This window comes from Miscanthus floridulus, chromosome 9, assembly GCF_019320115.1.
Source record: "Miscanthus floridulus cultivar M001 chromosome 9, ASM1932011v1, whole genome shotgun sequence".
Classification (NCBI taxonomy): domain Eukaryota; kingdom Viridiplantae; phylum Streptophyta; class Magnoliopsida; order Poales; family Poaceae; genus Miscanthus; species Miscanthus floridulus.
Window position 1 is genome coordinate 122732619 of NC_089588.1, and position 71179 is coordinate 122803797.

Here is a 71179-nt window from a genome sequence, read left to right on the forward strand (position 1 = left end):
AGGTTGTACATCTTTACCCATGAACCATGATACCCATATGCCGGGTTAATTACTCCCAAAACACTTCCAAGGTGAGCGGGCAAGAATCACTATAAAGTCTTTCAAAGGTTCCTCTAATAAGTTAGGGCCGCTAGGTTTCCTTGGCAAGGGAATGTAGAGCTCCCCTTCCGAATGGCACATTCCGCGCAGACTATACACATTGGGATAGAGGCCGCACTATACTCAGCTTGGCAAGCCCCACTTGAGCTATAAAGGTAACCACTAACAAGCTAGAAAATGTCCTCATACTTAACTAAAGTCAGAGCCATATAACACTCATGGTTGTACTGTAAGTCCTGGATTTTCCTAACAGATAAGTTCCTAGAATTCCATGTTGCTAAAAAACACATTTTAAACATCATTGCATGTGCCAATAGCCAATATTATGGAGCTTTCATCATTAAGTAGAGCAACTAGCAGAATTACCCATATGCATGAACCCAGTAGGTAGCAAGGAACAAGATAAACAATTGCTAGGATCATCCTTAGTGGTAAATCAAATTAGACACATGCATGAATGTAGTGGCATTAATGGTGTATAGGTATCAAGGAAAGCCTCATATTATACTTGCATTAAACACTTTCTTTCCACTCAAGACAATTGCTCATACAAATTCTTCAATTTCCTTTTCTATAGCTTTCGGCCTCCGGCGCTTATGGACAACTCTTCTTCTACTCGCAGATCGTAGCAACCAAGCACACCAACAAACATACAAGCAAACAAATAAAAGCAACTAAGAACAGTACACCATACGAGAGAAAACAATGTACTAAAACAGAGCTCACCTATGGTCGTGGAAACGTCAGAAACGCCGAAAGTGAAACTACTACCGAAAGATTTATATATTATAAAACAAAAAGAAACCACTACAAGATTGATTGATTTTAATTAAGCAAAACTATGAAAAAGTTATTAGTTTAGTTTCAACAAATCATATCTAACCTTAAAAACCGAATTGAAGCTAATCATATTTTATTCTATAAACGTTATCACATATTTTATTAAGTAGTTTAAGTTTTATCTTTGCGAAAGAAATAAACATGTGAGGACATCTAATACAAAAATTTATATATGAAATGTATTCAACTAATCAGATTATAATTAGAAACATATTTAATTTTAAAGTTCAAGTTAAAACTAATCAGGTTCTATTTATAAATATTTCAATGTCCTTCATATGCCAATTATACTTTAACTTGCAAAAGCAAAATAACAAGTGAGAGCATCTAATTCAACTTTTGTATATGAACATCCCTAAGCTAAGTATAATTAAAACATAATTAAGTATACAATTAATCATATTAACATGTTATGTATAATAACCGAGATATAAAACCTATATTACTTTTAATTACAAAACTAATTACAAACATATTAGACAATGTAATATTTAGCTATATACGGAAAAGCATGTGACATGAAAAATATTGGTACTACTGCGTAGAGCGCGTCTATACAAAACTAACGCAATTTAAATGGAGCAAAACGGAATTAAAACTTAAATTTCTTTTAATTAAAAAGCTATTGAATAAACACTAATCAAATTGATATTTAAATTAATAAATTCATAATTAAGTAACATGAAAAACATTAACACCGCTACGTAGAGCGCGACGACACGAATCTAACGCAACTTGAACGAACCGAATTGGAACTGTAACGATTAAGGGCCTGTTTGGAACGAAGGAATGGAAAACATTGGAATGGAAAAAAATGCAGGAAAGGAAGGTGAGTGTAGTGGCAAAACTAAGGAAAGGAAAAACACGGAAAGAAATAGGAGGAGGTGTTTGGAACATAGGAATTTGTAACACAGGAATTCCAAAGCATATGACTGATAAAAGGCACTTAACACATAATGATAAATCTTTGTAAAAACGTACAATGATAAACTAATACCCATGTATGATTGATTATTTTTATTCTTATTTAATGGATGGGAGAAGCTACCCTGAGGTACAACATATGGCAGCATATGACCTTAAAAAAATGACCTCCAAAACGTATGGCAGCATATGCCGGCCTGGAGTAATCTCGCATTGATGTGCTCATGCTAATCACGCTGCACGCCTCGGGCTTCCGCGAAGAGAAGAAAAACCAGAGCACAAAGTGGATTTTTTCATTCATGTGAAATCTTGAAGAGACTACAGTATTCCATAGGAATGGAAAGGATATTTTCCTATGTTCCAAACAGCATATTTCCTTTCCTTTCCTCCGTTTTAGTTTCCTGTAAATTTCCTACGAAAAAACTACAATCTAAACAGGCCCTAAATGGTGGAATTTACGAACCAGTGACACTTCTGTAAATAAGTCGTCTTCCTCCATGGGGTGCACGTACAGGACCAGAACTTGGTTGTGGGAAGCACAGTCAAGGGCACAGGCTCGTCGGAGGGGTCGTTGGAGTTGGCCGGCAGTAACAGGAGGAGGAGAAAAAAAATCTAATTTACTGTAGGAGGGATTTCTCAAACCAGGGTCTCCCCTTATGGTAGTTTTGGTGCGTTTTGCTCAAGGGGTTGGTACATATATATATAGGGAGAAAAACTCTCCACATCTATGTCAACTAGCCATATGGTACTAATTGACATTACACAAACCAGCTGTAATAATGGACTTATATAAACATTAAAGCCCACTAGTAAATATAAAGACATGGGCCTTTAGTATTTATTAGGATTATTGAACATGGACTTTGAAAAAACAAAGAGAGATTTTATTATTTTCGGAATTAATTAATTTTGTGGATAAAATAATTTTAGAAAAGTCCAGAATTATTATTTAAGCCGTGAAAAATACTCCGAAAATTTAGAAAAAATTCTCAGAGACGTTTTGGAACCTGAGGAATCCAAATAAAGTATTTAAGCTCATGATAAGATAATTTGGAGCATCTAAAAATTAGATTAAATTCGTAGAAAAGTGAGAATAAGTCTCGGAAGAAGCAGGAAAAATTCCCGTAAAGTTTTGAGAGATAGGTTGATGGCTGATAAACCCAAAAGAGGTGATTGGAGCAGAAGAAAAGAACCTTGGGAATCTCCAAACGATAAGATTAGGATCAAGAGAGCAAGGATTTGATTATGGAAAAAGATAGAGACGGGGCGACGAAAGATAAAGACTTATTAAATGCGTTTTTGAAAAATTTACTTACTCACGACGCCAAGTCAAGCAACAAGCAAACCTCACATCATCCAAACGGCCGTCAAAATTAGAAAACTTTAAAAATTCATATTTTTGCTATAACTAATAAATTTGCTCTAGTTTAAACTAAACTTGGTAAATTTTATCTAAATATTAAAATCTTTTATTTTATTTACTGCTTTCTATGCACGACCCAAAACATGAAATTTGGGGGTGTGAACCTAGGCACCGGCATGGCGAGCGGCCCGCTTCGAGCCCGATGTTGACGGTGGGTCCCACCATAGTCAAACGTACCCACGGTGGCGCGGCCAGAGATGCGCCCACCCACGGTGACCCATGATGCCAAAGACGTACGATGTGGCTGAGCAAGAGAGGCGAGGTCGGGTGGGAGCAAGATCCACTGCTAATGTAGGGCCGAAGTCGTCGCAGGCTTGCAGCTCACGTGGGGCCGCTGTCAGGTGTTGCTGCCGATGTAGGGAGGCTAGAATGGAGACGTTGGGGGCTGCGGGACCCATTGCCGTCCGAGCAGCACGGATGTACTGCCGCCGAGGACCTGCCCACGTAGAGGAAGGAGCGCCGCCGCCAGCCCTCATGCATCGATCGTAGCGGGATCCATCGTCGTTGTGGCTCGGGCTCGAGGGGTACTCTCAGCCTGTTTGTTTGGCCATGGCCTGACGTAAACGATCGTAAATTTTTAGTCGGAATAGTATTTTTCTCTCCCACAAATAAGTCAGCAGTACTTCTTCACGAACCAGCAACGATACGAATCAGCCAACCGAACAGGCTGACTGATATTTGAAAGCAAAAATATATTTTCACTCACCTATGGTAACACGTAGAGTTATATTTTTCTCTACGTGGGGACGCCACTGCCCACGTACAGGAAAGGGTGCCACCTTGCGCCCCCGCCCACGTAGAGGAAGGAGCGCCGCCGCCAGCCCTCATGCATCGATCGTAGCGGGACCCATCGTCGTTGTGGCTCGGGCTCGAGGGGTACTCTCAGCCTGTTTGTTTGGCCATGGCCTGACGCAAACGATCGTAAATTTTTAGTCGGAATAGTATTTTTCTCTCACACAAATAAGTCAGCAGTACTTCTTCACGAACCAGCAACGATACGAATCAGCCAACCGAACAGGCTGACTGATATTTGAAAGCAAAAATATATTTTCACTCACCTATGGTAACACGTAGAGTTATATTTTTCTCTACGTGGGGATGCCACTGCCCACGTAGAGGAAAGGGTGCCACCTTGCGCCCCCGCCCACGTAGAGGAAGGAGCGCCGCCGCCAGCCCTCATGCATCGATCGTAGCGGGACCCATCGTCGTTGTGGCTCGGGCTCGAGGGGTACTCTCAGCCTGTTTGTTTGGCCATGGCCTGACGCAAACGATCGTAAATTTTTAGTCGGAATAGTATTTTTCTCTCACACAAATAAGTCAGCAGTACTTCTTCACGAACCAGCAACGATACGAATCAGCCAACCGAACAGGCTGACTGATATTTGAAAGCAAAAATATATTTTCACTCACCTATGCTAACACGTAGAGTTATATTTTTCTCTACGTGGGGACGCCACTGCCCACGTACAGGAAAGGGTGCCACCTTGCGCCCCCGCCCACATAGAGGAAGGAGCGCCGCCGCCAGCCCTCATGCATCGATCGTAGCGGGACCCATCGTCGTTGTGGCTCGGGCTCGAGGGGTACTCTCAGCCTGTTTGTTTGGCCATGGCCTGACGCAAACGATCGTAAATTTTTAGTCGGAATAGTATTTTTCTCTCACACAAATAAGTCAGCAGTACTTCTTCACGAACCAGCAACGATACAAATCAGCCAACCGAACAGGCTGACTGATATTTGAAAGCAAAAATATATTTTCACTCACCTATGGTAACACGTAGAGTTATATTTTTCTCTACGTGGGGACGCCACCTTGCGCCCCCGCCCACATAGAGGAAGGAGCGCCGCCGCCAGCCCTCATGCATCGATCGTAGCGGGACCCATCGTCGTTGTGGCTCGGGCTCGAGGGGTACTCTCAGCCTGTTTGTTTGGCCATGGCCTGACGCAAACGATCGTAAATTTTTAGTCGGAATAGTATTTTTCTCTCACACAAATAAGTCAGCAGTACTTCTTCACGAACCAGCAACGATACGAATCAGCCAACCGAACAGGCTGACTGATATTTGAAAGCAAAAATATATTTTCACTCACCTATGGTAACACGTAGAGTTATATTTTTCTCTACGTGGGGACGCCACTGCCCACGTAGAGGAAAGGGTGCCACCTTGCGCTCCCGCCCACGTAGAGGAAGGAGCGCCGCCGCCAGCCCTCATGCATCGATCGTAGTGGGACCCATCGTCGTTGTGGCTCGGGCTCGAGGGGTACTCTCAGCCTGTTTGTTTGGCCATGGCCTGACGCAAACGATCGTAAATTTTTAGTCGGAATAGTATTTTTCTCTCCCACAAATAAGTCAGCAGTACTTCTTCACGAACCAGCAACGATACGAATCAGCCAACCGAACAGGCTGACTGATATTTGAAAGCAAAAATATATTTTCACTCACCTATGGTAACACGTAGAGTTATATTTTTCTCTACGTGGGGACGCCACTGCCCACGTAGAGGAAAGGGTGCCACCTTGCGCCCCCGCCCACGTAGAGGAAGGAGCGCCGCCGCCAGCCCTCATGCATCGATCGTAGCGGGACCCATCGTCGTTGTGGCTCGGGCTCGAGGGGTACTCTCAGCCTGTTTGTTTGGCCATGGCCTGACGCAAACGATCGTAAATTTTTAGTCGGAATAGTATTTTTCTCTCACACAAATAAGTCAGCAGTATTTCTTCACGAACTAGTAACGATACGAATCAGCCAACCGAACAGGCTGACTGATATTTGAAAGCAAAAATATATTTTCACTCACCTATGGTAACACGTAGAGTTATATTTTTCTCTACGTGGGGACGCCACTGCCCACGTAGAGGAAAGGGTGCCACCTTGCGCCCCTGCCCACGTAGAGGAAGGAGCGCCGCCGCCAGCCCTCATGCATCGATCGTAGCGGGACCCATCGTCGTTGTGGCTCGGGCTCGAGGGGTACTCTCAGCCTGTTTGTTTGGCCATGGCCTGACGTAAACGATCGTAAATTTTTTGTCGGAATAGTATTTTTCTCTCACACAAATAAGTCAGCAGTACTTCTTCACGAACCAGCAACGATACGAATCAGCCAACCGAACAGGCTGACTGATATTTGAAAGCAAAAATATATTTTCACCCACCTATGGTAACACGTAGAGTTATATTTTTCTCTACGTGGGGACGCCACTGCCCACGTAGAAGAAAGGGTGCCACCTTGCGCTCCCGCCCACGTAGAGGAAGGAGCGCCGCCGCCAGCCCTCATGCATCGATCGTAGCGGGACCCATCGTCGTTGTGGCTCGGGCTCGAGGGGTACTCTCAGCCTGTTTGTTTGGCCATGGCCTGACGCAAACGATCGTAAATTTTTAGTCGGAATAGTATTTTTCTCTCCCACAAATAAGTCAGCAGTACTTCTTCACGAACCAGCAACGATACGAATCAGCCAACCGAACAGGCTGACTGATATTTGAAAGCAAAAATATATTTTCACTCACCTATGGTAACACGTAGAGTTATATTTTTCTCTACGTGGGGACGCCACTGCCCACGTAGAGGAAAGGGTGCCACCTTGCGCCCCCGCCCACGTAGAGGAAGGAGCGCCGCCGCCAGCCCTCATGCATCGATCGTAGCGGGACCCATCGTCGTTGTGGCTCGGGCTCGAGGGGTACTCTCAGCCTGTTTGTTTGGCCATGGCCTGACGCAAACGATCGTAAATTTTTAGTCGGAATAGTATTTTTCTCTCACACAAATAAGTCAGCAGTACTTCTTCACGAACCAGCAACGATACGAATCAGCCAACCGAACAGGCTGACTGATATTTGAAAGCAAAAATATATTTTCACTCACCTATGGTAACACGTAGAGTTATATTTTTCTCTACGTGGGGACGCCACTGCCCACGTAGAGGAAAGGGTGCCACCTTGCGCCCCCGCCCACGTAGAGGAAGGAGCGCCGCCGCCAGCCCTCATGCATCGATCGTAGCGGGACCCATCGTCGTTGTGGCTCGGGCTCGAGGGGTACTCTCAGCCTGTTTGTTTGGCCATGGCCTGACGCAAACGATCGTAAATTTTTAGTCGGAATAGTATTTTTCTCTCCCACAAATAAGTCAGCAGTACTTCTTCATGAACCAGCAACGATACGAATCAGCCAACCGAACAGGCTGACTGATATTTGAAAGCAAAAATATATTTTCACTCACCTATGGTAACACGTAGAGTTATATTTTTCTCTACGTGGGGACGCCACTGCCCACGTAGAGGAAAGGGTGCCACCTTGCGCCCCCGCCCACGTAGAGGAAGGAGCGCCGCCGCCAGCCCTCATGCATCGATCGTAGCAGGACCCATCGTCATTGTGGCTCGGGCTCGAGGGGTACTCTCAGCCTGTTTGTTTGGCCATGGCCTGACGCAGACGATCGTAAATTTTTAGTCGGAATAGTATTTTTCTCTCACACAAATAAGTCAGCAGTACTTCTTCACGAACCAGCAACGATACGAATCAGCCAACCGAACAGGCTGACTGATATTTGAAAGCAAAAATATATTTTCACTCACCTATGGTAACACGTAGAGTTATATTTTTCTCTACGTGGGGACGCCACTGCCCACGTAGAGGAAAGGGTGCCACCTTGCGCCCCCGCCCACGTAGAGGAAGGAGCGCCGCCGCCAGCCCTCATGCATCGATCGTAGCGGGACCCATCGTCGTTGTGGCTCGGGCTCGAGGGGTACTCTCAGCCTGTTTGTTTGGTCATGGCCTGACGCAAACGATCGTAAATTTTTAGTCGGAATAGTATTTTTCTCTCACACAAATAAGTCAGCAGTACTTCTTCACGAACCAGCAACGATACGAATCAGCCAACCGAACAGGCTGACTGATATTTGAAAGCAAAAATATATTTTCACTCACCTATGATAACACGTAGAGTTATATTTTTCTCTACGTGGGGACGCCACTACCCACGTAGAGGAAAGGGTGCCACCTTGCGCCCCCGCCCACGTAGAGGAAGGAGCGCCGCCGCCAGCCCTCATGCATCGATCGTAGCGGGACCCATCGTCGTTGTGGCTCGGGCTCGAGGGGTACTCTCAGCCTGTTTGTTTGGCCATGGCCTGACGCAAACGATCGTAAATTTTTAGTCGGAATAGTATTTTTCTCTCACACAAATAAGTCAGCAGTACTTCTTCATGAACCAGCAACGATACGAATCAGCCAACCGAACAGGCTGACTGATATTTGAAAGCAAAAATATATTTTCACTCACCTATGGTAACACGTAGAGTTATATTTTTCTCTACGTGGGGACGCCACTGCCCACGTACAGGAAAGGGTGCCACCTTGCGCCCCCGCCCACGTAGAGGAAGGAGCGCCGCCGCCAGCCCTCATGCATCGATCGTAGCGGGACGCATCGTCGTTGTGGCTCGGGCTCGAGGGGTACTCTCAGCCTGTTTGTTTGGCCATGGCCTGACGCAAACGATCGTAAATTTTTAGTCGGAATAGTATTTTTCTCTCACACAAATAAGTCAGCAGTACTTCTTCACGAACCAGCAACGATACGAATCAGCCAACCGAACAGGCTGACTGATATTTGAAAGCAAAAATATATTTTCACTCACCTATGGTAACACGTAGAGTTATATTTTTCTCTACGTGGGGACGCCACTGCCCACGTAGAGGAAACGGTGCCACCTTGCGCCCCCGCCCACGTAGAGGAAGGAGCGCCGCCGCCAGCCCTCATGCATCGATCGTAGCGGGACCCATCGTCGTTGTGGCTTGGGCTCGAGCGGTACTCAGCCTATTGGTTTGGCTGTGGCCTGTCGTAAACGATCGTAAATTTTTAGTCGAAATAGTATTTTTCTCTCACACAAATGAGCCAGCAGTACTTCTTCACGAACCAGCAACGATACGAACCAGCCAATCGAACAGGCTGACTGATATTTGAAAGCAAAAATATATTTTCACTCACCTCTGGTAACACTGAAACTCGCGAAGGATAGGTCACATCCAAGAGATGCTTCCTAGTTTTTTTTTTGTTGATATAACCTTTTTTTTAAGATGAAAGAAGTATACAATCATCCATTGGTTAGCTGCTGTGTAAATTGAGAATAATTAGTTAGAAAGAAAAATCATAGGCCCTCGAATAATTATTGGATGCCCCCGGTGCTGGTGGGGACTGGGGATAGTCCCCCACCCAATTTTTTACTCGTGAGTGGACTGGCCACCTAAAACTAAAATACAGTCATTTTCTTTCTGTAGTTAGTCTGTTATTGGAGTATCCAGTTTGAAGTTCTGTGCTCGTGACTCGTGACTCATACTAGACGACAAGTGCAGATCACCTCTGTTTTTCCATGCTCACTGGATTCAAATTTTGCGCTGGAAGGAACGAACCTGCATTTTCTTCGTCCTTGATCCGCTGTAATGGAAGACGACAGCTGAAACGGTACGATCGCAGCCGCACCTGCGCCTTCCTCGAGCCTTCTTCTTCGTCGTCGTCTTCAACTGTGCTCATCCCATCACGTCCCATCTTCACTGTACATGGCACTATCTCCATCAAAGCTCTGATTTTTATGCACCCAGACATGAGCATGAGCTAGACAACCACTGACCCACCCATTTTTCGCTCTCGGTCCCTGCCGTGCCATGCCATTCCCGTGAGACCGTGACTCTGTCTCTGTGCTGTGAGACTGTGACCATCGGCCATCGGGTCATGGCCGCAACGCCGGAGGATGCCACGGACCCCGAGCCCTTCTCCCCTTCGGTCTTCCTCGACCTGCCTCCGACGCCCCAGCCACACCACGGTCCACGACGGCGACCTGGCCGCGTCAGACAACCTGCAGGTGCTCCCGTTCAGCAGGCGCATGCTCATGGAGCCCCCGCATTCGCCGACGCCTCCACCCAGTTTGTCCCTTGGTCTAATATTCTCTCCGTTCTAAACTGTTAGTTGTTTAGATTTTTTTAGGTATATATTTTTTATTATGTATCTAGATATATATTTATGCATAGGTACTTGAAAAGGCCAAAACGAGATACGGTTTGGAACGAAGGCGGTACGAAACAAAAAGGAGACGAGGTGCAGTGAACAAATTAAAACGGCCGTGACATTCGGCAAAAGCACGCAGCAGAAATCGCTGTGGAGGGGGTACGACGTTTCCATTTTTCATCAAATATATATAGCGCATTTCGTCTCGGCTTTTCCACTGTCCACTAATCGTTTCAGGAATCAGGTGTGATGTGTTTGAAACCGCATTTCGTCTCGGCTTTTCCACTGTCCACTGTACGTAGTCTACTGACAGGACGACGATGCAGTTCGGTAGCCGGTCACATCTGTCTGCCTTCCCCGAACCTTCTCCTCGCTGTCACAGCTCTTGACTATAGGGCACCCAGGTGGCCCGGCCCGAGTGTTGTCCCACCTCCATCGACCATGACCCATTCCATTTCCGTCTTGGTTCTTCGTCTTCACCACGGAACACCACCTCCAGCACCAGTGAAGTGGTGACCGCCGGCCGGCAATGGCAGCCGAGCCGGAGGACATCCCCGACGAGGAACCCTTCTCCCCTTCCATCTTTCTTAACCTGTCCCCGACTCCTCCGCACCCCGGCGATGAGCAGGACCCGGCGGCAGCCTCGTCATCCAACTCGTACCACCAAGCTCCGCAGACCTCCACTGAGATCCTGTCCATCCTCTCCGACCCGTGCGTCGCCAACACCATTGATGTCGGAGTAGGCACATGCTTCCCCGACACCGCCCCCGTGTGGGACGGCGTGACCTGGCCCTACGACCCGGTCGAGCTCTCGCAGAAGCTCCTTTCTTCTACGACTACTCCTCCATACCCAAACAGCATTGGACGCGACGGCGGCCTCACCATGGGTGATGCCGACGCCGCCTCCTTGCTGGCGACGCCTGCTAGTGCTAGCGACGTTGGAGAGCACGACGCGCTCTTCTCAAGTGGTGGCGCCGGCGAGACGGCGGCAGCCCGGAACAGGATAACCATGGACATGCTGAACCAAGCGTTCCTCAAGGGTATGGAAGAGGCCAACAAGTTCTTGCCCACCAACAACACCCTCCTCATCCACTTGGAGTTGGAGACCATCTCTGAGTCCGGGGACAGACACGGCCTTGCTGCTGGACAGAAACGCCATAACCGGGACGACAACAACTTGGAGGTCGAGGCAGGCAGAAAAAGCAAGGTGGTAGCACCGGAGCCAGAGGAGACAGGGGAGATGGTCGACAGATTCATTCTAGTTGGGTACCAGTCGCTGCTTGACAAGATGATGGACATGAGCATCGCCGTGGACAGCGAGGCCGAGCAGAAGAGCAGGAAGGGGAAGAAGAAGTCTACCACTCCCATGGCGGCGAGCAGCAGCAAGGAGGAGGTCGTGGACTTGCGGGCCTTGCTCCTACAGTGTGCACATGCGGTGGCCACAGGAAACCGCCTTGGCGCGACCGAGCTGCTTTGCAAGATCAAGCAGCACTCCTCGCCTACGGGAGACGCCACACAGAGACTGGCATATTGTTTCGCCCGTGCACTGGACGCACGGCTCGCAGGCACCGGAAGCCAGCTGTACAGGTCGCTCATGGTGAAGCACACCTCGGCCATGGAGTTCATCAAGGCCTATCAGATGTACCTCGCGGTCTCCTGCTTCAAGATGATGGCGTTCAAGTTCTCCAACCTAACCATCTGCAAGGCTGTCGCTGGTAGGAGGAAGAAGCTGCACATTGTCGATTATGGCGAGCATTACGGGTTCCACTGGCCAACCCTGCTTGGCTTCTGGGGCACGCAAACCTGGGACGAAGGACCACCGGAGGTGAGGATCACCTTCGTTGGCCTCCCTGAACCAGGGTTCCGTCCGGCTGCTCGGATTGAGGAGACTGGACGCCGGCTCAGTACCTTTGCTCGTCAGTGTGGCATCCCTTTCAGGTTCCGCTCCATCGCGGCCAAGTGGGAGACGGTCTGCGCCGATGACCTCGGCATTGAACCAGATGAGTTGCTCGTCGTCAATGGCCTCTTCCATTTTGGGAGATTGATGGACGAGGGCATCGATGGCATATACACTCCAAGCCCAAGGGACGTGCTCCTCGGCAACATCCGGAAGATGCGGCCACATGTGTTCATCCTTTGCGTCGAGAACAGCTTACACAACGCGCCATACTTTCTAGGACGGTTCCAAGAGGCACTGTTCTACTACTCCTCGATGTTTGACATGATGGATGCAGCGGCGCCACGGGACAATGAGCAACGCTTGCTGGTTGAGCAGGACCTCTTTGGACGCCGTGTTCTGAATGCCGTCGCCTGTGAGGGTTTTGATAGGGTGGAGCGTCCTGAGACGTATAAGCAATGGCAGGCACGGAACGATCGAGCAGGCTTGAGGCAGCTGCCACTGGATCCTGATATTGTTAAGGCTGTGAGCGAGAAGGTTAGAGACAACTATCACAGGGACTTTGTCATCTATGTGGATAAAAAATGGCTCCTGCAGGGATGGAAGGGACGCACACTCTATGCTATGTCCACATGGGTTGCAAACGATGGTATCTCAGATCCTAGCTAGCTAGCAACACGAGTCATGTCTTTGTAATATACTTATGTGACATGCTTAATTTGCTAGGTTGTACTGTTTTTTTTTTTCAACAAGCTTTCCTTGTGCTGCTTCAAGAGAGTCAAGTTGGCGTAAACCTTCTCTCTCCGTTTTAAGCTTCACTTTAGTCTAACACCATGGGGGGCCTAAGCTGATAGAGTTGATACTGATTTGTCACCGATGGTAATGCAATAAAAAAAAGTTCCCCGCAGCCCATCTACTTAGCCTGGTCACTTTTAGTACTAGTCCTCATTTTCTTCTTTTCCTTCTCTGTCTCCTGAACTTTCACAGCGCCCCTTCCTGAACTCTTTTGTTGTTTAATAAAAGTGCTGTAGCGGTGCAAACCCCTAAAGATGAGCATTCGGGCCATCCGCCCCGGCCCGGCATGGGCCCGTGCCAGGCATGGCTCGACCGGGCACGACACGACAGGGCCCGGTGACGAGATCCTAACATATGGGTATGTTAAGCCTCAGGTCCAATGATTCTCGACCGAAGAAGACCCCTGACCGACCCCTTTAGGATCGACCGGGGGTTCGAGGGCTTTGCCCATCAGGCACGCTCGCGCGCACCCTTTGGCAAAGAGACCCGGCCAAGCCTGACTTGGCCACGACCGCCCCCCGAGCCCCAGGCACCCGATCTACGGCACATCCTGGCCCGGCCTTTGGCTCCTACACGGCTAACGATGCCAGTCAAGGCCCGGGTGCAAGAAGACAAGCCCCGGGCTACCGATGCTCGGAGGCTAACTGGCGCCGCTCCCCAGATGCGGCCCCTGCCAACTGCTCCCCCGACAGGGTCACGTCCGAGGCATGACACAAGAAGACAAAGCTTTCTCTCGGCCTCCTGGGGGCTCGAGGGCTTCGATCCCGCACGTTAGCCCTAGGGGGTGACCTCCTTCGCCACCAAGAAGACTCCAGAAGGTCCACCCGGGGAGACCGGTCCAAGCTGATACAACCTGACACGCAGAGTGTCAGAACAAAGGACTCCGACATGGTCATGGTCCAAGACTTCTTCAACACCAAGACATCGCCATGGTCCATGGCGCACCGCTGCAAGACCCTCCTGGACTCCGACGCACGTAGACCGTAGACTAGTTCCCCCAAACCACCATGTACCCGACCTATCTCGTTATATAAAGGATAAGGTTGGACCTAGGAGGGGGGAAGATCCTAGATCGATCACCAGACACTCCATTCCAGTCCATCCACCTCCGCTCCGCACAGGGAGCAGGGCAATCCGGAGAGGGGCACCGAGAGCTCCTCCTCCGCATCCCGTCATCTTTCTCCTCTTTGACGAGGGGAAAGGCTCCACCGACGGCGAGGCAACCTTAGGATTAGCACCGAGCTAACCTCTAACAAATCTCTCTCTACACACTGTTGTAACCCCCCCGATTCTTGAGTGCTCTTGAGTATAAGGATCATCAGCTGCTGGACGTAGGAACCGAATTGGCCGGAACCTGGATAAACCGCTGCGTCTTCTCTACGTTATTCTTGTATTCCTAAGTCCACCCGAGCCACTAGAGAGCCATACTCTGACACCGACTCGAACAACAATGTTTGCCGCGGTTTTGACCCCGCGACACCCGGCGTGCCGCCGGACCATGCCACCTTGGGCCTTCGTGCCCGGCTAACAGCCCAGGCATGGCCTGCCAGGTTGATTTTCGGGCCGGGCTGGCTTGATAAGCATGGCCTGCCAAGGAGGCCAAGCCAGCCCGAGGCTCGTTTCAGTAGGGAAAGAGAGGAAGATGGTGGTGCTCGAGGCCGTGGAGGAGGCCAGGCCGCCGGCCACGGGGTCGAGGGGGATGTTGGCCGTCGGTGACAGCGGCGTCAGATCCGTGTGAAGGCAGGCTGGATGGACGTGGATCCGGCTTCCGCGACCGGCCGTGTGGGGGGCGTGGCCGTGGAAGAGTGGAAGACCGAGCTGGAGTTCGGCGTCCGTGTCCAGACACGGAGGTGGCGCGTCCGTGTCGTGGAGGTGGCGTCACGCGAAGGTGGGCGCGAGGCGCGGGCGGTGGCGCAGTGGGGTGAGGAGGAGGGTGGCTGGCTGGCCGCCGTCAGCGGTACGGGGGGAGTTGGAAGCGAAGTCGCGACTGCGAGTACGAAAGTCCGCACAAAGCCGCGGACCAGGAGTGCGGCGCGGGGGGATGGGGAACTGGGGATGCGGGAAGTGGGATACTACGATGAAAGTCAGGGTTACGGAGGAAATGGGATGGGGATGCTGTACAACACCGGGCCTCCACCGTGCCTGGTGCATTTCACCGGGCCGGGCCAGGCCGCCCGCTGGGCTAGAGGTGCGGCCCAGGCACGGCCTGGTCTTCCGGTCCGGGGTGGCCCGGGCCCACTGCCCACCGTGGCAGGCCGTGCTTGGTCCGGGCTAAAATAACAGGCCTCGTGTTGGGTCATCGTGTTGCGGGCTGCGTGCTCATCTTTACAAACCCCTCCAGTTTTTCTTTAAAAAAAAGGGTTAGTTGTGTATAAGTTTTAGCAGTCTGTAGTAAGTCCATAGTTCACTTTGGTAGGTGAATTCCTGAAGGTGTTACGTGTTAGAATCGACGTGCAAATGCTCAGGTTGATAGTGTCAGAGAAGACAATGAATGAACTCCATGTCAAGGCAGACCCTTTCTACATTTTCATCAGGTGCAGTAAAACGACCGGGACATTTTTCAGTAAAGAAAAAGCAGAAACCGCGGCGGAGGGGATCTTCAACGACAGAGCGTGGCTGCTGGTGCGTTTCAGGCGTCAGTGTTTGGATTGAAACCGCATTTCGTCTTCCTTGGGTCATGTTTAGATTGCAAAAAATTTCAACCCGATAAATAGTAGCATTTTCGTCTTATTTGGTAAATATTGTCTAATCGTGGACCAACTAAGCTCAAAAGATTCATCTCGTGATTTCGAACTAAACTATGCAATTAGTTTTTTTTATCTATATTTAATACTCCATGCAAACAGCTAAAAATTGATGTGATGGAGAGAGAGTGAAAAAACTTAGAATTTAGAGGTGATCTAAAGAAGGCCTTGGTCTCCATCGTCCACAGTCGTCCGCTCTGCCCTGCTCTGGGAAAAGAAGAACAAACATTTCCTGACTCTGCTGCGGTCACGGTCGCATCTGGCGGCCTCCTCCTTCCGGAAACCTCCACCTGCTGCCCATCCGTCCCGGTCCCGCCCCGGCGTCGTCAAGGTCCAGTCCAGCTTCCCCTGTTGTTTAACGAAAAACTCTTTTCCGATCCATCAAATTCAAAGCTCTCTTCTTTTTTAAGCTAGGGCCTTGTTTACACGGCAAGAGTTAGAAAAATTTGGCACTGTAGCATTTTGTTTGTATTTGACAGTTATTGTCCAATCATAGATTAATTAGGCTCAAAAAATTTGTCTCGTAATTTACAATCAAACTGTGTAATTTGTTATTTTTTTTATCTATATTTACTGCTGCATGCATGTGTCCCTAGATTCGATGTAATGTAGAGAGAGTGAAAAAACTTAGAACTTTGAAGCAATCTAAACAAGGCCTGGCATAGCGTCCCATCCCTCCCTCCCGTTGATTCATCCCATCCATGTCTCCCGTCACCAGTGCAGTGAGCGACTAGTGAGCACGCAATCGCCGGCATAAAGATTCAGTTTTTATCGCCTCCCGGCCATGGCTGCCGAGCACCACCACCACCAAATCATCTAGCGGCGCCAATTCCAATTCCACTGCAGCCAACAGCACCCTTCATAGTTGGCCATGCAGCCCGAGGTCGTCGGCCCGGCCCGGCGGCTAGCGGGCCCGGGCTGGCATGGTCCGGAGGAGCAGGCCGTGCCTGGGCCTTACTGAAAGGTCCTTGTTGGTTTTGGTAATTGAGTGACAACCTAGGTGGACTAATTGTGTTTATGTGAGATACACAGGTGATTAGTCCATAGGTACATGTGTGTGAGCAACATATGCCATGAAGGTGAAAATGGCTTGGAGATGTTGCAAAGCTCACACATGTGATGATGAAGGAGCTTAAATGCACATGAGACATGACATTGAGTCATGTGATCAAGGTGGAGAAGATCAAGACAAGACTTGGCTTGATGGACCGGTTGCAAGCGTGAAGGGCAAGTCGAAGGCTTTGGAGTGATGGACCGCGTGGCGGTGAAGCTTGAGCAAGACTTGGCGCCGATGGACGATGGCAATGATGAAGAGCAAGTAGAGTCAAGATCGATGAACCAATATGATCATGTGATGATATGAAGTGGATCATATCATTGTTGATCGTGTTGGTGCATGTGTTGCATCGACATTGGAGGAGATGGAATGGAATGCGCAAGGCAAAGGTATAACCTAGGGCATTTCATTTCACCGGTCATAGGTGTATAGAGAAGTTTATGACCGGGTTTAGGATAGATGGCCGTACTATCAAGAGGGGCAAACTTGTTTGCATATCGGTCATCTAGTGCCACTCGAGTGATCTAACTTTGCATTGTCGCTAGGATCGAGTGGCGTGGCAAGTTGAGTGGCTAACATCCTTTGGGAAATGATTGTGAAAAGCTAACACACATACACATTGTGGTGTACACTTGGTGGTGTTGGCACATTTACAAAGGAGGTGGCAAGCTCGGCGGGATTCGGCGCTTTCGGGAAAATGGAATGCCTATTTTCTATTGCGCCGGATGCAAGTTCTTGGTGGTTAGCACATTGGAGCAAGGGTGAAGAAGTTAGAAGTGAAATCGAGTTGGTCGCGAAGATGCCGGCGTCGGTCAACTGACCGGACGCTGGATCTGAATGCACCGGACGCTGGAAGGCTGCGTCCGGTCAGGTTGACGTACGGTGACGCAGTAACTGGAGAGTGACCGGACGCTGGCTGCGTCCGATCGCGTTCGACCGGACGCGTCCGGTCATGCTCGGGAGCTTACTGGAAACGACCGGACGCTGAGGGTCCAGCGTCCGGTCAGTTGAAGTTGCTGCGTCCGGTCAGGTCAAGTGACCGTTGGAATCAGGACACGTGGTCGTCTGCGAGCGACCGGACGCTGAGGTCCAGCGTCCGGTCAACACGACCGGAGCGTCCGGTCGGCCCGACCGTTGCCCAGTGGAGGGGTAACGGCTAGTTTAGCCCTTGGGGCTATAAATAGAAGTGGCCCTCGGCCATGGCTGGCGCTGAGCACCTTGGAGGACTTTGTGTCCATGCTTGAGAGTGCTTAGGAGCCCTCCATCTCACACATACTTGATAGTGATCATTCGATTGTGTGAGTGAGCGATTCTAGTGCGATTGCATCGTGAGGTTGCATCGAGTGGCACTAGGTGATCGAGTTGCAAGCCGGTGGTGCTTGTTACTCTTGGAGGTTGCCACCTCCTAGACGGCTTGGTGGTGGTCTCCGTCGAAGCGCTCAAGAAGCTTGTGCGGCGCTCCGGAGAAGTGCTTGTGAGGGGCATTGTGCTCGCCCCGCGAGAGTCGCGAAGAGCAACTCTAGTAAAGCGTGTCATTGAGCTACCCTCACTCAAGGGGTAGGTTCTTGCGGCGCCCGACGTGCGGGCTTAGCGGGTGATGCTAATTAGCCGCCGAACCACCAAGTGAGCGGTCGACACAACGGGGACTAGCGTGTTGGCAAACACGTGAACCTCGGGAGAAAAATCATCGTGTCAACCTTGTTCTTCCCGTTGGTTTGCATCCCCATTACACAAGCTTGCAATTACTTTTATACATATTAAGCTTGTGTAGTTGCTCTTGTAATTAGATAGCTTGTGTAGCTTGCTAATTACCTTCTTGCTTGTGTAGCATAGAAGTAGCTCCCTTGCGTGGCTAATTTGGTTTTAGTAACCTTGTTAGTCACATTGCTTAGTTTGTGTAACTAAGTATTTGTGCTCTCTAATTAGGCATTGGTTGCCTTGTTATTGAGCATTGCTAGTGAGCTTAGTTAGCTTTGTGCTTTTGCTTACTAGCATGTGTAGGAGCTCCCTTGTCACTTAAAGTACTAGTGGCATAGGTTTGTGTAACCTTGCTCCTAGAATTATTTAGGAGAAGCCCAGCACCTTTATTGCTTAATTGTTATCTTTGCAAGATGCTAGTGAACATATATAGTGGGGTGTAGTCTTGGCTAGACCGTTAGTTTAAATTCCACATTTGTATCGGTTAGCCGACGTGATTAAGTTTTAGAAAAGACTATTCACCCCCCCCTCTAGTCGCCATCTCGACCCTTCACTTACCCTAGGCACGTGGGCCGGCACAGCACGGCCTACTACAGAGCTGGCGGCTCGGCTTGCCGCCACCCCGCGCCCCGCATTGACCTGCCGCCTCCCCGCACCCCTCCCCGCTCACACTCGCACCCACCCCCGATTCCCCGAACCCTAACTCCCTTCCCGGCTTTCCCTCCCTCTCCCCGCCGCCCCGCGTAGTCCCCTCCCAACGCACGTGGCCGGATCCTCCTCGGTGGCATCCACCGCCACCTCCCGTGGGCTGTCCCTGCCTCCTCCTGCCACACGCGGGTGCGTGGCCGCCGCCTCCAGCCGGATCCGCCTCGGGGATGAGAACGCCGATGGCCGCCGCCACCTCCCACGACTGCCCCTGCGTCGTCCATCTCTCCCTACCTCTCCCGCTCCCTCCCTCCCTCAGCTCAGATCTGGCTGCCCCGTTCGGATCTCTCACCCTCCCTCCCTCAGTTTAGATCCAGTGGCCTCCCTCTCTCCCTCATCCTCAGTGCACGGCAGCACCCTCCCTCCCCGTGCGGATCCCCCTCTCCCTCTCCCTCCCTCCCTCAGCTCAGATCCAGTGGCGGTGGCCTCCCTCTCTCCCTCATCCTCGGTGCACGGCGGGCTCCCTCCCATCCCCTCTTCATCTCCTCTCCATCGCTTCAGGGAGGACGCCGCCTGCGCAGCTCCTTCCCCCAAGATCCAGAGCTCCGCCGCTCCCAGCCTCAACGGCCACCTCCTTCTCGCCTCCCCACGTGGCCGGGCGCATGTGCCGACATCAAGCATGCCAGCAGCCGCCCTCCACCCCCAAGGCCCCCGCGCGGTGGCTGGCCTTAGTCGGCCTCGGACTAGCACGACCCATGAAAATGGCCGTGCTTCTCCAGTAGGCCTGGCATAGAAATCGGCCCATAGGGCCATGCCTAGCCCAAAGGCCAAGCCCGTGGCCCAGTGAGGCACGGCCCGGGAGGCACGGCGTGCCGTGTCGGCCTGTTGGCTATCGGGCCATGCTGGCACGGGCCCGTGCCGTGCTGGGCTGGGCCGGCCCATTGGCCATCTATAGCACCCTAGCATTCACCAACGCCACCTGGCCCTACGATCCAGTCGAGCTCTCCCAGCTGCTCCTTTCTAAGGCATACGCCGCCCACACGACAACATACCCCAAAGCCGACTTGCTGGCCTTCTACACCTTAAACTTGGACTTGCTGAACATGGCATTCCTCAAGGGCATGGAGGAGGCCAGCAAGTCCTTGCCCGCCACCAACAATAGGCTCCTCATGTCCATCGTCTCCGGAGACAGGGATGGTGACCACGAGCATAACAAGTTGTGGCGTGCCCGCCAACTGAAGAAGGTGTGGAAGCCGCAGGTGGACAAAATGTCACTGTTGCTCCAACAGAGTGGTAACCATGGCAGCAGGGGCCGCAAGAACAACATGTTAGTTGATCTCCACCAATAGGCCCAACGGCCTATTGGGCCCTTGCCTTTGCGCCCTGATCGGGGACGCCCAACCCTAACTGGTTGGTGGGCCCCTGTCGCACAGCACATATATATAGAGGAGTGTGGAACTGGGCTTAGCTCATGAGGTTGACAGAAGCCGTCACACCCACCTACAAAGAAACCCTAATCCAATCCTAAAGAAGTGCTGCCAGCGACGGGATGTGCCCCACCAACCTCCGCCGTCGCCCGTGCAGCATCACTGCCGCCACCACTGTACCTCGCCACCGAGCTGGAGCTGCCTCACCACCGGTATCCGCGAGGTCATGACGCTACTGTCCTAGGGCGACTAGAGGAACTCTAGTGGAAGAGGTCATCCCTGGATCTACGGGTTACACAAAGGTACACATTCGATCCTAACAATGGTATCTGAGCTAGGTTGCATCTATGTAACCCTAACCCTAACCAGGTAAAAGAAGAAAGAAAGAGAGACCAGGGTTGCGGACGTCACTGTCTACTGGTCACCACCGCCACCGCGCGGGGGGGGGGGAAGAAGCCGCACTGTTCAACGGCGCACGGCAAAGAACAGAAAAAGATCAAATCCAGTTCAGATTTGACAAGAAAGAGGGTTCTTCCCAACTCTAACCCTAACTCGCATGAGAAAGAAGAAGATTGGGTTCGGATTTGGCCGAACCCTAAGACCTAACCCAAGAAAGAAAAGCAAGGACGGATGAATCAAAAGAAAAGGTTCAACTGAAACCCTAACCCTAATTTGTAACCCCATCCCAAATCGGGTTAATCCTAAAAGAAGAAGGGGAAGGGGGGAGAAGGGGAAGGGAAGAGATTCGGATGAACTCCGAAAAGAAAAAAAATTAAAAGAAAATGAATCCCTATCCCTAGATCCCCATTTTGGATGACCTCCGAAATGGAAAGAAAGATCCAAAAGCAAATCTGAAGGGAAAGAAGAAAAGGAACCCTAGCATCTCGATCTCGAGATTCAAAAGCAAATCAGAGAAGGGGAAGGTCGGATTCTGAACCCTAGATCTAAACCCTTGTTCGGATAAGAGAAAAGGAGATACAAATCCGAAGGGGGAAGGGGTGGATCTACCTTGCCATGCGTCGGGATGTCCCTTCGCCGGCGCGGGGAAGAAGCTGAGCCGGGGGAGCTGGCTCATTAGGCTCGGCCAAGGAAGCGCCGCGGCCAGGCCGCTCGACAGCGGTGTGCTCACCCATTGGGGAGCACGCGCGCCGGCGAGGGGGCCAGCGACGGCGCCATGGTCGCTCCACCGCCTTGCTCGCTCTCGCTCGGTGTCCTCTCGGTTTTGCGCTGAGCTGAGAAGAGAGCGGCGATAGAGAGAGAACAAAGAGAGAGAGAGCGGCAAAGAAAGTGAGCTAGGGTTTCTGAGGAGGCCGGCGTCGGCGGGTTTTTATACCGCCCGAAACGAGCGCCCGGCCGTCGGATCAAAATCAACGGCGTAGATCAAATCGGGCCGTCGCCGGCCCAGGCAGGCTCGAGCGCACCGCGACACTTTGTCGGCCTAGGCCCAGGTTGTGGCCTGGGTACGGCCTGCGCGCACGCGGACAGATGGGCCGAGTCGGTTTTGACCGGCTTGGGCCGACACAGGAATAGCAAGAGCCCAGTTTCGTTTTTTCTTTTTTTGGAAAATTGAAAATGCAAATTGGCTCAAAAGAAAAATAGAAAAAGGTATTTTACCTGTGGGTAAAATTCAAGAAATTTAGTATACGTTTTCCGCTGCTAAAGAAAAAGTATATTCTCAAAGTTTTTCCAGTAAATGTTTATTTCCTGGAAATTGATTAATGGATTAAAGGAAATAGAAAAAGTGATTTTCCTTGTGGGTAAAATTCAAGAAAAAGAGAGTTTTTCCACAGCTAAAGAAATTGATTATTCTCCAGTTAATTTGTACCAAAGTGATATTTAATTGGAGAAAAAGAGATTTTTTTTCTGCTGCTAAAGAAAATATTGATTCTCCTGTTATTTTGAACCAATATGGTATTTAATTGGAGAAAAAGAAATTTGACATGATTATGATGTTGTTATTTTCTGACCAACGTTGTTAATAACAATATCATAATTTTACTGATTTATGCATTAATTCTATTTCTGCTCAACGGTGATGTAGAATTAGTGTATAAGAAAAGTTGATAATTTTAATGATTTTTGCATTAATCCTACTTCTGCCCAACAGTGATGTAGAATTAGTGTGTAAGAACAGTTGTGAAAGTTAAAGTTTTATGCATTAATTATATTTCTGCCCAACGGTGATGTAGAATTAGTGTATAAGAATAGTTGTATGTTTTGATTTTGACCAACGTTGGAATCAAGGCATGCAAATGGTGTTATTTATATGTTAAGAAAAAGTTTAATCTGTTTTTCATCTTGTCTAAGGTGGACTGGGTAGTCACCTCACTGTGTTCCACTGAGATTGTGGCACCGGTGAGGGAGACAAAAGAGAATGATGCCACTTGGGCAACTAAAGAAAGGGACTTTGAATCCCAAAAGATGTCCTATGGCTTTTGAGCATAGGAAGTGGGTCACTGCAAACAAGAAATGTTTGGCTGTGATAAAGAACATGATTGAATCTGTAATTGTGGGCTCAATCCCAGAACGTGACACGGTCATCGAGTACCTCGATAGAATAAAGAGTCAGATCATTGGCTCTTCAAAGACATGCCACTTAGCTAATAAAGCAGCTGGTCACAGAGTGTTAATCTAGAAAAGGTGGCATAAGAGAGCTCACGATGCGTTGTTGAAATTATGGCACTATCGTTCAGGCCATATTTCGATGGGGAGAATAGAAAGACTAGTTAAGAATGATATTCTTCCTCCATTAGAGCTCTTAGATTTAGAACAATGTAGAGAATGCATAAAAGAAAAGTATGTAAAGAAGATTAAGTAAGATGATAAAAGAAGCGCAGGAATTTTATAGATTATTCACACAGATATCTATGATCAGCTTTACTGTAAGGAGTGTGGATGGTTATGATTCGTTCATAACATTCATAGATGATTACTCCCATTATGGCTATATTTATCCAATCAAAGAAAGAAAAGATGTATTGGATAAATTTAAGATATTAAAGATTAAGATAGTCAGGTCTGACCATGGGGGAGTACTACGATCGGCATACCCTAAAAGAATGGCATAGTAGCCCAGTATTCTACATCGAACGAACCTCAGCAGAATAGAGTAGCTAAAAGAATCAATCGCACCCTGATGGATATGGTGGGCAGTATGATAAGTTACTCCACCTTACAGTTGAGCCTGTGGATGGAGGCGTTGAAAATGGCCATTCATATTCTCAATAAAGTATCAAGAAAGTCGGTGCCTAAAACACCGTATGAGTTGTGGACAGAAAGAGTACCCTCACTAAACACTTGAGTGTGTGGGGGAGCCCTGCTGAGACTAAAGTATTTAACCTAAATATTGGGAAACTAGATCCCAAAATAGTAAGTTGCCATTTCATTGGCTACAAAGAAAAGTCAAAAGGTTTTTGTTTCTACTGTCCAGAGTGACATACAAAGTTTGTGGAAACGAGACACGTTGTTTTCCTAGAGGATGAAAAGATAAGGAGAGCATGGTAGCTCGAGAAATTGACCTTGAAGTGAAGCGGGTGTATGCGTCCACTCCAATGATTCATGAGCCCATTTTCTCACTACATGCTGTCACTGCACCGACAATGCAAGATACTATGGTGTCAGCACCTGTTGTCATTCCACCTGTGGCAACAATGAATGAAAATGAGGAACCTGTTCTTCAGGATCCTATAGAACCTATTGCCACACATGAGGGGGAGCAACAATAGCCTCAAACAGAACATGTGCCAAATGTGAAGGCCCCTAGAAGGTCTCAAAGAATTAGAAAATCAGCTATTCCAGCTGATTATGAAGTGTACAACACTGGGGAATTTCAAATGGAGGATGATCTCACCTCATTTGAAGAAGCCATGAGAAGTGATCATTCATCGAAGTGGCTTGAGGCCATGGAAGATGAAATAAAATCAATGAATACCAATAAAGTTTGAGACCTGGAAATAATTCCTAAAGGAGCCAAAACAGTAGGCTGTAAATGGGTCTACAGAACAAAACTTGACTCTCAAGGGAATATAGAAACATATAAAGCGTGACTTGTGGTAAAAGTCTTTATGCAAAGAGAAGGGATTGATTACAATGAGACCTTTTCTCCAGTCTTATGTAAAGTTTCCTTCAGAATCATAATGGCATTAGTGGCACATTATGATTGAGAATTACATCAGATAGATGTGAAGACGGCATTTCTCAACGGAGACTTGGAGGAAAATGTTTATATGGCACAACAAAAAGGTTTTGTCATGGAAGGAAAAGAACGAATGGGATGCCACCTAAAAAAATCCATTTATAGATTAAAACAAGCTTCAAGACAGCGGTACTTGAAGTTTGATTAGACAATAAAGAATTTTGGGTTTTAAAGAGAATGTAGAGGACAATTGTGTCTATACAAAGTAAAGAGAAGGTAGAGGACAATTGTGTCAATACAAAGTTTAAGAATGGGAAGTTATCTTCCTTGTCCTGTATGTAGATGATATCTTACTTGCTAGTAGTGATGTCAGTCTACTACTAGAGACAAAGAAATTTGATATGAAAGATCTTGGAGAAGCCTCGTTCATTCTAGGGATCAAGATTCACCAAGATAGAAGAAAAAGGGTATAAGGACTGTCACAAAAGACATACATGAAAAAGATCTTAAAGAAATTTAGTATGCACAAATGTAGTCCCTCACCTGCTCCTATAGTCAAGGGCGATAGATATGAGGATTTTCAATGCCCCAGGAACCAATATGAGCTCAATCGATAAAGTGAAAGTGGTTCCATATGCTTTAGCTGTCGAAAGCTTGCAACATGCTCAAGTATGTACGCGCCCTGACTTGGCATTTGTTATCGGGTTTTACTTATAGATTCCAGAGCAATTCTGGAATAGAACACTAAAATTAGTAAAGAAAGTCTTGCATTATTTGCAAGGAACGAAAGGCCTCATGATGACATATAGAAGATCTGATTCATTCCACACAGTGGGATATTCAGATTCTGATTATGCGAGAGTGAATACATATCCAGACGTGGATTTTCTATCATCTCGCAAAGGGGAGCTATTTCATGGAAAAGCTCAAAGCAAACTGTCACTACATCGTCCACAATGTATGACGGTTTGTAGCATGTTATGAGGCAACGGGCAGGTGAACTGACTAAAGAAGTTCATACCCGATTTGAAGGTGGTTGACGACATCTATAGATCACTTAAGTTATACTGCGATTATAATCTGGCAGTATAGTGTGCTCACAATATAAGTCAAGTGGTGCTGCCAAACATATTGACATAGAGTATTATGTTGTGAAACATAAAGTCTGGGATCAAGTCATAAGTCTTGAGTATATAAGTACAGAAAGGATGCTCGTGGATCCACTTACAAAAGGTTTACCACCCAACATGTTCAGAGAACATGGTGTTCAAAGAACATGTAGCTAGCATGGGTTTAAGGGAAATTGATTAATGGATTCATTATATTCATTATATTTAGAACAGGGAGTTTACGTAATGCACCGTACTCCTACTTATTAGCGGTGGTTCAATAAAGCGTATAATAATCTGCCGTGCTAGAGATAAGCTATCTTTTATATGTCGAGAGACAGAGCGGGCACCTACCTAAACTAGTTTTTTTTTGTTACTGTACTGCAGGTTCGGGTTCGCTGCCTCTGAATTTTGAAATAGTAAGCTGGCCCACGCCCCACTCACCTCGATCGACGGACGTGGAGGGTCCAACAGTCCACTCCGGCTGGGCGCCGCCTCCGTCCCGCCCTCCGATGATAATAAGGCGACAAGGCAGGGTAGCTGCCTAGAAAATCTAGCCAGTTAAACTTTCGGCCTATTTGGCAGGACCGAAAAATAAATTAAAATACTGTTTCGCTGATTGTTGTGAGAAAAAATATTATTATGTCTAAAAATACTGTGCAGGTAAACATTGTTTTTGTGAGTATGCTGGCCAGCCTAGCCTCAACTGGCCAGCCAGCCGAACACTCGGTTTGCTTTTGTTGGTTGAATTGCTGACCAGGGCGCGTTTAGTTCCGATCAAAGTTGGCGCCGCCTGAAATGTAGGTGCACTGTATCGCACTGTAGCACTTTGTTTGTATTTGATAATAATTGTCTAAACATTGACTAATTCGGCTCAAAACGTTCGTCTCGCAAAGTACAATTAAACTGTGCAATTAGTTTTTTATTTCGTTTACATTTAGTACTTCATGCATATACCGCAAGTTTGATGTGACGGGGAATCTTCTTTTTGCATAGTGCCAAATTTAGGAAATTGGGGGAACTAAACATGACCCAGCACGAGGATAGGATCATCAGCTGTGACGTGTGCAAGCAGGGTCCAGCAGGCCCATGCGCCGCCTCCGAGTCTCCGACCCAGCACTTCCTTGGAAACTCCGGCGAGCCCACCTAACACAGCCACAGCCCCCACCCCCACCCCCACCGGCCACTGCCGATTATGAAATGTATAAAGTCATTGAAAGTGGGGACTGGACTTGCATTGGGAGCTGACCATTCTCAGCCTCACTCACATACAGCTCCACCGTACGTGGTGTGGTACTCCCTCCGCCGTATACCTCTTCCTCATCAACCATGGCCGCCGGGCCACTGCCACCGGAGGAGCTGGACCTGGACTTTCTCCTCCTTCCCGACCCATCCTCCCCCTCCGTCTTCATCGACCTCCCGCCCACGCCTCCACCGCCCAACTACTTAGACGACGACGACATGGTGCTCCCCTACATCTCCTACATGCTCATGGAGGAGGACGTACGCCCACGCCCATAGCTTCTTCTACCAATACCCCGACCACCCCGCGCTGCTCAATGCCCAGCAGCCCTTCGCTGACATCCTAGCCGACGCTGCTGGGTCTCCCGCCTCTCGTCCTATGCCGCCTCTGGTCTCCCATCCCCTCCCTCCCCCCCCCTCCCCCTGTCTATATATATCTGTCGACAGGCATGCAGTGGGTCTCGGGCTGGCCCGACTGGTTGGAATGTGATTTCAGGCCAACATATCTGTTTCACCAATATTTATTATGTCGACCTGTCAGTGCGAAATAGTTAAGTTATTTGCCGCGATCGGCGACAATCCTAAGGGTTATCTGGAGTTGGCTCTGGCCCCACAGCGCGACTCCTTTTTCCAAGAATCCAGGAGGCTACGTATCGGATCTACATCGAGTTCTTCATCAAGAGAGAGCACTAGCACACAGATTGGTGAAGATAAGTTCATCTACATCAAGTACACGAACACAGATGGCATCTACCGACCCTGAGTTAGTGATCATGCTTAGGCTAAAATTAAGATCCTGTTTAATCTAAGTTTTATTTCAACACTAGGCCATTAGTCGTGGCGTGCTCTTTGGGCCTGCCTGGCAACGAGGACGTGCTCAACCTCGCGTTGCTCAAGGGCATGGAAGAGGGCAGCAGGTTCTTGCCCACCAACAACGGCCTCCTCAACAGCATGACCCAAGTGAATACGGGTGGCAAGCTTAAGAACATGCGTAGTACTCTGCAGCAGGACGAAGATGAGCCGGACGAGGCCGAGACGAGCAGGAACAGCAAGCTCATGGTGCCTGCGCCGGAAGAAACCGGCGAGATGGTTGACCAAATAGCTCTCAACATGTTCAGCTGGTGCCTCGGTGAAATACAGAGCTTGCGCTGGACTATCGACGGCGAGCAGGTCGAGCATTGAACACCACCTCATTGCAATATTTCTCGATCTGCCAACTGATATAGAGGAGGACATGGTAGATTGGCAATGGCTAGCAGGGCACCTAATGTGGCTGTGGCACTGCACTTCAGTATCTTCGGCCAGGTTCAGTCAGATCAGATGAGATGGATGCATGCAGTTGGCAGCAGCGGCCCATACGCAGATACGTCGTCCTGTCTCAAATCCAAGGCCTTTCGAAACGTGAGAATATATACAATTCCCTTTTCCGAAATCTTCAAACTTGCATTAATTGGATTGTCTATTCATCTTTTATGAAACTTGTCGGGTTATACAACTTACATACAACTAGGATTTAGTTTGTCGTCTGCGTAACGTTTCGTGTGATGTTTTTCCTCTTGTTTTTTCTTCTTCTCCGCCGGGATGAGATATGGAACAACAGTACAAACACGTTGCTTCAATGCAATTTTCTTGTTGCAAATGGGATATATATTTTGTTTTCGGGGTCGTCGTCATGCCTCACCTTTGTTTCTGCAGAGTAGAGACGAAGAAGCGACTGTTAAGCGATAGGCGCAAATGTTCCTTCTGTTTATAATCTTTTTTATTGAACGGCCGGAAGCCATTCCATAGGAGTTTCACATCAATTGTAGAGGGTACAATCTTTTGTCCCAAAGGACTGGATAGGAAGCTCGTTCTTCTTAAAAAAGCTCTGATCATTTTAAACTATTTTCATTGTCACTTCCTTCATTCCAAAGGACACCTAAAATGGTCACCGTACTATTGGGATGAGATGCTGATTCTGTATGTACTAGTATAAACTTCTTTGACCAAAATCTTATACAAATGATATAGGTGCGACAGCTAAAGACGAAGAAGAAGAAGAACGGCAAGTACTGGGCATATGAGGCTGGGACAGACTTGCACACCTTGCTCATCCACTGTGCGCAGGCGGTGGGCATGAACGACCGCTGGAGCGCGACGCAGCTGGTAGGAAAAATCAGGAAGCACTCCTCGCCAAGGGGAGACGCCAACCAGAGGCTGGCGCACTGTTTCGCCCAGGGACTGGAGGCGCGGCTTGCCGGCACGGCAGCCAATTGTACAGGTCACTCGTGTCAAGGCGCACCTCCGTCGTGGAGTACCTCAAGGCCTACCAATTGTTCGTAGAAGCGTGTTGTTTCTACGACCCCACGGGATAATGAACTACGCTTGCTGGTTGAACGTGACCTCTACGGACAGTGTCCTTCAATGTTGTCGCCTGTGAGGGATTGGATAGGGTGGCGCGGCCGGAGACATATAAGCAATGGCACGTGCGGGACTAAGGCAACTGCCTTTGGATCCATGTAGGATTAAGGATGTGAGGGAGAGGGTCAAGAGACTATACCACAAGGATTTTGTAATTGACATCGATGAACAGTGGCTCCTTGAAGGGTGGAAGGGGCGTATACTCTACGCCATGTCAACATGGGTTGCAGATGAGTCTACCTAATAATAAGAAATTAGTTTATCCGCTTTTTACATGATAGTGATATATATATATATATATATATATATATATATATATATATATATATATATATATATATATATATATATATATATATATGCCTTGAAATGAGTGGAAATACTAATAAATTAGTTTAACTTTGTTCTTGGTATTTCTTTTGCTATATGGCTCTATGTTTTGTGTAGATACAAAAAACAATTTTATAGACTAGTGGGTTTACTTTTCATGTCTAACTGTATTGTGATTTGATTTTTGAAGTTCACTTTACGTGTGCCATAATAGTATTTCACCCGGTTTCGTCCCCTTGCATTGTCTAATCTGAAAGAAAATGGAGATGGTGCAGTAAACAAACAAATTAGAACGACCATGACATTCGTCAAAAGCTAGCACTCAGCAGAATTGAAATCGCTGTGGAGGGGGTACGGCGTTTCCATTTTTTCAAATATGCTAGTGACAGCATAAATCGTTTCAGGTGTGAAGTGTTTGAAACCACATTTCGTCTCGGCTTCCTATAGTCCACTGTCCACTGTACGCAGTCTACAGACAGGACGACGCAGTTCGGTAGCCGGTCACATCTGTCGTCTGCCTTTCCCGAACCTTCTCCTTGCTATCTGCTGCTCCCTTCGTCCCTAAATAACTATAGCCATTAGGGTGCGTGTTACAAGTTTAACTCGATTTATAGAAAATACGTGCAATATTTGTATCTCCAAATAAATTAATTAAAAAATTAGATTCAAAGATCTTTTGAATGATACTAATTATGTACCATAACTATTAATATTTTTTAATATATATTTAGTCAAAGTGGTTTCTCGAAAAACGAAAACGACAGATATTTAGGGACAGAATGAGTAGTATTGTTTATAATAATCTCCATTGTCCGTCACAGCTTTTGACACCCAGGCCTGAGTGTTGTCCCTCCATCGACCATGACTCATTACATTTCCATCTTGTTCTTCGTCTTCACCACGGAACACCACCTCCACCACCAGTGAAGTGGTCTATATGTAGTAAACAGCCAGCCCAAACAAAGCTTTAAATTTCTATTTATCCCTACCGCCGGCCGGCAATGGCAGCCGAGCCGGAGGACATCCCCGATGAGGAACCCTTCTCCCCTTCCATCTTTCTTAACCTGTCCCCGACTCCTCCACATCCCGATGACCATCAAGACCTGGCGGCAGCAGCCTCGTCCAACTGTACTACCAGTACCCCAACCACCAAGCTCTGTAGACCTCCACTGACTGAGATCCTGTCCGTCCCTGACCCGTGCGTCGCCAACACCATTAATGGTGGAGTAGGCACATGCTTCACCCTCTCGCCGTGCTTCCCCGACACTGCCTCCGTGTTGGACGGCGTGACCTGACCCTACGACCCGGTCGAGCTCTCCCGACCGAAACAGTGACCAGAAGGGGTTGGTGAATGTCAGCGACGGACCTAGGTTTTTATCTCTGGGTATGCGCAGCAAAAAAAAAATTATGTAATTCGGTGAAAATATCCTTTTTTTATTTTTTTTACATTGAAAATTTCTACCTATCTCTATGACTGGCGGACCCCAGGGTATGTGGTGGCTCACCGTGCATACCCTGTGGGTCCGTCCCTGGTGAATGTGAGCCTCAAATTTATTTCGAAAACTTGGGCCACTATCCCAAAATCAAACTCCAAAGGTAGACACACGAGAGAGGAGAGATCCACAAGCCAACTAGGTGGCTGGATGTCTATGGCGATGACCAAAAGACACAACGGGACCCTTGAGAAACGACCAAGCAAAGCCCTCGACGAAACACCTCAAAGTCGAGAAGACTGCACCGGTCCGGACTGTCTGAGGTCGAAGTGCGGACTGTCCGCGAAAGAGGGGCCGGACTGTCCGCCAGCCAAAACTTCGAAAACACACAGGCGAGAAACAGATTTGTTCAAATCTTTCACTACAGCGGCGGATTGTCCGCGGTAAGGGCCCGGACTGTCCGCAGACAAAATATCTGAAAACACACGATGAAAAACAGTTCTGGTCTGAACTGTTCACAACAGCGGCGGACTGTCCGCGCCTATGCTGAAGTGAAACAATACAGGGAGCCGAACTTGACTGTCCCTGACCCCGAAGGTCGGACTGTCCGCGTGTTGACCCCGGACTGTCCGCGGTCTGCGGGATAGAGCTCCCCAAAATCGCCAAGAACATAAATTCGCCCGATTTGTGACCAAATCAAAACTAACTACCACCAAAATTGAACCAAGGGATCGCAAGACAGTAGGTGAGCTACTCCTAAGAGATCATCGCTCAAAGTTTAGTCAATCAACGGGAAATTTGGATCACGCAAAGAACACTGCTTTTTTTACTCCGAAAATTGAATCGCCTCGATCTATGAGCTCATGAGGTTTCAATTTAAATTCCTTTGGTGGAAAGAATCATCTCACGTCCTAGCTCATTCCAAATCAATCGGTTTGATTCAAAACAACCCACAACTCAAGAATCGAACACGAATGTGAGAAGGGGTGAAGAGGATGAAGCAAGAATGCGAAGAACACAAGCGAGATTTTCACAAAAACATCATACCACGAATCCTGGAGGGCACGAGGAGGTTAGGGCCTCCATTTCCACAAAAATTCTTCGGTTCGATTACATGGATGAAGTAGCAAAACATCCGAGGACCTCTTGTGAGAGAGAACTAGAGAGAGGGGAGACCTAGAGAGGTGGAATGCAAATGGCAAGAGGTGAGGGTGATTGGGGCACCCTCATCCTTATTTAACAGGGCTATTACATAGTTCCAAAACTGCCCCCGGATAATTAGAGCGAACCACCTAACCCTAGGGCATGGTCCAACTCTGTCTTCTGTTGATCGGACGGCCACGCTTCCTGCACAGATTTGGTTTGCCTCGACACAACCTCTGTGATTCCATCACGTGCCGCCCCATTCCTCCTCGGAACCTCTGCCCAGGTTTTGAGGCCCAAACCGAAAACCGTCCACCGGTGGTTTTGCAGCCCAAACCACCAAACCCGCTCATGTGTAGCATACTCTAGACGCGTCCCCCGCTCCTCGACACATGTCACCGCCATCCTCGACCCCCCGGCCGCCAAATCTTCCAGAGCCTCCGCTCGACTTGCACGTTCGCCATCTTGACTTGGTCAACACGGTTACTCCCCCATGTACACTTGTGCTTATCGATGTCCCTAGGTGTCAGCCACCGTGGCTGGTCCTTCAGCGCTCTGGTCCCTCAGTCCAAGCCTCATGTCCACCCTTCACCACTCCCGGTCCATCGGCACGTCCCGTCTCTACTTGACCTTCACCTCGCCATCGACCACCACCTCTGAGCTCCACACCTACGCACCACAAGCCAATAGACATGTTGCACAATCCAACTCACGCCATGGTTAGTTCACAAACTCAACCAAAGACACGAATCACGTTGACAATCACTCATCACACAAGACCACATGGGCACATATCCACCATGTGTCCGCAATCTCCCCCTTGATGAGTGCATTGTCAACACCAACACACAAACCACAGAGATAAAGAAGCAGAAGAAGGGGAAGGAAGAAGGAACTTACCCAAATGACCAAAAGCTAATGAGAAGCCAAAACAAGTTCATTTGAGGTAAGCAAAACTTGCAAGAACTTGGTCCCCAAAGACATGGGCCACGGGTCCACGCAACCATGTAAACCACAGCTGGTCCTCAAGAAGAGGTAGAACGGGCTCAACACCACTAGCAAAGCTCAAAGCACCTAAAAATAGCTAGACCCTCCAGAAGAGACAAAGGCTCAACACATCTAGCAAAAGCAACTCAAATGCAACTCCCCCTGAACAAATGCAATCTCTCAAGTGTATACACTCTCAACAAAATACTCTCCCTTTGAGTGGTTTGTGTGAAACATTCTCCCCCTTGTTGATACATGCACTTATCAAGCTAAAACCCAAAGACTGCAACTCCCCCCTCAAAGTACGCTGAAAATGCACAGGGATGCAGAAAATGTAGAAGCTTCAGGAGTATATCATTCAGAATGAAAAAATGCTCTAAGGGATACCATCATGTGAAAAAGACAATAAATCTAAAGGCTGGCAAATGTTCAAACTGATCATAGGATACAATAGTGAATTACAAAGTATTTTGAGCCAATTTTAGTCTTGAGAAAGCATTCACCACAGAATTAGCACTTAGCATTGATCTTTTTTGTAGGTAAATTACAAAGCCGGAGGAAGGCATTGGGTGCTTGATAGTGGGTGCACTCAACACATGATTGGTGATTCAAGAATGTTCAATTCAATCAAGTCAAATGACAACAATGAGTTTGATTCTATCACATTTGGAGACAATGGCAAAGGCAAGGTCAAAGGGCTTGGTAAGATTGCAATATCCAATGGCATGAGTATATCAAATGTGCTACTAGTTGAAAGCTTGAACTTCAATCTATTGTCCGTAGCTCAATTATGTGATCTTGGTTTCAAATGCACATTTGGAGTTGATGATGTAGATATCATAAGTGTAGATGGTTCTAATTTGATTTTTAAAGGATTTAGATATGAGAACCTTTACTTAGTTGATTTCAATGCTAGTGAAACTCAATTGTCAACTTGCTTGCTCACTAAATCTAGCATGGGTTGGTTATGGCATAGAAGACTTGGTCATGTTGGAATGAAACAATTGAATAGATTGGTTAAGCATGATCTAGTTAGAGGCTTGAAAGATGTAGTATTTGAGAAGGACAAACTTTGTAGCTCTTGTTAAGCCGGAAAACAAGTTGGAAATACACATCCTAGAAAAAGCATGATGAGCACTTGTAGAGTATTTGAGCTATTGCACATGGACTTGTTTGGACCAACCACATATACTAGCATTGGTGGAAATAAGTATGGATTTGTTATAGTTGATGATTTCACAAGATATACATGGGTATTCTTTCTTGGTGATAAAAGTGAAACATTTGATATATTCAAGACATTTATCAAGAGATGCCAAAATGAGTTTGATACAACTATCAAGAAAGTTAGAAGTGACAATGGTAGTGAATTCAAGAATACACACGATGAAAAACAGTTCTGGTCTGAATTGTTCACAACAGCAGCGGACTGTCCGCACCTGTGCTAAAGTGAAACAGTACATGCAGCCAAACTTGACTGTCCCCGACCCCGAAGGTCGGACTGTCCACGTGTTGACCCTGGACTGTCTGCGGTCTACGGGACAGAGCTCCCCAAAATCACCAAGAACACAAATTCACCCGATTTGTGACCAAATCAAAACCAACTACCACCAAAATTGAACCAAGGGATCACAAGGCAGTAGGTGAGCTACTCCTAAGAGATCATCGCTCAAAGTTTAGTCAATCAATGGGAAATTTGGATCACGCAAAGAACACTACTTTTTTTACTCCAGAAATTGAATCACCCCGATCTATGAGCTCATGAGGTTTCAGTTAAATTCCTTTGGCGGAAAGGATCATCTCACATCCTAGCTCATTCCAAATCAATCGGTTTGACTCAAAACAACCCACAACTCAAGAATCGAACACGAACGTGCGAAAGGTGACTCTAATACATTGCTCGTGACATTGAGTGTCCTCATCTTGTGTTGGTTGTGCGGCACCCTTTGTGGGTTAGGAGGGGATGCCTATTAACCTATGAACCTCTAGGTGAGTGATTGTCACAACAAGGACATAGCTTGCCGGCAAGCAAGTGAACCTTGGATAAAAATCTTGTGTCATCATTATTCCAAGGATTTCATTGTATTCATTGATTGATCACTTGCCACGGCTGTATAACTCTCTCTATCACTCTGTTGTATTTACATTGATATATGTCTTGTGTAGTGATAGTTTACCTTACTAGTTGTTATTAGCTATACTGCTAGTTCTATAATTCAAATTGTTAGACTTAGCTTTTGAGTGCCTATAGAAGAATAGCTCACTAGACTTGTGGATAAGTGGCTTGCATCTTTCTTGTAGTGCTAGCAAAAAATATACATTACGCCATTTAGTTATCTAACCACCTAGTCTTAGTGTTGTTGTAGAAATTTTTTATTAGGCTATTCACCCCCTCTAGCCATTTAGGACCTTTCACCTTCGTTGTACCCAGAGGAGTAGTCAGACAAAGCATTAAAGCACAGCTACAGGGGTCGAGACCCCTACGTGGATGCTAGCACACCCCCCGAGGCGCCGATGAATGGAGGAGCATATGGGTTGAGGGGGAACCCATCCTAGGAGGAGAGAGGTCCTGCCTGGCCATACCATCACCGGCCATGGGAGAGGGTTTGCAACCAGAATCAACCATGCCAACAGACGTGGCCGGCAGCAAACCATGACTGGACATCAGGACCGGGGCGTTCGCTGACGGGTTTGAGGTGGACGCCAGGGACAGGGTGGCTGCCAAGGCCAGGGTGGCCAGTCAGTGTTTGATGACCGACAATAGGTCATGGGATTCCTCAGGACGATGATTGGTGGGCTTCGGCGTATGCAAAACTCGGCGGTAAATGCGAAGACAATGATTTATACTAGTTCAGGCCGCTTATAGCGTAATACCCTAGTCCAGTTAGGTGTGGTGCCTTTGCGTTGGGTGGTTGTGTATGATTGATTGTACATCTACTGATGCATCTCCGTCAATCTAGGTAGCCCTACCCTCCTTTATATTGTCTAGGAGGCAAGTCTTCTAGTCCTAGTAAGATTACAAGATAGCAGTCCTAGCTTACATTAGGGGAATCCTAGTTGGACTAGATCTTCTCCCTTCCTTGCGGGGTACCTAGGGACTATGTCCCACAAGCCCCCGAGCTCTTTATGGTTGAACTTTGAAGTCGTCTTGAATCTCCTAGACTTGGCCGAGTAGAATCAAGTATCATCCGAGTACCTTATGAGAGAAGCCATGAAATACTCTTGAAGTCTTCTAATAGTGTGCGCTTTTAGAAAAGCACACCCATTGGGTGTAGCCCCCAAGCCTCTTGCTGTTTAGCATAAAGAGTTGGATGGTCTTGTCTGCAATTGCTCCAATTCCTTTCGAAGAAATGTTATTGCATCCTCTGAGGATATATGTCACGCAGCCCCCGAGCCTAAAGCCGACTACCCGGAGTCGACTATAGGATCCTGTAGACGTCCTCAAGGGTGCATTTGAGTAACCTCCCCAAGACAATGATCAATGACTGCTAGTCGTCGAGTGATTGAATGCTTGTAAATTTAGTCTTCCATCCTTGAATCTGAGCCCCTGAGCGTAGTCGGAGTGAAGCCGACTAAGCCGAGGCAATAGCCGAGCCCCTGAGCTTGGTGCCGACTAGGCCATGGAGGTGAAGAAGCTTGATCGAAGCAGTGGAAGTAGCCAACGCGAGGACAAAATTGCCCAGCGGTGGCATAAACGATGTCCGAGTAAGGCAACCCGGATAGTCCGTCAATCGGCCACGATGCGATCCAAAACACAAGTAGGGCACTCAAGAACCCAAGGCTTCGGGTGGGTAGTCTCCTCATAGGAGACCCCATATCGCCCCCACCTCGAAATTTCCAAATCACCGCAACAAGGTTCGAAGGAAGGCCAATGGACTAGAACGTGCCTTGCCCTGCGGAGCCATAGCCGAGTAAGGCCGCACGAAGAGCGTGCCTCACCCAACGAAGTAGTGGCCAAGTAAGGCAGCCCTCGGGGACGTACCTCACCCAGCGAAGTAGTCCTCCCCTTTAAGGTAGGCATACAAAAATATGTAGTAATTGATATATAGAATATCAAGTCGGGAGCGGGTCCCAGCATTATGAAATGTGAGTGAAATAATAGGTCAGGATCATGTCCCAGCATTATGAAATGCATGTAAAAAAAATTCACGTCTTGCTCTTGCTAAGCCATGTAATTTCCCCAGTAGGTAGCCTGTTACGTTTACGCACCTGTCCAACCGGGGTGTTTTTGCTGAGAGCGGGCTCGGGCATGCTTCGGGTAGCGACACATGAGGGCCAGGTTTCATGGATTAAGGCATGTGCTACCCGAGTACTTTAGCAACCGTTAAGAGAAGATTAGAGTAGTCGGCGCTGCGTGAAAAAATATAATATGCGCGCGGAGCGCACATTATACACCCGTTAGGTGTAGTCCCGACTACATGCTCGGAGCTGTACGAGTAGTCAGGAACGCAACTTTCGTATGGCCATGGAGGCACATAGATAATATGGAGAGATATATGAAGATTAAAGAATATTTAGAAAAAATATTAAAACGTGACTTAACTTGATACATGGAAGAATCGGTGAGTCATAGTATCCGAGTAGATGCTTGCGGCAACTTGACGGCTTGCTCGCGGCTCGATGGCAACTCGACGGCTCGCTTGACAGCTCGCTTGTGGCTGGACGGCTCGTTTGCTTCGTGTTCAAGTCAGATCCGAAATGCACGAACGAACAGCCTAGGAAATTATTTTGTTGTTGATCGATGGACAGAACCGAGCGAGCCCCCGTGCCGCACATACATGGCCAACCGGGTCGCCCGGCACGGCACTGGCAAGAGCACAACCAGGCACGGCACTATACGGCACGACTCTTAGCCGTGCTGTGCCTGATAGTGCCGCCATGCCTAACCCTCGACCCAGTCACGGCCCTACGGGGACTCAGTCATGCCATGCCATGCCGATGGGCACGCCGGTCCACCGTGCCACCCCATGCCACTCGAAGCCGGGGTCACGGACGCCGTCGTCACCGCGCGGGAGGCTTGGGCCACGGCGCCACCACCGCTGTCGTGCAAGGCCGCGCCGCCTCTGTCGTGCGCACGCACCCGCGCCACACTGCCGCCTCCACTATGCGCGCATGCACGGGACGGCGCCGCGTCGCCGCCTCCGACGTGCGTGCTGGCATAGGGCCGCGCCGCCGCCTCTTCCCTGTGCGAGAGGTGGAGATAGGGAAGAGAGGAGAAAGAGACTAAGAGAGGATAGGGTTTGGATTTTATATATGTGTCGGTGTTTTGGACCGGGGGATCCTCAACCAACTAGTGAATTTGAACTGCGTGCCCCTAGTCCCGGATGGTGATGTAAAGAGACACAATGTTTATATTGGTTCAGGCAATCGATGCCCTACGTCCAGTCTGAGAGATCGATCTTGTATTCCTTGCACCGAAGTGCTTGTAGTAGGGGGTTACAAGCTGGGTGAGAGAGGGAGCTGATCCCAGGTCTCGGCGAGGTGTCGTGTGGGCTGCTTGAGACGTTGCTCTCAGGCGGCTTGGATGTGTGCGTGTGTGTGTTACCAGGTGTTCTCCTCCCTCCGTCCCCCTTTAAGTGGTCCAAGTCCTCTCCTTTTATAGTTGAAGGGAGGACAAGGACAGTACATGTGCTGACTATATGGCGTCGTGCCAACAGGGGCGGTGTGTCCGAGCCCTGTGGCCTGTTCCTGTGGCGGCGTGGTCGTCAGAGTGGTCCGTCCTTGGAGCACTGGGGCGACGTGCTGGTCACGTCCGACCCTGTGCATCATGGGAGCTCCTGGGCTGGCTCGGAGCAAGCGCGGCGGCAAGGACGCGGATCGCTGTGGATTGGCGGCGCATGAGGCCGAGGCTCGGTCAGTGCCGAGGCTGCGCCGCGGTGGGGGGTCTCGGTAGACACGAATCCCGAGGTAGCCGAGACCCTGGTGCATAGTGCCGAGGACCAGAGAGAGCGGTTGATCCGGGGTGCTAGCTTGGAGGCGGTGATGAACCGAGCCAGGCCGTCCATGTCGCGTTGTTTTCGAGGCGGGGATCGCGGGGCACAGTGCAGTGTGGGCGCTGATCGTGGGCACAGCGTCAGGATACAGTGACCGGTAATCCCCGCTGTGCCCTGTCTCAGCCGGTATGGGGCTGATGCGACCTCATGTCCCGTCGGTCATTCTGTGGTGTCGAGCCATCGTTCGGTTGAGATTGCGGGAGTGGTTGAAGTATTAATGGGACATGACGTGCTGTCGGGAAGACCGGCCGAGGCGGGGGCGACGGACTACGGATAAGCTGACCTCGCGCAATACGGAGAATGAGGCCTCGCGCGAGACGGAGAGTGAGGCCTCGCGCGAGACGGAGATCGGACTCCTTGCCAAGGCCTTCCGTGAGAGGCCTCGCACGAGGCGGAGATTGTACTCCCTGCCGAGGCCTTCCGTGAAGAGCCTCGCGCGAGGCGGAGATTGCGTCAGGACGCCGAGACCTTCTGCGCGAGGCTCGAGGCGAGGCGGAGAGCCTGGTGGGCTCGGACGTGGCCGGTGAGGGGCCCACGGCTTACCTTCTAGCTTTGTTTTTTGATGGGACTTAAGTGACCTCTTTGATGTTTGCTCGGGGTACCCCATTCTACGGTACCCGACAATATGGCTGGGAACATTGAACGGCTCTGGTTTAGCTGAGAACATCCAACAGCTAGGATATATCAGGCCAGCATAGTGTCGGCCCATTAACCATGTTGTGCCCGTGCCGGCACTATGGGCTGAATGTGCGGCCCAGGCAAGGCACGACACTACCACTGGGCTATGCTAGGCACGGGCACGATGGACCTCGGGCCGGGCCGGGCCGTGCTCAGGTCGTGCTTTTTAGTGCCATGCCCGTGCCAGCCCAGCGGGCCTGGCCCATTTGGCCAAGTATAGTGCCGCATCTAGTGTTTGGTTCTGGTATACGAGGGCACGACGACTCGGATACCGACTGCGGTGTAGCCTCCGGCTCGTAACGGATCTTGGGCTCCATATGTGCCTCATGCATAGACCATAGATACGTGCGTGCCTTTGTGTCTTGTATATCATTGATCTGACTGTCTTGCATGTACGATCCTTGCTTGTCTGCTTGTTGGGTGGGAAATCGTCGACTTCTAGTGCTGACGCACGTGGTGGCCAGCATCGCCTGCGACGTAGCCGCCATTGTTTATTACTAGTAGAAGGCGCGCGCCTTCGCACGCGTAGGGGACACCAGGAAACATTTCAAAGACGGAGGAAATATGCTGGATGTATGAAAAAGACACAAGAATACCAGTTTGAGCATGGTACTTGGTAGTTCACATCCGAACATATGTATGTAATTCTTTGAAGAATGAACGGAGAGTGGTTAAGTAAACAGCTGGTACATAGTCAGTGCCATTACACAGCCATAGTAGGCTACTTGCACCTGAAGCTACGATATGATATACAAAGATCAGTTCGAGCGTCATTTTTTTAAGTAGCCTGGGACTGTTCCTATATACATAGGGTTGATATGGTAAGGGAACGACGGGTGCCTTTGCCGTTGGAAATATAACCATTCGCATGTCTTAAAAACACTGGAGCAGGCATCTTGCTGGTTGTCGTCAGTCACCTGCTATAGGAAGGAACATAACGAATTAGTAAACGTTAGGGAAGAAATAGGTTAATTATATCTTCTCCCTTTTTTTGGAGGGGGGTGGGGGGGGGGGGGGCAAAGTACAGTAGCAGGCTGGGTAGGAAGAGAGCAGCATTTTGTCATTAAGGTGTCATGATGGGTCTTTTTTTTTGTTTTTACACATGATAGTTTTTAACACTTAGGCTGACATAATTTTTGGTACGGATGTATGCTTTCTATTATAAATGTAGAAGTGTGAATTTTTAAAAGTCTAAGAAGTACTAATATATGCTAGAAGAAAAGGGAACCTAAACCAAAAACTGCAAGCAGCGAATGACAAAAATATTTAGCCAAAAGACGAACTGGCACATATGATGAATGGCACTAACTCAGACATCGAAAACCGACAAAGAGGAAGGCATCCTAAAAAATAGGATTAGTTAATTTTTACCTGGAATGGGAATAGCTCCACAAACACATAGAATTCATAAGCATGTTAGCTGGTGACAGGCCGCGGCCTCAAGGATAAAGCACGGGGGTCAAAAAGCAAGGCACATAAAATACAGAAGAAGAACACTATGATTCGGAAAGGAAGCAACACAAATGATGTCACTTTCCTTTCCCCAATATATGCAAACAACTGGCACATGGTAGCAACCTGGAGAGTAACTACCTTGCAATATTAAAAGCTAACTGTAGATGATTAACTTTGGAAAACTGAAGAGACATGCTGCAAGAGAGATTTTTTCATGCTTTCAATTTACACTATCTAACGCACCACCGAACATAAGTATCGTAACCTAGCCTGTATATGTTGGCTAAATATAAAATATCGTATGATTAAATGGCCTGTATATGTGGCGTCAGTAATTACCATAAGCATGGAGAAATAGATGAATAGCATAATGCCAGAAAAAATAGTAGGTATATTATACAATTGAAATGACACTGCACCTCTGATCTTAATGAATCAATGTTCATAAGAAATTGTAACTAACAAAATACTTCTACTTGATAAATCTGTGGAATGAGATATTTACCAGCTAGCCAGTACCAACTTCTCTGCCAAGAAGGGAACCAACAGGACGAAAACATTGCACTATAGTTTGAAAATTTATCCTTTCAAAATTACAGCAGGCATGTGTGCTGTATAGATTAAAAAAAATCATTTAGCGTAAATAGTTTCGTCATAGCAGTAAAGCACGTAGATTTTTTCATTAGAAGTGTAGGACAAGGGAGCAGATCATTAATTCCAAAACATTAGATCATTCAGTTACCTGAGCATGAGTATAGGAATCTCGAACGAGAGTTTTGAAATTCACTACTACTCTGCATTTTACATGCTGTTGTTGGTACCCACAGTAGAGGAAGAACTATTGAAAGAAAGAATAAACAGCCTGGTCCTGAAGAACTATCGAAAGAAAGAATAAACATCTAAGCTGACAATAGCACACACAAGAGTAAAAAATAAAGGATGAGAGAAAGCTTGAAGGCACTAACCAAATCTTAGAGAATTTAGGTGCAGAGAACCCACCCAAACCTCAAGTCCAGATGATTCAGACCTACATGGAGCATAGGAAAAAAATATTGGAAATCATATATAAATATCTTCGAAAAGAGATAAAAGAAACCCCACATACTACTAAAATAGAGAATTGCACTGACAAATAGAACTACGTACACAACAGACCTAGTTATTAGGTAGAAAGAGCATCTAAAAATAGCAAATCATAGTGTATAGGTATATAGCTTAATCGAAATGAACGATGCCAACCACACAATTTGTTATCCAGTATGATAATGAGTAAATGTATAAGAAATCTGTAGCAAGATGGTGTTATAGTTAAATACCATGACTGTTGTCTTATTAGAATACATAGCTGTTGGATTAGAAGCCACCCTTGTTGTTTGACCGGATGTGTTGAGCTCAAGCAGTAAGCATATATTTGCAGTAAACGGCCCAAACAACTTTACTGAACCAATCAAATTGTTATAAGATCTCAAATAACAGGCATCCCACAGACACAATCATAGGAGAAGCACAGCAATCAAGCGGCAATGAACAGAAACAATTGTTGGAAGCATTTACCATACTATTTGTGTCATCTCACAGGAAAATAACAATTACTTTGGCAAAAGAATGGAACAATGGTTTTCAGATAAGTCAATAAGCTACGATATACAGGCCATTTAATAAATTGTGTGGTTGGCAGATGGTATAGCCAACATATGTTTTTTTTTTGCATAATTTATGTTTTAGCATCATAAAATAAGGAAATGAATATATAACAACACAAATCCTAGTGTATGCAGATAAGGTTGTAAACGGGACTCCTCAAAAAATAAGGCTTGCATGCAGCAGATGATATAGCCAAAAAAAAGAGAGGCAAATCTGCAGCAAACACCCCCAAATTTCGTTCCCCTAAACATCGAATCATTTTGGATGTGCAAATACAATTGTGACTTACTGAATGCGTAGCTTGCACTGCTTGTAGAGGGAGATCATTTGCTGACAACAAACATGTAAAATGACAGCGACAGGAAAAGTATGTTGTCACAGTGAAGAAGATAAGAATCGTTTGTAAACGAAGACATGATTTTTAGAGGCCTTAGAAACATAGCAATCATCATTTGTTCATCAACTTGGAGCCTCAAGGCATGGTGTTAACTGATGGCCAAAAAAAGGCATGGTGTTAATTGGTTTACCCTCAGAAACTGCATGATATCAGTAACATAACACTCATGCCCAGTACCTCACAAGCGAGCGAACATCAGATCATATCATTGAGCAATGCACATGTAATTTTCATCACAGGCTCAAGAAGGAAACAATAGCAAGGCGAGAGGGACGGCTGCTTGTATTGGAAGCTGTTTTGCTGAGGTGGACCAATCAGATAAGACGAAGATGATGCGGTGCTGGCATGGACCAATTGCAGTTTTAGGGGCGACGTGTACCAACTCGCTACCCAGGGAGGCCTTCCCGAATAGAGGCCTCAGAAACATAGCAATCATCATCATTTGTTCATCAACTTGGAGCCTCAAGGCATGGTGATAACTGGTTTACCCTCAGAAATTGCATCATATAAGTAACACCCATGCCGAGTACCTCACAAGCGAATGAACATCAGATCATATCATTGAGCAATGCATATGGAATTTTCATCATAGGCTCAAGAAGGAAAAAAACAAATGGCAGACGCTAAGATCATCTGATCATAACCAAATCTTGGTTTACAATCAGAGGGTTGACCACGGTAAGGGAGGTAGGCAATGTGACCCCAAAATCGCCTCTACAATCAGAAAAGGATGTGATTTTACGGTCCTAATTTGGCCGCTAACCAGGAATTTGGAATTTGAATGGCACTTAAGCTAACATGGACTAAATTTAACAAAATTAGAACTGCATAGAACCACAGCAGAATTACCTCTTTGGATAACCGTTCTTCATTTCCTCTTGCTGGCCATAAGCAAGCACGACCTGAAAACCAAAGGCAACAATTACATTACACAAAAGGAAGCCGGAATTATAGCACATCATATTATTGTACATGGAACAAAAAGCTGAGTAACATTAGTTACATTATTTATAGATGGGTTGTCATTTTGAGCCTTCATAGGATAATATTAGCATAGTATAGGATTGTTTCAACTGGATACGGAGACTCATTTTGCCATGGGGGAAAGAACTTTCAGAGTTTGGCAAAGGTGTCCAGCCAGCAAGCGAAGCTTGTTATGGGAATGGGTTTCATCAGGCTGATCATGATCATGAAAGATGACACCTCGAGGAAGAGAACAGCACTGACTGTGCAGGCAGAATGAAAAGTATTAGTTTTGCTTAAAAGATTGAAGGATATACATTCGCAAATCGAAGAACAATGAGGAGACAGAAGCTAAATCAGTAAATATGGTTTGGTGCTTACTGCTAGGCATTTGAACGTTTCTGGCGTGGACATTTTTTTTTACATCATACTCCGAAAGGTAAAGAAGAAATAGAGCATGTTTAGAACTGTTTCTCGGTGTACAAACTACAGTGAAAGTAGGGAATTGTTACCTTGTAGTAAATAGCGAGCCGTTTAGTAGCATTTGTTGTACCAAAAGGGGCAATGTCGAGTTAGCAGAGAGCCTGGCTAATTGTTACATGAGGATATCAGGTACTATGGAGTGAACCTAAAATAGTAAGAGGTCAAATAAGAAGGTAGAATCATTTGCTGAAACTAAGCTACTGATGCAATGCAATGTAAATATACCAAAGAGCTGTTATTCATATTTATGAAGAGAATAATTTGTTCAAAGGAAAGAAGGGTGCCGGCAATAAGCGACAAGCTTGGCATCACTATGTTAAGCTTCTACACTTTCCAAATATTCCGTAGATTTGACACATAATAGGCACTCATTCAGTAATGTGCTGAGCATGTGTTTACAACAAATATTTACTTTGCCTATATAATTGTAGCGAATCTAGATTTAATTTGAAGAATGCATCAATCAATATAGCAGCAGACGACCGGCAGAAGGCTGTGTATACTGACTATTGCTTTTTTTTTGGGAAACATGGCAATAGTTCTATTAGAAATTAATTGAGTATTTGCATTGACAACAACAAAACTTAGAAAAGATATTCATCAGTTGAGATCTTGCTGGTTTTGAGGAGCACCTACATTTGGTATGGATCCTAAGCTCGCACCGCCTATGGCGTGAAGATGTTGCCAGAAAATGTCACAGCATTCAAGCATTTGTCAGTGCCGAGCACAGGGTTCAGTGTGGAAAACGGTCGGCCGTGCAATTACTTGCTGAGCTAAAATGAAGTGAAATACAAGAAAGAGGAAAAGGGTATGCAACAGCAGACAAGGACACAAATGAGTAAAATGAAACCATCTGTACAGGAAGACATCTGCCCAGAAAAGGTGAAATCACTTAGAAAAATAAAATCACAGCACAAATAGGCAATGGCAACTGTCGAATATCCATATTTTCATTTTCAATTTAATTGAGTCCATTCTCAAATACTATCTGCAAGGTATAGTTCATCCGTAAGCACAACCTGGTGTCGCAGGCATCAAAGACAAATAGCTACATCAGTTCATTCCACATGTGCCTATAAAGCTGCTAAAGTACTAAGTGGGGATATGTAAGCACCTAAACATATGCAAATGCTATGCTCAAGTAAATATGTCCTGAGGAAGGTCGTCGTGGATTGGTAACAAAAAAAATGTAGTCCATCAGTGTAGATAGAGATTAAAAACAGCATGACTTTAAGTTTAAAACAGGAAACTATTGGAAAGAGCACACGGACATGTGCAGTAACTAATAGCTGCCATAAATCACACAAGGAAAAAAGACATAAAAAAGCACTGACCTTGTTGGTGTTTCAAATAATGTTTTTTTTAATTTGTCAGCAAGAAGGCTTGACATCAGAGTCCTAATCCAGGTATATTTTTGGCATTCACAAAAATATACCACATGTCCTTATGTATTTAGTTTGTAGATGGAGTGAGGTTAGGATGGTAGTAAAGATTTAGAATGTAGATTGCAGTTAATTCCAAATCTTCATAAAACTGAAGGTAGAGCCTACCTGTTAGTTGTGTAGGGGAGCATATGTGGAGGCACTTTGTCATCAATGGAGCAGCGCTAGTCCTACACCAACAATGATGAAGTGGTGCAACAAATTCATTTTCAAAAGAAAAAGAGAAAAAGTAATCAGATTGTAAAGAACTATTTTTTATGTACAACTACCACCGAACCTTATTCAGTAACTTAACGTGCTCAGTTGAATCGACACAGTTTTCTCTGACTTGTTAAACATGAACCTAACCAAAAAGAATGCTAATGTCAACATGTTTAACAAATGGAACCTAACACAAAAGAATGGTAATGCCTTTTTTTACACTTGATGAAATGGAAACACAAAACAACATTATTTTTTTTTACAATCCACAATCACTCAACATGCTATACAATTATTTGTTGTGAAAAAAAAGGTAGGAACCCACTAATCATCGACCTTGAATAACATGTACCATGACTTTAGCCTAACCAATGTGTAGTACATAGCCATAAATTTGCACTGGCAGGGAAAAAGAAAGAGCATAGCAACCTCTTATTCTTAAAGAAGACAAAAGACACCAAACTGTCATAAATGACCATCAAGGACGGCTTAGCAAATGAGTTGAAGCATGTGCTCGAAGATCATAACACAAATCTATGAGAAACCTTGCACAACCTACACTCCTCTGGAAAATGGACCCTACAAGATGGAGCAATTCAGTGCTATTTGAAAATGTGTCCACCGAACAGTTCATAGCAATGCATCCATCTCTGAACATTTCATACCAATGCATCGATCTATATTGTTTCAACATACGAGCAGGTATCTTTTGTGGATGCTAAAAGCTAAGGACGTATGATGTACATGGAGCCGCTAATCATGCTGTCGAAAAGCAAAGCATGTACCAATAAGGAAAAAATAGGAAAATTACATCCATGCTCATATATCTTGCTGTGCTCGCATTTCTTTGTCATTAGAGAAGTATCAAGCTCACTGAAAAATAGGTTTGCTTTTGGAAATCCCAACTACAACACTAATCATCTCTTATCTTTCCATACTGCACGACAAAAATTTTGGTGGACATGAATATATACGGAAAATCTTGATAAAGGGAAAGGAAACAATAACGGCAGGATCCTAAAAATTGGGGTTTGGGAATCGGTGACCAGTGGAGCCCCAATCAGCTAGGTTTTCATACTGCGTGGCTGCTGCTGTTCGCTGTGGCGAGCTTGGCCGCTGACGCCGAAGAGGCGGCTAGGGTTTCTTACCGGTGGGAGGAGGCAACGCTGGGGAAGACGTGCCTGCGGACACCGGCGTGCGCGGCCTGCACTCTCCCTCTCTTCCGATGTGGTGGCGTGCTAGCCAGCCCCAGCGACGCCGGATGGTGGCGCGGCGCGCTGCCGGGGCGACGGCTCCCCGGTCTGCGGCGCAGCACCGCGCGTGGGCCCCGATGGTGGCCATCGCCACGGACTGAGAGCGCGGGGATGGAGAGAGGAAGGAGAGAGTAGAGGAGGAGGAAGGGAGGCGCGTGCGGGGGCGCCACCGGCGGCGGCATCGTGGCGACCTGCGGGAGGAGCGGAGGAGGACGGGGAAGAGATAAGGTGGAGGCGTTTTTTTTCTTTTGTTTTCCCGGAAGGATCAGAATCGGAAGCCCTGTATATATTGGGTGGCCTAGCTCCGGAGCAGAAGCTGCACGACACCGAGAGAAGCAGAGGGAAAGCGGATGGAAGCGAAGGAGGAGAAGAAGAAGCCGCTTCCGGCCGAATCCGCTCCGAGCGATCACAGCCACACGATGATAGATCGAACGGCCGAAATTAATTTAAGGGACGTGGCCGGTGTCTCCTTCTTGGAGTCACCGCGGGCTTGTTTAGATAAATTTGCTCCGGATTTGTCTTCCTGATGTGCATGTATGCGTGTACATGCATCACGCAAGTCCCGATCTCTTTGATTATTTTAATTAGCTTGTACAACCAATTAAGGGTGTGTTTAGTCGGGGAGTTGAAAATTTTTTAGTGTCACATCGGATGTGTCGGAAGGATGTCGGGAGTGATTTTTTATACTAATAAAAAAATAAATTACAGAACCCATCAGGAAACTGCGAGACGAATCTAATTATACTAATTAATCGGGCATTAGCACATGTAGGTTACTGTAGCACTTAAGGTTTTTCATGGACTAATTAGGCTTAAAAGATTCGTCTCGCGATTTTGCTGAGAACTGTGCAATTAGTTTTTTTTTTGTCTACATTTAGTACTTTATGTATGTGTACAAATATGCTTTTTTTAGTGTAGTTGACAAAAAAAAAATTTAGAAACTAAACACAGCCTAACATCTTCGACAAAAATATGTCCCACGTGATGGCTCAGTGACGGTTTTCCTTGGACGTCGCTCTGGTCAGAATTGACGCTACGTCCGCGGATATCGACTCCTGTCCGGGCCGGGAACCGATTAAGATCCGTCGGGCTTCCAGGTAACGCAGAGGGTACGGTGCCGCCGGCGCACGCCCGAACATGCTGCTGCGAGTTGCCTACTTGCGTCTGGGCATCGAGTCTTTGTCTCAGACTGTGTTAAAAAATTTTAGATATCACATCGGTCGAAATGGGTTTTTGAATACTAATACAAAAACTAATTATATAGCTCGTCGGAAAACTGCGAGACGAATTTATTAAGCCTAATTAATCCATCATTAGCACATGGTAGTTACTGTAGCACTTATGGCTAATCATGGACTACTTAGTCTTAAAACATTCGTCTCGTGATTTTCAACAAAACTGTGCAATTGGTTTTTTTCGTCTACATTTAATACTCTGCCGCAAGATTCGATGTGATAGTTTGGGGTGAAAATTTTTGGGAATTAAACCCGGCCTTAGTCTGCCAAAGGGTGCCGTCGTGAGGACCCGAGTTGCGGCTGACGTTGATGGAGATGAACATATCATCCGGCTAGGAACATGGTGATGATCGAGGTCCACCGAGTTCTCAGATGCGAATTCGCCGAAAGCTCTTACCTGGCGCGTCAGTTGTTGTTGTTTGATGACCGGCAACACGTCACGGGATTCTCCGAGACGATAATTAGTGGGCTTCGGTGTAAACGTGAAGACAACGATTTGTACTGGTTCAGACCGCTTATAGCGTGATACCCTAGTTCAGTTAGGCGTGGTGCCTTTGTGTTGGGTGGTTGTGTATGATTTACATCTACTGATGCGACTCCGCCGATCTAGGGAGCCCTACCCTCTTTTATATAGTTTAGGAGGCAAGTTTTCTAGTCGGTTACAAAGTAAAAGTCCTAGTATGATTGCAAGATAGCAGTCCTGGTAGGATTACATATGGAGAATTCTAGTTGGACTAGATCTTCTACTTTTCTTACGGGGTATCCGAGACTATGTCCCACGTGGCCACAGGCGGGCAAGATGACGGGGTGCTCTCACTCACTCACTCTCGCAATGAGACTAGTAGAGTCAAAATATAAAGTCCTTGACTAAACATGGATATATATTTTATTATCAGTGGCTGAAAAAACGGCAAGCTTTGATCAATTGAAAGCTCAACGACTTTTATTTGTGAGCATCGCCAAGGATGGATTCCAACTAAATCATCGTACCTAGACTCAGATGAAGCAAACCAAACTACCAACATAAGTACTTAATGGCAGGAATCCAAAAGATTACTTTGTCTTTTTTTTTTTTTGTATTTTTATGTGTTTCCATGGCATCGAAGCAATGAGAGGGAAAGCGATGTTGCCCACTCTGCTGCGAAAGGAAAGGGGCTGGCTATATAGGAGAGATGAGAGAGAAGTCGAACCTTGTTCTTGAGCCAATTTGTGACAAGCTGAAAAAACAATCAAGTGGGCAATTGTTTGTTGTAGGGTTTTAAATTTCGGTTTGCATGTTTGTACCGTTCATGGCCAAAATTACTGAATTTTGATAATTCGGCCCCAAATTTCGATCAAATAAAATTAATTTAATTAATGTTATGTTGCACTTTTTTTTTTAAAAAAAAGGATGGCATAGAAGGTGGAGGTGGAAGCTTCCCATTTACTTGTGGATTTTAGTTGACACAGATTATATTTCCAACCACTAAGTTCTGGTATTTCAAAACAAAAACATATTTTCACTTGCCTCTAGAAACACCGAAACTCGTGAAGGATAAGTTACATCCAAGAGATGCTTCTTGTTTTTATTTTTATTGATATAACTTTTTTAAGACGAATGAAGTATAACTTTCTCTTTTTGCATTCATAGTTGGGCCCAGCAAATTGCTGTGAGTGGAACCAACAATTAAACAGATCACGCGTGACCAAATTTTTCCTCATGGCCACTTTTTCTTTTCTTTTTTTTTCTGTAGTTAGTCAGTTAGTGCTCAGAAAGAATATTCAATTTGCATTTCTGGGCTCAGGACTCGTCACTCATAACTGACGAGGCAATTAAGGTGCAGTGCAGATCACCCTCTTTTTTTTCATGTCACTGGACTCAATTTTGCGCTGGAAGGAACGAAGCTGCATTTTCTTCTTCCTCGATTGATCCGCTGTAATGGAAGACATTGACGACAGCTGAAAGCGCAAGATAGCACATTCCAAATGTCCTTATGCTGGTACAACATACAGGCACTCACTCTCTCACATTTTCGACAAACCGTTCACCTTCTCTATGATCGGACGATCTCAACAACTACGGACAAAATATAACAAAAAGATCACAATACTGTAGGACAGCGACGAAATATACTACTAACTACGGATACATCTCCTCAAGGCAACTAATCTACTTTGTCGGACCACGCATCTTCATTCCCGGGCTCGGCGGATTCTTTTACCGTCCAGGGTATGGATCTGCCTCCTCTCTAGGCAGTGGCTGGGTGAGGGGAAACAAGGGCTCTGCTTCTGACACTTCCGAGGGTGGGGGTGCTGACGGTACTGCAATGCCGGTTCTCCTTCTTTCCGGCGGGTCGACAGGGATTTCCTCCAAGATCAAGGCATCCCGCCTTGCAGCGGCCAACGTCCTACGCTTGGCCCTGGTGACAAGGTAGGCCTCCCCCAACTGATGGACATGTCAATCTTCAGCCTCCTTCAGGGCTTGCGACATGGCAGTCTCACGACTCTTTGCGACTGTCGCACTGGCATGCGCTTCGGCGAGCTGCACCTAGAGCATCCTGGAGAAGATCTCGGCTTCCTCGGCTCGCCGGAGGCACTTTCTCAACTCCAAGGCTTGCTGGTCAAAATGCTCATCCAGAGCAAGCAGGTACGTTGTCAAGTGCATCACGGTTGGGCTGTCTTCTTGCGCACCCCGCCCTTGCAAAGCATCCATACGAGCCCTCCATACCAGTTGATTCTTTTCCGAAGGTGGAAAGAACCTTATGGGGGTACAAGAAATGGGCTCTTCATAGATCTGGCAAAGGTACCGCAGGTTTGAGGGCCACAACTTGGTAGGTGTCGACGAAGCGAAACCCGGTTGCGGTCACATTCCAGGCTTCATTGATGTCGGAAAACTCCTCACTCTTCCCAATATAAATGATAACTTCACACCGCTCAGTGTCATGCTTTTCATACTCATGACCCTCATACTCGGGACGATCTTTGATTCTGAGCTTTTGCAGGGTGACATACAGGATTCTGAGAAAACCCTCAGTGGGGGCAGTAATTGCTAACCCAGACTCCTACCATTCCTGACCGTGGTTACAAGGAAGGATTGAGCGAAAGGCTTGCTCAAAAGGAAAAGCTTGGCGAGCTGGAGTGCACCAGGTGATTGTCGATACGGGACCCATGGGGTTTCCCACGGAGAAGAGAGAAGAAGACCTAGTCCAACCAGGATTCCCTACATGTAATCCTACTAGAACTAGTTACACGTAATCCTACTAGGATCTCTATTTTGTAACCGACTAGGACTCCCGCCTCTCCTGGACTATATAAAGGAGGGCAGGGGTCCATAGATCGGCACCGACACATAACCGACATATAACCGACAGAACTCATAACCACAACATACCTCGCAACACAACAAATAGCGCAGGGCGCAATATACTATCCACACCAGACTGGACGTAGGGCGCCGTGACTTTCCGGCGTGCCGAACCAGTATAAATCATTGTCTCCCTGCGTTTACCATCGAGTTCCTGCAAACGCCGATACCCCTCCGAACAAATCACCGTCCTGGGTACCCCGTGACAGGTTGCTGGTGGTAAAACATCGACAGCTGGCGCACCAGGTAGGGGTTCTCGGCGCTTTGCGTTCGAGAGCTCGGTGGACCTCAAAATCAAGATTCGTCGCAGCACTCGTCGGCCCTCGTCGACAACTCACTACGGCTTAGAAGACCTCAAGAATAACTCGCCGCGGCACACCTCAAGAACAACTCGCCGCGGCACTCATCGGCTCTCTTCGACAACTCGTTGCGGCTCTCGTCGGCCTCATTGACAACCCGCCATATTCACGTTCAGCATCGGCATCAATTCGTGCGAGCACGAGACCTCTTCGTCAACATCTACTCCGACTTCGTCAACTCAACGAGATCCCAGCAGAAGCGCGGCTGTATCACGTTCCTACTACACACCAACCAGCATCGAACATGCCTGATACGAGTACAAGTCGGACTGCAACTCAGACTCCATCACAACTCAGCTATATGCGGATTCAAGTCCAACTCCGACACAAGAAGAGTCCTGCTCCCACACGAAGCCAACAACGTGCGGGCCAATTATGAAGCAACACATCCAAGAGATATACAAGCTATGAGATTGGACAGAAAAGGATAACGACATACAAGTCAGTCAGGATATATGGAATCAATGGATCAACCCGTGCATACACGCACACACCCCCGTCTCCAAGTCAACTTCGTATACGAATACATCACGGACATGCAAGAAGCTAACAAAGGAAGCAACCAAGCAAAGCCAAAGGTGTTTGTGCATTGATTTATACATACGACATACTCATATGAGAGAAGGTCAAGAAATACAAGCAATACGGTCAACAAAGAGAAGACCACCTACAGCAAGCCGACAAGTCACGAGCAAGCAACCAAATTCTGGGAACCCGGCAACACGTTCCGAGTTGTTTTGAGTACTCGACATGACAGTCACTCGTTTGGTTAAACTCATCAGCAAACAACTCGGACGAGCTGTCCGACGACTTCATCATGCTGTTCGACTACATCAAGCAAGTTGTCGACCCCGCCTCCATCAGCTCGGATGCTATGCCAACAACTCGGCTGCAAACTGACTACTTGCCACACCGACCGACAACTCGGCTGCGGTGATCCACAACGCGGCCACGAACCAAGCTAAGTCACGTCTCATTTTTTATATATTCCGGATATTATTCGTATGCCTCTGTGGCCATATCATCTTCCCTTAACGGCTGTTAATTTTCTCGGATAGTAAGCCTTAATTCGTGAAGCTTGTTTTCTCGAATGGATGGTCACGTCAATGAACCTCTGAACCATACTGATGGTCACGTCAAAGAACCTCTGAACCATACGGGTGGTCACGTCAATGGACCTCTGAACCATACGCGAGATTCAAGTGCTTAAACGTAACAGGCTACTACCCAGGAAATTAACCGACCTAGCAAGGGAAGACACAAAAAATCATCATGCGAGCAAACATAGAGCTCTAAAGTCAAATCATCATGCGAGCAAACATAGTGCTCTAGGTCTTCTCTTAACGGTCGCCGAATTCCTCAGGTAGAACACGCCTTAATCTGTGAAGCTTGTCTACTCACATGGACGGTCACGAACCGAGTGCCAGGCTCACATGGTCATGTCATGAACCTCTGAACCATACGCCAGAGATTCAAGTGCTTAAACGTAACAGGACACTACCTGAGGAATTTGCATGGCCTAGCAAGAGCAAGACACAAAAAGTTTATATACATCTCATAATGCCGGGGCCCGCCCCTGATTGATTATTCAAATATGGGACATGCTCCCGACTTCATATCCGGAATGTCATTTCCAATATATTTTTATGTTCAACATGCAGGAGAGCTACATCTATACCATGAGATCGGGAAAAACACGCTCTTGAGAGCTATTTTACTCAGACAAGTCCAGAAACAACCTGGTTTGATCAAAAAAGAACGCCGATGAGGTACGGCAAGAACCAAGACAAACTCAGAAAGAACCCGGATTGATAAAAAAAGAACCCCGACAAGGTGCGGCAAGAACCAAGACAAGCTCAGAAAGAACCCGGATTGATCAAAAAAGAACCCCGACAAGATGCGGCAAGTACCAAGACAAATTCAGAAAGAACCCGGATCGATCATAAAACAACCCCGAAGAGGTGCTGCAAGTACCAAGACAAGTTCAAAAAGAACCTGGACGAAGTGCAAACAACCTGGAAGAGGTACATCAAGAACCAGAGAAGTCTAGAAATGACCTGGATGAATAAAAACAACTCGGAAGAGCATCACGGCTTAGTCAAACACTATGCTCGGGGGCTCGGCATTCGCTTCAACTACGCCCGGGGGCTCGAATTCAAGGATGAAAGACCAAGAATACAAGTACTCAAGACTACAACAAAGACAACACATCAAGACCCTTCATCCGATTTCTATTCTAAGGAAAAGTACTCGGAGAAGGCTCAGGGGCTGCGGTATACATAACCCCCAAAAAATTTTTGAAGACAAGAATCTGGACCCTCCAACTTTTGCAAGCAAAAGCAAGAGGCTCGGGGGCTACACTCAGTGAGTGCAATTTTTACGAAAAATTGCACCCACCGAAAAAGAACTCGGAGCAACCAAGAAGACTAAAGGGACCCTCTGGCTTCTTGTCCCAACAAGCAAGAGGCTCGGGGGCTACACTCATTGAGTGCACTTTTGTCCAAAAGTGCACATCAGCCGAAGAAAAGATAAAGAAGACCATCTCAAGGTTTCACTTCAAGAAGAACCTGGAACGGATTTACAACAACTCAACGAAGACCAAGAAGAACAAGAAGGCTTCCGAAGCTCATCCATGAGATGCTCGGGGGCTTGTCGATACGAGACCCATGGGGTTTCCCACGGAGAAGAGAGAAGAAGACCTAGTCCAACCAGGATTCCCTACATGTAATCCTACTAGAACTAGTTACACGTAATCCTACTAGGATCTCTATTTTGTAACCGACTAGGACTCCCGCCTCTCCTGGACTATATAAAGGAGGGCAGGGGTCCATAGATCGGCACCGACACATAACCGACACATAACCGACACATAACCGACAGAACTCACAACCACAACATACCTCGCAACACAACAAATAGCGCAGGGCGCAATATACTATCCACACCAGACTGGACGTAGGGCGCCGTGACTTTCCGGCGTGCCGAACCAGTATAAATCATTGTCTCCCTGCGTTTACCATCGAGTTCCTGCAAACGCCGATACCCCTCTGAACAAATCACCGTCCCGGGTACCCCGTGACGGGTTGCCGGTGGTAAAACATCGACAGTGATGGTACCGATGGCTAGGCCAGACTCTGCTTATAACGACAGAGCGGTTAGTGGTCCTGGCGCAGTCTACCAAGGTTCCTGCGCGGGATTACTACAATGGATCGACCAAATTTTTCGTGCGTTCTAGACGGACGATGCCTGAGGCCATTAATGACTAGTATGGTTGTAGGGCAAGGGTCCGACAAGAGCACAGAAAGGAGTACGGGGAGACGTGGGTCACAGCAGGCGTGAACCACCAGCGAACGCGGAGCATGAAGTCACAGTGCAATAATAACTCCGGAACAAGGATGGGTCTGTTATGCCCAATACGACTCGCGTGACATCCATGCAGAGCGCATCTATCAGCAATACGGTCACGACAACTAAAACAGTACCCGCGCGACCGACTTAAAAATCGTATACTGCGCGAGAGTCAGTCCACCGGAGAAATCCTAGTTAAACCTATTCCGGCTACTTAACTATAGTAATAGGGCTACTTTTATATTTCCGAGTTAAACGCCCTAAGTTCTGGTATTTCAAAACAAAAACATATTTTCACTTGCCTCTAGAAACACTGAAACTCGTGAAGGATAAGTTACATCCAAGAGATGCTTTTTGTTTTTCTTTTTATTGATATAACTTTTTTTAAGGCGAAGGAAGTATAACTCTCTCTTTTTGGCCGCGTTCGCTTCGCAGAAAAAACGAGTCAAAACACTATTTCGGCTAATTTGTCGTGAGAGAAAAATACTGTTCCGATTAAAAAAACAAACAAAAAAAGATAAATTATAAGAGGAACGAACCGGGCCTTTGCATTCATAGTTGGGCCCAGCAAAGCGCGGTGAGTGGAACCAACAATTAAACAGATCGTGCGTGACCAAATTTTTCCTCATGGCCACCTAAAATACAAGTCCTTTTTCTTTTCTTTGTTTCTGTAGTTAGTCAGTTAGTGCTCAGAAAGAATATTCAATGTGCATTTCTGTGCTCAGGACTCGTGACTCATAACTGACGAGGCAATTAAGGTGCAGTGCAGATCACCCTCTTTTTTTACATGTCACTGGACTCAATTTTGCGCTGAAAGGAACGAAGCTGCATTTTCTTGTTCGGCCTTGTTTAGATTGCAAGTTTTTTCACTCTCTCTTCATCACATCAAATCTTTAGACACATGGAGTATTAAAAATAGATAAAAAAAATAACTAATTACACAGTTTTATTGTAAATTATGAGACGAATCTTTTAAGCCTAGTTAGGCTATGATTGGACAATAATTGTCAAATACAAACGAAAATACTACAGTGCCCAATACTGATTCCTAACCTCGATCTAAATAAAGATCCGCTGTAACGGAAAACGTTGACGACAGCTGAAAGCGCAAAATAGCAGCCGCACCTGCGCCCGTGCCTTCCTGGAGCCTTCTTCTTCAACTGTGCTCATCCCATCACGTTCACAGTACTGTACATGCCACTAGCTAGCTCCATCAAAGCTCTGATTTTTATGCACCCATCTTGACATGAGACAACCACTGCCCCACCCATTTTTCGCTCTCCCTGCCATGCCATTCCCGTGAGACTCGGACTGACAGAGAGAGTTGCAGCGACTGCGAGTGCGAGGCCGAGGCCGAGGCCGAGGCGACCTCATTCACTAGCCCAAAAGTTCCAACTGTTTTTACCTCCGGCCGGCCATCGGGCCATGGCCGCAACGCCGGAGGACGTCGCGGAGCCCGAGTCCTTCTCCCCCTCGGTCTTCCTCGACCTGCCTCCGACGCCCCATCCCCAACCCGACGGCGACGGCGAGGACCTGCAGGCCTCGTCGGACGACATGGTGCTCCCCTTCATCCGGCGCATGCTCATGGAGGAGGAGGAGGACACCGACGACAACATCTTGTACCAGCAGTACCCCGACCACCCTGCGCTCCTCCTGGCACAGCAGCCCTTCGCACAGATCCTCTCGGCGGGCTCCATCCACCTCCACTGCGACACACACGCACGCCGCCGCCAACGACTCTGCTTCCGGCTTGTCGGCCACCACCAACTACAACGGAGCCCCCGCATTCGCCAACGCTACCTGGCCATATGATCCAGTCGAGCTCTCCCAGCTGCTCCGCTGTAGGACACGCTCCGGCACGGGAGCCGGACTCGACGGTTTCACCGGCGGTGATGCCAACAACTCCTTTTCCTCGCCGGGACAAGGCAGCGCCAGTGCGTGCGGCCAGGCCCGCGCGTTCTTCAATGGCGGCGACACGGCCACCATCCAGAGCTCGAGCCTCGGCGACGGGGTGGGGGTTACCATGGACATGCTCAACCAGGCGTTCCTCAAGGGAATGGAGGAGGCCAACAAGTTCTTGCCCACCACCGCCATCGCCATTATTGGACTCGACGGCGACGCCACCTCCAAAGAGAACCTGCCCATCAGGACGGCAGCATGCTGCCTCGTGTCTTTGCCTTACCCAACACCAACAGTGTGGTGGATGGCAGAGTCAGCGGCAGAGGCTGCAAGAACCGGCACAACTGGGATGACTTGGACGACGACGCCGAGACAGGCAGGAGGAGCAACAAGCTGCTGGCACCTGAGCCGGAGGAGAACAGCGAGCAGGTCGACGACGTGTTCGTCAAAGGATACGAGATGGCCATTGAGAAAATGCATGGCCTGAGCATCAGCAACAACAACGGCAGCGCGCCCGACGGGAAAGCAAAGAGGAAGTCAGCAGCGCAGGCCAACGAGGCGGTGGACCTGCGCACCTTGCTCACGCACTGCGCGGAGGCCGTGTCCACGGGCAGCCGCCGCATCGCGGCCGAGCTGCTCCGGCAGATCAGGCAGCGGTCCTCGCCGAGGGGAGACGCCTCACAGAGGCTGGCGCACTGTTTGGATAAGCGCCGGATGAAGTCTCGGAGAGACTCGTCCGGCTTCTGGCGACAGCTTTTAAGGTCCCAGGAGTTCACAGGGCGCACGTACGTGCCTTGGAAGTTCCCAACGAAGATTCTAACCAAGTCACGCCAGTCATGGATTTGTGAGGGAGGAAGGTGCTCGAGCCAGGCTCGCGCTGAGTTTGACAAGAGCAAGGGGAGATTGCGGATGATGAGCAGGTCATCGTCCGCGCCACCTAGCTGGCAGGCCAGGCGGTAATCGGCAAGCCAGAGTTTGGGGTTGGTCTCGCCGCTATATTTCGCGAGATTGGCTGGTTGCCGAAACCGGGCCGAGAAAAGGGCAGCGCGGATGGCCCTGCTGAAGACCCGGGGGCCTGGCGGTTCAGGAGAAGGACTGCGGTCCTCCTCGCTGTCGTAGCGGCCGCCTCGGTGCGGGTGGTAACCCTGAGCGGGCCCTTCGTTGTCGTGGCGTCGTCGCCTGCTGACCACCTCATGGTCTCCCTGCGCCTCGCGTCGATTGCCGAGGCGGTCCAGAAGCACGGGGGCCCTGTGGGCTATCGGTGCTCGAGCGGGCTCGGGACGAACCGAGGCTTCCCTATCCTGCCGAGGCGGGGCTGCGGGCAAGTTCGAGGCGCCCCCGTGCCGTCGGGAGGCGGAACTTTCGGCCTGCTGTACCGCGGCGGTCTCTAGGAGATCCCAGAGCTCGCCGCGGACCCGCCGCCCCTCCGTGGTAGAAGGCTCGGGCATTGCGCGGACCAGCATTGCCGTAGCCGCGACGTTCTGGCTAGCGCGATTGAAGACTAGGGGCTGCTCACTCCCTTCATCGTCATGGATGCGGTGATGCACATCGCGGGCCCTCCGTCGGGCTCCTCCGCCTTCGCCGTGACCTCGCTGTTCCTGTTCGAGAGAGTCTCGAAGCTGCTGTAGAAGAAGTCGGTCTTGTTCGACCTTGGCCTGGAGCTCACGGAGCTGTTCCAGGTCCGGGCGTTGAGGTCGCACAGGAGCGAGGTTCTCGTTCCGTGCTGTCGGCAGGACAATGCGCGGTGGTGTGGCGGCGCCTGTACCCGGGCGAAGCGGGGAACGGCTACCTGCCCCCTCGTCCTCCTCGCCCGCCCTCGGCATCCCGAGCCCGACGTAGAAACACTCGCGAGTGGGGTCATAGGTGCCTTCGTCGTCGGAGTCGGAGTAGCCTAAGCAGTAGTCGCTTGCGGCCAAGAACTGGCGCATAGCCCCAGGGTCATGGAGTCTGGAGAAATCCACTCCGGGCCATGCCTCGTCCTCCTCCGAGGAGTCGGCGTGGGTGCTCAGGTCGAGAGTGAAGCGCTAGCAGCGTTCTGAGGGATCCTTGTGAGCGGCAGCGTAAGCGTAAGCATAAGAGGCGGCGGCATTTCTCAACCCAAAGGGGTATGGGGATGGTGCCGTCGCCGGACTTCGCTCCGCTGGGATTGACTCCTCAGGGAGTGGTGGAGCGGAGCTTGATGACTAGGCATCGCCGTGTGCCACCGGCGATTTTCCTTTGTCCAAGCTCAGGCTAGACAGGTCCCCAGCCAGGGACCCTGTGCCAACAGCTGGTCGTAGGATATCGGCGGGGAGCGGCGTGCCACCTCGGATTCGCGTAGCGTCGGGGTGGTCTTGCTCGCATCGTGCCTGGCGAGCGCGGCGACAGCGGCCGCCCGGGCGCCGCCTGCGCCAGGGCTGCCGGTGCGTGACTCTGTCGTCGGTTGGTGGGGCCCGAGGAGTGAGGAGTACCATGTCGTACTCATGCCCTAGAGACATGAACTCTAGGCTCCCAAACCAAACCACCGTGCCGAGACGCAATGGTCGTACGGGGTCTGCCATCCAGAACTTGCTGGGATGACGAAACTGACACGCAGAGTCCCCTACCTGGCGTGCCAACTGTCGGTGTTTCGGACCGGGGGGTCCTCAACCAACTAGTAAATTTGAACTACGTGCCCCTAGTCCCGGATGGTGATGCAAAGAGACACAATGTTTATACTGGTTCAGGTAATCGATGCCCTACGTCCAGTCTGAGAGATCGATCTTGTATTCCTTGCACCGAAGTGCTTGTAGTAGGGGGTTACAAGCTGGGTGAGAGAGGGAGCTGATCCCAGGTCTCGGTGAGGTGTCGTGTGGGCTGCTTGAGACGTTGCTCTCAGGCGGCTGGGATGTGTGCGTGTGTGTGTGTTACCAGGTGTTCTCCTCCCTCCGTCCCCCTTTAAGTGGTCCAAGTCCTCTCCTTTTATAGTTGAAGGGAGGACAAGGACAGTACATGTGCTGACTATATGGCGTCGTGCCAATAGGGGCGGTGTGTCCAAGCCCTGTGGCCTGTTCCTATGGTGGCGTGGTCGTCGGAGTGGTCCATCCTTGGAGCACTAGGGCGACGTGCTGGTCATGTCCGACCCTGTGCGTCATGGGAGCTCCTGGGCTGCCTCGGAGCAAGCACGGCGGCCAGGACGCGGATCGCTGTGGATTGGCGATGCGTGAGGCCGAGGCTCGGTCAGTGCCGAGGCTGCGCCGTGGTGGGGGTCTCGGTAGACACGAATCCCGAGGTAGCCGAGACCCTGGTGCATAGTGCTAAGGCCCGGAGAGAGTGGTTGATCCGGGGTGCTAGCTTGGAGGCGGTGATGAACCGAGCCAGGCCGTGCATGTCGCGTTGTTTTCGAGGCGGGGATCGCGGGGCACAGTGCAGTGTGGGCGCTGATCGTGGGCACAGCGTTAGGATACAGTGACCGGTAATCCCCGCCGTGCCCTGTCTCAGCCGGTATGGGGCTGATGCGACCTCATGTCCCGTCGGTCATTCTGTGGTGTTGAGCCATCGTCCGGCTGAGATTGCGGGAGTGGTTGAAGTATTAATGGGACATGACATGCTGTCGGGAAGACCGGCCGAGGCGGGGGCGACGGACTATGGATAAGCTGGCCTCGCGCGATATGGAGAATGAGGCCTCGCGCGAGACGGAGAGTGAGGCCTCACGCGAGACGGAGAGTGAGGCCTCGCGCAAGTCGGAGATCAGACTCCTTGCCGAGGCCTTCCGTGAGAGGCCTCGCGCGAGGCGGAGATTGTACTCCCTACCGAGGCCTTCCGTGAAGAGCCTCGTGCGAGGCGGAGATTGCGTCAGGACGCCGAGACCTTCTGCGTGAGGCTCGAGGCGAGGCGGAGAGCCTGTTGGGCTCGGACGTGGCTGGTGAGGGGCCCACGGCTTACCTTCTAGCTTTGTTTTTTGATGGGACTTAAGTGACCCCTTTGATGTTCGCTCGGGGTCCCCCGTTCTACGATACCCGACAGTAGCCCCCGAGCCTCCGGGGGAGTGTGTGCACTCTCCTTGAGGGTTTGCCGAGGCTTGGTTTATACCCGCTCCTGTAGGAATTGGGTTTTGTTTCTTGAGGTTTCGGTGGGTGCGCACGAGCGCACCCGCCGGGTGTAGCCCACGAGGCCCTAGAGGAGTGGAGATACTCCTCCAGGGGCTTTTTCTGTTTTCACGTTTGAGCGAGGAATTTTTATCGCATTTGCCGAGCCCATAAGCGCAAGTTCGGGTTGTGGGGGTCTCGACGAGGCTGCAGGAAAAGCCCTCTAGCCTCCGCACGGAGCGAGAGGTCCGTCAGGGGTCCCCCTGACTTTGGGTACGACCCTCACGCTTCCTTTTTGCTCGGAAGGAGGGGTGGAATGTGCCGGGCTACCCTTGATGGGCACGAGCGTGGGCACTTCCGGTGAGCTGTTATCGGGAGAGTCTGAGTGGAGGCCCGTACCCCGTTCGCTAGGGGACGGCTAGCGGTCCAGAGACGCACTCCATGAGTACCAGAGGGTTTCTCTAGTGGGTGCCAAGGTCGTTCGCTGGGCCTCGGTGGCTCGGTGCCTCCCTATGGTGGGATCCCATTCGGAGACTTCCCTGTCGGTCTCGAACACAACTTAGGATGCCCCGAGCGATTGTTCGCTCGGGCCTCGGCCATTCGTAGGCTCGCCCCAAGGTCGTTCCTGACTCTGTTGCCCTGGGGCGGCTGTCGAAACCTCTGGAGGCCCAGCCTTCGAACCCCTGGACCGTAACGGGCTCGGTGCCCTTTATCGTATTTGTAACGAAACTTCTAGCGTGGACTTAGACTATTTGTCTTTGTCTTGGGTGCAGGAGGAGCCCCCGAGCCTCCACCAGGAGCAGGAAGGCGGTCAGGGGTCCCTTGGCTTTTTCATCTGACCCTCACATATCCTTTTCGTTCTGACGGAGGGTTTGTTTGCCGAGCCCACTCTGGTGCATGCCGGAGCCGCTGGTCTCGGCAAGGTTGCAGGAAGAGCCCCTAGCCTCTGCGTGGAACGAGAGGGCCATCGGGAGTTCCCCTGGCTTTTTATACGCCCCTCGCGCGTGAGGGTTTGTTTGCCGAGGCCCCTTTGGGCGCGAGCCCGGGTCATGGGGTCTCGGCATATCTACAGGAAGAGCCCCCTAGCCTCTGCACAGGACGAGAGGGCCGTTAGGAGCTCCCCTGTCTTTTTGTACGACCCTCACGCTTCCTTTTCGCTCGGAAGGAGGGTTTGTTTTGCCAAGCCCCTTCGAGTGTGAGCTAGGGTCGCTGGGTCTCGGCAAGGTTGCAGGAAGAGCCCCTTAGCCTCTGCATAGAGCGAGAAGGCCGTCGGGGGTTCCCCTGACTTTTTGTATGACCCTCATGCTTCCTTTTCGCTCGGAAGGAGGGGTGGAATGTGCCTCGCTACCCTCGGTGGGCACGAGCGGTGGCACTTCCGGTGAGCTGTTATCAGGTAGTCCGAGTGGAGGCTCGAACCCCGTTCGCTAGGGGACGGCTAGCTGTCCAGAGACACACTCCAAGAGTACCAGAGGATTTCTCTAGTGGGTGCCGAGGCCGTTCGCTGGGCCTCGGTGGCTCGGTGCCTCCCTACGGTGGGATCCCATTCAGAGACCTTCCTGCCGGTCTCGGACACGACTTTGGGCGTCCCAAGCGTTTCGCTTGCTTGGGTCTTAGCCCTGTATAGGCTCGCCCGTGGTCGTCCCTGACTCTGTTATCCTGGGGCGGCTGACGAAACCCCTTGGGGCCCAGCCTTCGAACCCCTGGACCGTAATAGGCTCAAAGCCTGGTTCCTTCATGCGAAAGGAATAGGCCGGGGGGAATATCTTCCCTTTGGCTCGGCAACAGGTGGCGCGCCTTTTGAGGCGGTTTCCTAGGGAGGCGAAACAACGCCTGCTGCCGTAGTGGCCGAGCATGACGTGGTGGATGGGACGTAACTATTCTCGCATTTAATGAGGAAGATGTGGGCGCGTGGGCCGGCGAAATCGGCTCGTGGTTAACTACGCCGGATCGGGGGGGGGGGGGGAAACTTCCCCGATTTCGTCGCCCGTTCGTTTCGCCTCCTCCCTGCATAAATACCCGAAGAGTCTCGCCCCTCCTCGTCTTACCTTGCCTGCATTAGCACTGCCTCTGTCGAGCCGTCGCTAGAGCAGCGGGTGCCGGGAAGAAGAGGGGAGAAGAGCGAGCCTAGGGAGAAAGCGAGAAAAAAGCGAGAGCATGGGAGAGAGAGAAAAACTCACCGCGGCACCCGATTCCTCCATCGCACTCATGGCCGGCGACATCGTCATTGTCGAGGCGGACCCCTGGGATCCATCGGACGTCACCGAGGAGATGCTTCAGTCGCTTGTCGACGGTGGACTCCTTCGCCCGGTGACGGACCCCACCAGGCCGGAGTGGATTGCTCCGTACGGCGAGCCAGAGCCGAGGCCTCGCGACGGCTACGTCGTGAGCTTCGTCTCCTTTCATGAGCATGGCCTCGGCGTCCCGATGGATTGGTTCATGCGGGCGCTCCTGCACTACTACGGCGTGGAGCTCCACAACTTCAATCCCAACTCCATCGCTCAGGCGGCTATCTTTGTTGCCGTCTGCGAGGGGTATTTGGGGATTGCTCCCCATTGGGAGTTGTGGCTCCACCTATTCTGGGCGGGGCACACTACCAAGCCGACGGGCACGTCAGGTACGAGGAAGGCGACGAGGGCCGGCGGCTACACTCTCCAAGTGCGCCAGGACCGCCTGCACCTCTACATCCTGGCCCAACTCGCGTCATCCAATCGCCGGTGGTACATGAGTTGGTTCTACCTTCGCAACGATGACGGAGGACTTCCCCCCTACACTGGGCGGATTGTGGGGAGTTGCCCGGAGAGATGGAAGTACGGCGTCCCGAAGGACGACCAGCCCAAGCTGTAGCCGCTTCTGGAGGGGCTGGCGAGGCTGTGGGGCCATGGTCTCACCGTGGCTGTGGTCGTGGCCACCTTCCACCGCCAGAGGGTGCTACCGCTGATGGCTCGGCGGCGGTGGTTGTTCGAGATGAAGCCGAGTGAGCCCATTGAGGGCATCCGGATGTCCTCCTCTGCCCTTTCCGACGAGGAAATTCTTCGTCGGGTGGGGGAGACGGTAGAGGCGAAGCTGAGGGGCGGCAACTTGACCCCTATCGTGATGCGGCCGTCGCGGGGGTTCCTCTCGCTGGTAAGTCGTGTGCCGCTGTAGCCTCCGAGCCTCCTCAATCTCCCCTTACCCCTTGTTTCCTTATGCGCGTCCGTCGTTCCTGCAGGGGATGAGGGACGTGCGCTCCTCTCCACCGCCCATTCCCGAGGACGCAAGGCGACAGGCGATCAACCGTGCGCACGCCGACGCGCAGAAAAAGCGGAAAGACGCCAAGGCGGCGAAGTGCACGAAGCAAATCCTCGCGCGCGAAGAGCTGGATAAGCGCCGCCGTCAACAAAGGAAGGATGATCTCCCGCTGGAGGAATCCTCGTCGTCGTCGCTGTCGACAGAGGCCTCGGACGGGGATGACGGGGGCGAGGTGGGGCGAGGTCCCTTGGACCACCTTCCTAACATAGTGGAGGTGGTGCCCAGGGCGTTGGCAAGCAGCCCGGCACTCTCAGGAGGAGGAGGAGAAGCGGACCCGGGGTCGGCGGTTGCCCGCTCCGAGGCCAAGGCCGACACGCCCGAGGCGCGGGCGTTGGGCAAACGCACCGTCAGCCCAGTGGGCTCGGCGGCCATGGTGGAACAAGTGGCGGTGGAGGCGACGCCACCACCCCCGCAGAGGACCGAAGGGGCGCCGGGGTCCATTGAGGACCGACCGGCGCCGATGGATATGGAGGCGACGCCTCCGCCGTTACGGACGAGGTTTGCCATGGCGAAGCGGTTGCCGCCCCGTTCAAGGTAAGTGTATTTTTGGTAGGGCCATAGTGCCTTCTGTTCGCCTTTTGGTCTCGCGCTGACCCTGTAGGTTATTTTTCCTTAGTCGGAAGCGGCCTGTGGACGAGCTTCCCTTGGCGCCCCTTAAGGCGCTCAAGGCGAGCCCCGGCTCCTCCGCCCACTGGGTGGCGGAGGCACAAGCCGCTATCCAATGCGGCGCGGTGTCGGCGAGGGCCGACCCGTAGGAGCCGGCCGCCCAAGGAGGGGCTGCCAAGGTGACCCCTACATAGACGAGGGAGGGAGTGCTTCCGCCCCATGAGGGCGAGGCTCACGAGTCGGATGGGGCCGGCATGCCCTTGGTTGCCGAGGCCCCTGGGGCCTTCGAGGCTGAGGCGACAGAGGCCAGGGCGCCCAAGACCGCCGAGACCGTAGTGGCCGCGGTCAGTGTTTTTGCGTCCACCGTGGCCATGATGGCGGAGGCCGGAGCCCCCGAGACCGTTGAGGCCATAATCTTGAAGGCCGGAGCCCCCGAGATCTCCAAGGCCGTTGTGATGGCGGCGAGGCCGTCTGTCCAGGAGGCGGAGATGAAGGCGGCGGAGGCCTCGGTGGCGCCCTTGGTTCAGGGGTCGCCGTTGTTGCGAGAGGGCGCCCGGGAGGCGGAGGTCTATCCGATCTCCTCCGATGATACTTCCCGGGCGTGGGAGGTGGTCGACGCCGAGGATGCCGGTGCTGTGGAACAGCCGGCGCCGATCTTGGACGAGGGAAGCTCGGCCCTCGTGCGGGCGCGACCTGAGCCTCGCGGGTGGGATCATCCGCATGTACTATGGCGAAGCCGGGACGACCCTGAGGGGGAGCCTCTGTTCGCCCTCGAGGACATCGCCGAGGGCGAGCGCTGGGGCACCTTCGAGCAATACCGCCAGCTGGCGGAGCGGTCGCTACGGACGGCCTTGTCCGTGGTGGCCGACGAACTGCCCGGAGTCGCCCAGGTTCGCGTTTTCATTTCTCGTGCGACGTTGTCCTTTTCTGGTTTTGTTGCAATCAATGACCCCTGTTCTGCTTCCCCAGGAGCTCGAGACCCGGTCCCTTGGGAAGTCAGTCTTTCTCCGGTGGGAGAGGGGCGTCTGGGACCAGCTTCAACGGCAGAAGGGCCTTCTTGCCGGCGCCAACGAGCTCCTGTCGGCGTGGAGCGCGGAGGTAGAGGACCTCCACCTTCGTTGTGCCGATGCGAAGGTCGAGGCGGCCACGGCCCAGACGCAGCTCGCCCCTCTGGCGGCGCAGGTCAAGGAGTTGGAGGAGGAGCTCACCCGCGCGGTCAGCGATCGGGATGCCTTCAGGGGCCGAGCCATTGAAGCTATGGCCTCGGCCGCGGCTCTCGCGGGGCAGCTGGGGGCGGAACAGAGGGCACGCCAGCTGACGAAAGGTGCCTTGGATGAGGCCCTTGCTGTAGCTGAGGCCTCGTGAACTGAGGCTATGGTATGGAGGGGGACGGTCGAGGGTGAGTTTTAGTCCCCTCATTTTGTTTTCTTTTCCTTATGTTCGCTCCCTAACTCCCTTGTGTGACGCAGAGCTGGGGAGTGAAGCTTCCAGGGTAGCCGAGGCTTCTTGGGTCGAGGCCCAACGCTTGAAGGAGGAGGCCAAGGCTTCCAGGGCCGAGGCCCTGCACTGGAAGGAGAAAGCAGAGGCCTGTCAGGTCGAGACCCGACACTGGGAGCTGAAGGCCAAGGGTGAGTTCCATGGGCTTCCTCTCCTAATTTAGGTTGTTTTTTCCCTCGCTCAACCTTACTCTGTTCTCCATGGTGTAGAGTTAGAGGCGGAGGTTACTCGGGCAGCCGAGGCTTCCAGCGCGGTGTAGACGGTGCTCGAGACCGAGATCGGGGAGCACGAGGCGCTGAAACGTGCTGCCCTTTCCGCCTGCGAGGCCTTGGAGGTTGAAGGGGTTCAGTCAGGCAGCTCCCTAGGGAGCCGTTTGATCGCGCTGAGCAATCAGATGCGCGAGCGGCTCCGAGGAGCGCTACACACGGGTGTCAAGCGTGCGCTGGCCGTAATCTCTTCTCACTACGTCGGCATCGACCTCCCGGCCATCAGTGATGGGTATGTCTTGCCTGATGATGACAAGGAGGCTGACGCAGCGGTCACGAAGCTGATGGAGGCGGTGGAAGGCCCTGGCACGGCGCTGGCGATGCTCTTCGAAGAGGAGGTGGTTCCTCCCCTACCATCTACCGGTGCTGAAGGCCCTGAGCCTTGATCTGGGCCCCGGGGGCTATGTAAAAATAGAGTAGGAGTTATTTTTGTATCGTAACGCTTGTGGCCGTCGAGGCCTTTATTTTTGAAGTATTTGTGTTTCTTAGTTGTTTTTCTCATGTTTCCGATCCTCTGCCCTCTGTTGCTCCTGATCAGATTTCGTTTGCAAAACACCCCCTTGGGCGTCCTCTCGGGTGGTGCGGTTACTTTGTTCGTTATAGGCTTGTAGCCTCGGGGAACCATATTCCAAGTCAGTGGGGAGGATGGCCTCGACCCCATAGACCAGGAAGAAAGGCGTGAACCCCGTGGCTCGGCTTGGAGTGTTCCTCAGGCTCCAGATGACCGATGGGAGTTCGGCGAGCCATTTCTTGCCAAACTTTTTCAACCGGTTGTGAATCCTTGGCTTGAGGCCTTGTAGGATCATGCCGTTGGCACGCTCTACTTGGCCGTTGGTCCTTGGGTGTCCCACGGCCGACCAGGGCACACGGATGTGGTGGTCGTCGCAAAACGTCAGGAACTTTTTGTCAGTGAACTGTGTCCCGTTGTCAGTGATGATGGTGTTGGGGACCCCAAATCTGTGGATAATGTCAGTGAAGAACAGCACTGCCTGCTCGGATTTGATTCGATTGATCGGACGAGCCTCGATCCATTTGGAGAACTTGTCGATTGATACCAGTAGATGGGTGTAGCCCTCGGGGGCCTTTTGCAGAGGCCCGACCATGTCGAGCCCCCACACGGCGAATGGCCATGTGATGGGGATGGTTTGCAGGGCCAAGGCTGGGAGATGTGTCTGCCGAGCATAGTACTGGCATCCTTCGCAGGAGCGTACTAGCTTGGTAGCGTCGGCGACCGCCGTCGGCCAGTAGAACCCTTGGCAGAAAGCATTCCCCATGAGCGTCCAAGGCGCCGCATGGTGCCCGCAAGCGCCTACGTGCAAGTCCCGAAGCAGGGCTCGGCCCGTCTCGGCAGTGATACATCGTTGGAGGACACCTGAGGAACTTCGCCTGTACAATTTGTCATTGTAGAGGACGTAGGTCTTGGCTCGGCGCGCAAGCCATCGTGCTTCGGTCCTGTCGCCAGGAAGCTCCCCCCGATCAAGCCAATCGAGGAACAGGATTCGCCAATCCACGTCCTGATCAGTCTGTGGAGGCTCGGTGTTGACTTCCATGACCTCGGGCTCGGTCGAGGGGGTCTCGGCAGCAGAGGGGGCGTCGAGTTTTGCCGTGGGTCCCATAGGTGGGCCCTCCTCTGTCGTCGAGGTGTAGTCAATGGAAGGTTTGTGGAGGTCTTTGGCGAAGACGTTCGGGGGACCGGGGCTCGTGCTGAGGCCATCTTTGCTTAGCTTGTCGGTGGCCGCGTTTGTACTTCCACGCGACGTGGTTTTAGTTCGAGGCCGTCGAACTTGTCTTCTAGGCGACGTACTAATTTGCAGTAAGCCTCCATTTTGGGGTCAAGGCAATTTACTCCTTCATCACTTGATTCCACGACGAGCTACGAGTCGCCTCGGACGTCGAGACGCCGTGGCCCCAAGTTCGATGGCGACTTGCAAGCCGTTGATGAGGGCCTCGTACTTGGCCATGTTGTTGGAGGCGGCGAAGTGGAGCCCACCATGTAGCGCATGTGTACTTTGAGGGGGCGAGATGAAGAGCAGACCCACGCCTACCCTGGTCTTCATCAGGGATCCGTCGAAGTACAGGGTCCAGCACTCGTCTGAATTTGAGCAGGTGCAGTTGGGTTTCTGTCCATTCAGCCACGAAATCAGCCAGTACCTAAGACTTGATCGCTTGTCGAGGTCGCAAAAGTCAAGGTGTCCCCCATAGCCTCGACGGCCCACTTGGCTATCCTACCCGATGCCTCCCGTTATGGAACTATCTCCCCCAGGGGGAAAGATGATACCACAGTCACTGGTTGAGACTCGAAGTAGTGACGCAATTTGCGCCGGGCCAGGACCATGGCGTAGACCAGCTTCTGGATGTGGGGGTAGCGTGCTTTGGGTCTCGGAGAGCACCTCGCTGATGAAATAAACAGGGACATTGGGTGGGTAGAGAGCGTGCCCTCTTCCTGCCTCTCTACCACTACGGCAGCGCTGATCACTTGGGTCATTGCGGCGACGTAGAGTAAGAGGGGCCTCGTCCCTAGCCGGGGTACCAGGATGAGAGGATTTGTGAGCAGCATTTTGAGTCTTGTTGAGGGCTTCTTCGGCCTCAGGGGGTCTAAGAAAAACGCTCGGATTTTCTCAAGAGTCGGTACAGAGGCAAACCTTTTTCGCCGAGGCGCGAGATGAAGCGGCTCAGGGGCCGCAAGGCATCCCATGACCCTCTGTACTCCCTTGAGGTCTCTGATTGGTCCCATGCTGGTTATGGCCAGACTTTCTTCTGGGTTGGCTTCAATGCCGCGTTCCGAGAGACTATGAACCCCAAGAGCATGCCTCAGGGGACCCCGAACACACACTTCTCAGGATTGAGCTTGAATGCCCTTCTCTCTAAGGCATTTGAAGGTTGTCCTCCAAGTCGTCGACGAGGGGTCCTTTGGCTTTTCTAGTCTTGGACATGATGTCGTCTATTAGGCCTCGACAGTCCCGCCAATGTTGTCGCCAAAGACCTGGGTCATGCACCGCTGGTACGTGGCACACCTGCATTTCTGAGGCCAAAAGGCATAGTCACGTAGCAGTACATGCCGAATGGTGTGATGAAAGAAGTCGCGAGCTGGTCTGACTCTTTCATCTTGATTTGATGGTAACCAGAATACGCATCAAGGAAAGACAGGGTCTCGCACCCTGCAGTGGAATCAATGATTTGATCGATTCAGGGTAATGGGAAGGGGACTTTTGGACAGGCTTTATTCAAACCAGTGTAGTCTACACACATCCTCCATTTCCCATTTTTTCTTCTTGACTAACACGGGGTTAGCCACCACTCTGGGTGGGACACTTCCTTGATGAACCCGGCCCCGCCAAGAGTTTCTGTATCTCCTCACCGATGGCCCTACGCTTTTCCTCGTCGAAGCGGCGCAGGCGTTGCCTCGCCGGTCCGGCCCGGATGTCCGGGCGTGCTCGGCGACCTCCCTCGGTATGCCGGCATGTCCGAGGGCTCCATGCGAAT

At 49.9% G+C, this 71179-nt stretch overlaps 3 protein-coding genes and 1 long non-coding RNA gene across 5 annotated transcripts; 3 read left to right on the forward strand and 1 right to left on the reverse strand.

Annotated features, from left to right (window-relative positions):
- The first annotated feature begins 10694 nt into the window (after positions 1 to 10694).
- LOC136482836 (scarecrow-like protein 9) lies at positions 10695 to 13054 on the forward strand. Its single transcript, XM_066480020.1, has one exon. It carries the CDS (start codon positions 10788 to 10790, stop codon positions 12822 to 12824), a length of 2037 nt encoding a protein of 678 aa, XP_066336117.1. The 5' UTR covers positions 10695 to 10787; the 3' UTR covers positions 12825 to 13054.
- A 14040-nt stretch (positions 13055 to 27094) lies between these two features.
- Positions 27095 to 29484, forward strand: LOC136480794 (scarecrow-like protein 33). The gene is made up of 5 exons (XM_066478245.1): positions 27095 to 27268; positions 27549 to 27736; positions 27835 to 28177; positions 29018 to 29267; positions 29402 to 29484. Exons 1-5 carry the CDS (start codon positions 27095 to 27097, stop codon positions 29482 to 29484), a joined length of 1038 nt encoding a protein of 345 aa, XP_066334342.1.
- An 11330-nt stretch (positions 29485 to 40814) lies between these two features.
- On the reverse strand, positions 40815 to 43044 carry LOC136484208 (uncharacterized). Of its 2 annotated transcripts, none has more exons than XR_010765827.1 (3): positions 42392 to 43044; positions 42169 to 42302; positions 40815 to 40891 (listed from the first exon to the last, which is right to left on the reverse strand). It is a non-coding gene; the product is annotated as an uncharacterized lncRNA (long non-coding RNA). The 2 variants fall into 2 exon arrangements; XR_010765828.1 differs by lacking the exon at positions 40815 to 40891 and adding an exon at positions 41715 to 42037.
- Positions 43045 to 57519: 14475 nt separating this feature from the next.
- Positions 57520 to 60702, forward strand: LOC136480795 (scarecrow-like protein 31). Its single transcript, XM_066478246.1, has 4 exons — positions 57520 to 57842; positions 57940 to 58263; positions 58305 to 58778; positions 60699 to 60702. The coding sequence occupies exons 1-4, from the start codon at positions 57520 to 57522 to the stop codon at positions 60700 to 60702; spliced, it is 1125 nt and encodes a 374-aa protein (XP_066334343.1).
- The last annotated feature ends 10477 nt before the right edge of the window (positions 60703 to 71179 follow it).

Excerpts from the sequence above, each read along its gene's own strand:
- LOC136482836 (XM_066480020.1), top strand. The coding sequence starts at position 10,788 with ATGGCAGCCGAGCCGGAGGACATCCCCGACGAGGAACCCTTCTCCCCT.
- LOC136480794 (XM_066478245.1), top strand. The coding sequence starts at position 27,095 with ATGGCCGCCGGGCCACTGCCACCGGAGGAGCTGGACCTGGACTTTCTC. Across the intron at positions 27,269-27,548 it reads ACATGCTCATGGAGGAGGAC|TGCGAAATAGTTAAGTTATT; the intron begins GTACGCCCACGC and ends TCGACCTGTCAG. Across the intron at positions 29,268-29,401 it reads CACGGCAGCCAATTGTACAG|TGTCCTTCAATGTTGTCGCC; the intron begins GTCACTCGTGTC and ends CTCTACGGACAG.
- LOC136480795 (XM_066478246.1), top strand. The coding sequence starts at position 57,520 with ATGGCCGCAACGCCGGAGGACGTCGCGGAGCCCGAGTCCTTCTCCCCC. Across the intron at positions 57,843-57,939 it reads CGCCAACGACTCTGCTTCCG|GACACGCTCCGGCACGGGAG; the intron begins GCTTGTCGGCCA and ends GCTCCGCTGTAG. Across the intron at positions 58,264-58,304 it reads ACGGCAGCATGCTGCCTCGT|AGTCAGCGGCAGAGGCTGCA; the intron begins GTCTTTGCCTTA and ends GGTGGATGGCAG.